The sequence below is a fragment of the Urtica dioica genome, chromosome 4, assembly GCF_054948205.1.
Source record: "Urtica dioica subsp. dioica isolate 48M chromosome 4, U.dioica_male_clone48M_v1_H2, whole genome shotgun sequence".
NCBI lineage: Eukaryota > Viridiplantae > Streptophyta > Magnoliopsida > Rosales > Urticaceae > Urtica > Urtica dioica.
In genome coordinates, this window is record NC_142759.1 from 25,930,047 (window position 1) to 26,002,135 (window position 72,089).

The following is a 72,089-nucleotide window of genomic DNA, read 5'->3' on the forward strand; positions in this document are numbered from 1 at the left end:
GAAACCTCTGAGAACGAGAAAAACTCGTAGAAAGCACTTCAGGCAAGATATTAGATCAAGAGAAGCAAATGAGAGCGAGAATTCGAGCGTATCGATAGGAGCGAAATAGGATGGCTTCCCCCTCAATAAGAGGGGGTATTTATAATGGTTGGAGGGCCTTAGGAGGCTCATTTCCCGTCCATGTGGGACTGGGGGCGCGCGGTGTGCGTGCGGCGCGCAGCCTGCCCCGCGCGGCGTGCGCCTGACGGACTTTTCGTGGGCCTTCGCGGCCTTTGTTTTATTCAGCCCATTGGGTCATCTGAGCTTCGGATATCATGCTTGTCGTGTGAAATATGAAAGTCTCCACTCGTGAAGGGCGACTCAACTCGAGGAGCGAGGCTCGAGTCGAGGAGAATGACTCGACTCGAGGAGCGAGGCTCGCCTCGAGGAGTGAGGCTCGACTCGAGGAGAATGACTCATCTCGAGGAGCGAGGCTTGACTCGAGGAGAATGACTCGTCTCGAAGAGCGAAGCTCAACTCGAGGAGAATGACTCGACTTGAGGAGCGAGGCTCGACTCGAGGAGAATGACTCGTCTCGAGGAGCGAAGCTCGAGTTGAGGAGAACGACTTGACTCGAGGAGCGAAGCTCGACTCGAGGAGAACGACTTGACTCGAGGAGCGAGGCTCGACTCGAGAATGACTCGACTTGAGTAGCGAAGCTCGACTCGAAGAGCTGAAAGTTTCGGCACGAGTACTTGCTAACGACTCGTGACAGAAGGATTGCCACACTTCAGGACCTCCGGCCTGACCATCGGTCCTTTGAGCAGCGCGTCTTCTCGGCGCTCCGGATTTTCTGAAAATGACCGACAACATTATCCCCCAAAGTTCGTCGCTTGGGAAGCTCCTGGCGATGGACGTTAAGTCATTTCAGTTGGGTATTTGAGGAAACTTCATTTCAAAGTCCTCACTGCCGCCCGTCTTTTTTCTTCCTTTTTTTAGGCCGCGCAACGCGTGCCCCGGACGGCACGGCACGCGGTCTATGCAGCGCATTCTGCGCGGCGCGCAAAACGGGTGCACGGGGCACCCCGTGCGCGGGGCTGATGCATTTGCACGGGGGAATCCGACTTTTGGAGGTCTCTTTCTCCTTTTCCCTCCTTGTGGGAGTAGGATTTGGACTCCTACCCCTTAGGGGTCTATAAATAGTGGCATCCCTTCTCCTATTCTCCCACTTTATTTTTTTCTCTCTTTCTCTACATTTTTCATCTCTCTCTACACTTTTGCATTATGGATATTCCCTCCCCCTTCTCAACTGAGGATCCCGAGATTGATTTATCTCTCTTGTTTCAGGACTCTGAGCATGTAGAGGATGACCTCTTCTCAGGATTAGGGGAGGCTCGTTTGCACGTGGGGGAGAATCCAAGTGTGGTGGAGCAGTGGTTTGAAGAAGGCGAGCTGAGTGCGACTGCGCCCGTTCCTCAGCCTCGGGAGGAGTACACACCGGCTGGGCGTAGCGCGGACAGGAGTGCCGGTCAACTTGTGTCCGGGGAAGCTGCACCTTGTTGTCAATGGTGCCCACAAGAAGAGTTGTAGTTTTTTTTTTTGTACATTTGATGTAATAAAGTCTCACGAAGACTCTTGCTTGTAATTGCTTACTCATTAATAAAAAGCTGAAACGTTCATTCATTTTTCCTTGTCTGTTTGAAGCTTTATGATAAAACATTAGTCTTTAGTCCATAAACAAACTTAACAACTTACAAAGAGACAAATGTAGATTTGCATGAACAAACTCTTCGTAGTTTGCTTAAAACGATATATTCGCAATCAAAGGGTCAAAAGACTATTGACCTTAGTACGATTGTTAGGAGAATCTATGATGTCTGCTTATGGGGCATTGAGAGTTGGAGACTCTATAGTTCTTCGAGGTATCTTCTGAAGGTACTGAATTGACCAGTACACTTCTAAAGGCAAAATAAGAACAAACCATTTAACCTCTTATGTCTCGAAGTCACTACATATGAATTGCATCGTGCTTACCTTAATCCTGAAATGAGACACGCCATTTCACAGCTTACGTATTCTCATTTAAGAAAGTCAGAGTTCGGACTCACTATGTGATTCTGAACAGGACCTATTGGTGAAATACTAAGTTGTGAAGATGTCACGAGTAACTTTGTGAAGTTCTCATAGATATGGAATTCATGTATAAGATTGCTGAAATGCAATGTATATCACATCATGCTTTGTTCCTTGGAATGTGAATAAATGAACTGGCCAGTGTCCAAATTGAGTCTTGTCTCTTTTGGATGAAACAATGTGACTTGTTAACTCCTCGTCAATACATTGTTTCTAACTTATTCACAAGCGACAAAGGAGTTGAGGAAATAACAGCTAGAAAGGTAAAATGGTAATTTTGTAAATCCCGACTAGCTGATGATATTCATGAAGGGTAAACATAGATAATATTCAGTGGATCCACTCATTACAATTAGGTTGAATTCTTGAGAGAAAATAAATTCATTTGAACTGAGAGATTTTCAGTGTCAACTCTTTAGTGGAGTCAGTTGACATTAAGCTAAACTTGGAAAAGGTTTGTGAACTTTTGAGTCCAAGTATTTAGCTCAAGCTTTGTTCATTTGGATCCATGAGGTCACTGTCATAAATCATATCGAGTAGGGATAGTTAGATTAGAAGCTAAGTCAAAACAAGAACGAGACAAGTTTTACGAAAATTGTCAAAAGGGTATTTTTGTCTTTTTGGACATAGGATGGAATGAATGTCAATAAATTTTTTGACGTGATCATTTGATGACTCACATCCACTCTGCCAAGTTAATTTATTTGGGCCTTGTGGATTAATTTCACTTCATAAGAGTTTTATTGAAAATTGTTAATGGGCCTTTCTCATGTTGTCATGAACAAATGAAGAAGCTTCTAGAAGCTCCTTCTAGAGAACCTCTTGGCCACCCATCACCCAAAGAAATAGGGAGATTATTTTGTGGATTAATGTATGAAGATACTTGCCAAAAGAAAAAGAGGAAACAAATTTGCATCAAGATGCATAGGAAATTTCGGCCAACAAGAGTCAAGGGAGAAGTGAACAAAAGAGGAAACAAATCCAAGGCCTTCTAGAAGGCATCTTGGCCGTGTGACTCATGGAGGAAAATAGGGAATATTTGCTAATGAATATGTGATATTTTATAGAAGAGGAAACTACCTTGTTGAAGGTAAAACCTCTCATATTAATAGAGCCTTCATTCCTCTCATTTTATTCATCTCACATAAGTTAGAGATTGAGAGCTCCTCTCTAGACCTTGTGGCTGATCCTCTCTCTCTCTCTCTCTATCTCTCTCTCTCTCTCTCTCTCTCTCTCTCTCTCTCTCTCGAGTTATTTTCGGTTTTTGTTTTGGCACCTAGCTCCACATTTGACCTAGTGTTTTAGCTCTTCGACTTTGAGACTTGTTCCCGAGTCGTCGTGTTTAAAAGTGCCCACACACTAATTCCTTTCTTTCTCGAGTGATTATTGTGATAGAAACTTTCGTGGTTGCTCGAGTTGCCGAGGAAAGAAGAGAGGCGTGCTGCGAGGGGAGACGTACGTTGCAACTTTCCAAAAGCTTCTCAACGTTCAAGCTTCTAAAAAGGTTAGTAAATTTATAATGCTGATAATAGTTTTTATTTACGTGTACTTGCTCTTTGTCTAGGTTAGTAAAATCATTTTACTTGTCAAAAGAAAATTTTTAAAATTTCGCCGCTTACCCGAAGCGTTAAACTTTTTCTTAAACCCTAGATCAATTCCAACACACCTCGCCTCGTGATCAACTGGTCGGCGAGGTGGCGCGTGATGTACCCCGGTCTTACGTGCCAAAGTCCGACTTGGACATTCACGGCGCACCGGGAGAAGTTATTAGTGTGGCCACGACGACCCTGCTAGAATCGGTTCTCGACGAGATTGACTGCGTGGATGACTTTGGGCCATGGTCAGCAGATCTCGGAGGTGACTCAAAGACGTGACCGCACTACTACAAATACAGTTTTTCGGTGCGGATGACTTTTGGGTGCGACTTTTCGCACCTAAAAGTCGCACCAAAATTACTTTCGGGTGCGACTTTTCGCACCCAAATGTCACTGAAGTAACCTCAAAATTTCGCTGATTTTTTTTTAATTTGGGTGCGAAAAGTCGCACCCAAAAGCTCATCATACCTTTGGGTGCGACAAAGTCGCACCCAAAAGTCCAAAACATTTCTAAAAATTTAGCGGGATTGATAAAGTCCCAAACATTCCAAAACATTTCAAAACATTTCTAAAAATTTCGCTGATTAGAAGAAGAAGGGAAAGGAAAGAGAAGAAGAGAAAAGAAAAGAAGAAGCGGCCGAGAGAGAGAGAGAGAGAGAGAGAGAGAGAGAGAGAGAGAGAGAGATTGATGGGGAGCGAGAGAGTGAGAGAGGGAGACTGAGAAGGAGAGCGACCGAATGAGAGGACGCGCGTCCGACAGCAGCCATCGAGACCGAGCACCACCTCGCGCGCGCGACCGAGAAGAAGCGAGCGCCGCCGCGAGCACGCCGAGGACGCCGGCCGAGAAGGGATCGTCGAGGAAGGAGGGAGAGAGCGTCGAGGAGACGTGATTTCACAATCAAGGTGAGATAGGATTTCTCCCCCAAATTGGAATTCGATTTCTAGGGTTTAGAATTTGGATTTCCGAATTTGATAGTTCTTGGGTTTGATTTCGATGAGGATATCACTGGTTGCTTGATTTATGCTCGTGTTTGATGAGATTTATGCGCGCTTCGGCTGAGAAGGACGAGGACTGCCATGAGCGTGAAGACACCGGACCGAGGAGGGACGTCGGAAACAGAGGAAAAGGGCACCGGAGAGCAGAGATTTCGCAAAATTTAGCTTAGAAACAATTTTCCCCCAGATTTGATTTTGAAATTAGGCTTTTGATGTTAGTGAAGTGTTTCTGGCTAGTATTGTGCTCGGTTTGTATTGCTTGTGTTCGGATTTGTGAATTTGAGTTGATTTTGAATTGTTTTAAGTTTATGAACTTGTCTGGACAGCCTGATAAAACGGACGTGGTCAGTCCGATCTGTATGAGATCGTTTTTGTTAATATTTTTCCTGGATTGTAGACTGAATGGGCTTTCTAAAACATCCAAGAACACGGAAATCCATTGAGTATTGAATGAGATACGAATTTTTGAAATCAGTGTTTTAAAGCTGGAAAAACTGGAACTCCGAACCTGTGAACTGATTTTGCGAGATGTTTTTGAGATAGTTTTCTCGATCCAAATTTGGCTTATAATATCCCATTAGAAAGGTAAGGAAGTTAGTTTTGTTATGAAACTAGAATCGTTGGATTTCGATTTGTGTGACTGAAGTTATGAGATGTTCTTTAGCAGCTACTCGGATCTGAGATTTCGCAAAATTAAGGTGAGAAACAATTTTCCCCCAGATTTGATTTTGAAATTAGGCTTTTGATGTTAGTGAAGTGTTTCTGGCTAGTATTGTGCTCGGTTTGTATTGCTTGTGTTCGGATTTGTGAATTTGAGTTGATTTTGAATTGTTTTAAGTTTATGAACTTGTCTGGACAGTCTGATAAAACGGACGTGGTCAGTCCGATCTGTATGATATCATTTTTGTTAATATTTTTCCTGGATTGTAGACTGAATGGGCTTTCTAAAACATCCAAGAACACGGAAATCTATTGAGTATTGAATGAGATACGAATTTTTGAAATCAGTGTTTTAGAGCTGGAAAAACTGGAACTCCGAACCTGTGAACTGATTTTGCGAGATGTTTTTGAGATAGTTTTCTCGATCCAAATTTGGCTTATAATATCTCATTAGAAAGGTAAGGAAGTTAGTTTTGTTATGAAACTAGAATCGTTGGATTTCGATTTGTGTGACTGAAGTTATGACATGTTCTTTAGCAGCTACTCGGATCTGAGATTTCGCAAAATTAAGGTGAGAAACAATTTTCCCCCAGATTTGATTTTGAAATTAGGCTTTTGATGTTAGTGAAGTGTTTCTGGCTAGTATTGTGCTCGGTTTGTATTGCTTGTGTTCGGATTTGTGAATTTGAGTTGATTTTGAATTGTTTTAAGTTTATGAACTTGTCTGGACAGCCTGATAAAACGGACGTGGTCAGTCCGATCTGTCTGATATCATTTTTGTTAATATTTTTCCTGGATTGTAGACTGAATGGGCTTTCTAAAACATCCAAGAACACGGAAATCCATTGAGTATTGAATGAGATACGAATTTTTGAAATCAGTGTTTTAAAGCTGGAGAAACTGGAACTCCGAACCTGTGAACTGATTTTGCGAGATGTTTATGAGATAGTTTTCTCGATCCAAATTTGGCTTATAATATCCCATTAGAAAGGTAAGGAAGTTAGTTTTGTTATGAAACTAGAATCGTTGGATTTCGATTTGTGTGACTGAATTTATGACATGTTCTTTAGCAGCTACTCGGATCTGAGATTTCGCAAAATTAAGGTGAGAAACAATTTTCCCCCAGATTTGATTTTGAAATTAGGCTTTTGATGTTAGTGAAGTGTTTCTGGCTAGTATTGTGCTCGGTTTGTATTGCTTGTGTTCGGATTTGTGAATTTGAGTTGATTTTGAATTGTTTTAAGTTTATGAACTTGTCTGGACAGCCTGATAAAACGGACGTGGTCAGTCCGATCTGTCTGATATCATTTTTGTTAATATTTTTCCTGGATTGTAGACTGAATGGGCTTTCTAAAACATCCAAGAACACGGAAATCCATTGAGTATTGAATGAGATACGAATTTTTGAAATCAGTGTTTTAAAGCTGGAAAAACTGGAACTCCGAACCTGTGAACTGATTTTGCGAGATGTTTTTGAGATAGTTTTCTCGATCCAAATTTGGCTTATAATATCCCATTAGAAAGGTAAGGAAGTTAGTTTTGTTATGAAACTAGAATCGTTGGATTTCGATTTGTGTGACTGAAGTTATGACATGTTCTTTAGCAGTTACTCGGATCTGAGATTTCGCAAAATTAAGGTGAGAAACAATTTTCCCCCAGATTTGATTTTGAAATTAGGCTTTTGATGTTAGTGAAGTGTTTCTGGCTAGTATTGTGCTCGGTTTGTATTGCTTGTGTTCGGATTTGTGAATTTGAGTTGATTTTGAATTGTTTTAAGTTTATGAATTTGTCTGGACAGCCTGATAAAACGGACGTGGTCAGTCCGATCTGTCTGAGATCATTTTTGTTAATATTTTTCCTGGATTGTAGACTGAATGGGCTTTCTAAAACATCCAAGAACACGGAAATCCATTGAGTATTGAATGAGATACAAATTTTTGAAATCAGTGTTTTAAAGCTGGAAAAACTGGAACTCCGAACCTGTGAACTGATTTTGCGAGATGTTTTTGAGATAGTTTTCTCGATCCAAATTTGGCTTATAATATCTCATTAGAAAGGTAAGGAAGTTAGTTTTATTATGAAACTAGAATCGTTGGATTTCGATTTGTGTGACTGAAGTTATGACATGTTCTTTAGCAGCTACTCGGATCTGAGATTTTTGAAATTTTGGTCTCGGGTTTGTACTTGTTTGATTCCGGTTTTGATTTGTGAAATGTTGGGTTTATGGCTGAAATTTTGTTGTTTTGTTTGAATGTGTTGGCTTTTGATTTGTTAAGGGAGTCATCTGCCAACTGGAGGAACAGATGTCAAGGTCATACAACTGGGGCAGCGGTGAGATCGGAGAGCGGAGGATTGGGGGTCGGTGCGGGAGGGAATATGACGGCGGTAATAATACTTCAAATTCAATAAAAAAAAATTTGGATAATGATTATCTGACATATTTTTATGAGCTACATATACTTTCAAACAGTTATGAAAAGGATTTGGTGTAGTTTCAATAAAATGTTTTTCGCTAATTAATTGTTATTCCTATGCTGTAAAGCTATGCATGTAAGCTTGCGGTTTGATCTGAAATTCAAACTCTTTTTTTTTCAAAGTTTGAGGCTGAATGTATTTAATTGCTTTTTATTTTTATAAATAAATTAAGAATCGAAGTCACTTTTAAATCAGGTGACAACTAAAGCATTGATAATAATTACATTTTTCCAAAGATTTAAATTCACTTTATAATCAGGTGACGTCTAAAGTACTATTTCTTGTCATGATGGGAAAGTATCGGGTGCGACTTTAAAGTATCGGGTGCGACTTTGTCGCACCCAATGCTCTTTTACCCGCCTTTTCCACGGATTTTGATGACATTTTAGGTGCGACTTTAGGTGCGGAAAGTCGCACCTAAATGTCGCACCCGAAAGTCAAGACTTTTGGGTGCGACTTTTCGCACCCAAGCCTTTTAGGTGCGGACTTTCGGGTGCGGAAATGTCGTACCCAAAGTCGCACCTAAAAGTATCTTTGGGTGCGAAAATTGACTTTTGGGTGCGAAAAAAGTCGCACCCAAATGTCTTTTTTGTACTAGTGTGGGAGCCGAAGGTCCTGCAACGGAGCATCCCGAAGGGTCACCGGTGACTGCCATGGCAGTTTTGGACGATGGAGGCACTCCCTTGGATCCAGGAGGTGCTCGGTCCGAGACCCCTGACGCGGAAACGATGGTGTCAGCGAGGTCTCTCGCTAGGACGGAGTGGTATCCCGAGGAAGGCTTTGCTGCTCCCGAGGGCTTTGATTGTTCGGGGATCAATGCTTCGAGCTCGCTCATCTACCGAACATTCATCCGCCTCAGGGAGGCATACGCCATTCCGACATCCGTGGCGCTTCTCCGTCCCTTTCCAGACGATCGTCCTTTCCATCCACGTTGTGGGTTTGCCGCAGTTTTGGTTGAAAGTCTCTATGCGGGTTGCGGTTGCCGTTTCAGCCCATCATCCAGCAGCTCCTCGCGCGATTGGGGGGTGCATGCTTGCCAGATGAGCCCGGCGTTTTATCGCATGGTGGCAATGTACGACATAGAGTGGCATTGCCAGACTGAGCGGGCGATGACCGTGAGCGATTTTCGCAATCTTGTCGCGGTCATCCCCGTGCCCGGGCAACCCAGTTTCTTCATGGCCCGCGATCGCCGGAACACCAAGCTGATCACGGACTCGGAGAAGCACAACTGGAGAGCGTGGGTGTGGGTCTCAGTCGAGGCCTTTGGAGATGCGTGGGTGTGGGTCTCCCTTGACCGACTTCTTTGCCGACACGGGAGCTGATGATCTCGAGTTTGTGAAGGAGATACAGGGAATGTCGGAGGCTCGAAAAGCTGGGGAGCGATTTCGCTCGCCCGAGCTGATGGCGTCCACTGGGTGGTTCCTGCCTTTCCCTTTCGACCGCGACGACAGTCAGCGGGCGGAGAGTGCTCCTAGCACTGTGTCATCTCCCTTGAGTAGCGGCCTTCCAGGTACTTTTGGTATTTGCTCTTTCTTTGTTTTAGTCTAGAGTTTTGACTTTGTTGTTTTTATAGCTTCCTCGGCTCGGGCGCACCTGGAGAAATCTTCTCGAGACCCGAAGTCGTTGTTGGCAATCTGTTCTCGGATCGCGGCGCGAAACGACCGAGAAAAGTCCGACACTGGTCATTCCACGGAGAGTGGTCCCCGCGCTTCTTTGAACCGACCATCTCCCTCAGCTCTTCCGGACACGTCTTCGGATTCGAAGCGTGCGAACTCGATGATCGAGGTGGAGGCTGTGGAGGTCAGAGGGGAATGTTCCCAGGGGCTTGCACAATCTTCGATGAAGATGTGGAAGGGCATCGTTGCTAGCAGTGATGTGGAGTTCTTCCGTAACGGCGTCTCCGACACACAAGAGTAAGCTCCCTCTGTTTTATCATTTCACTTTGTTTTGCTAGGATCTTGTTTTTTGCTGACTTGTGTTTTTGCCCTCTCAGGTGCTCGAACGTGCGACCCGAGGTGAGAAGATTCTTCACGACCTCATTCGACGCATGGGCCTCGCCCAGGAGGAGCTTGCTCAAGCGAAATCTCAGCTAGCCCGTGCCGAGCGAGGTTCTCACTCAAAGGTAAAGTTTGCGAGTCTCCGCGAACAGCTCCAAGAGGCTCGTGTGGAACTGGGAGTCACCCAAGGCAAGTGTGACCGTGCTCAGTCAGCGATGGCGAAGATGGCCAAGGAGTTAACGGTGGAATGTCAAGCTCTCGAAATGGCGACTCAATCGATGGAAGTTTTCCGAAGCGAGGTGCGGGACCTTCGACGCCAGTCGAAATCGCGTACACAAGAAGTGGGTATTCTTCAATGTCAGCTCTCATCGAGCGAGGCTACTCGTGTCCTGGCAGAGCGCAAGCGCAACTCTTTGGCGGAAGAAGTGGCTCGGGTCACCACGGAGAAGGTTGCGGAGGAACGGCTCGCGTCTGGCCTACAAGACGACTTCGATGTCGGGATCGAGGAGACGTGGCACATGGCGGCGGTGGAGTGTCGAGACGCTACCGCTGCCAAGAATGTTTCTCGAGGGGTCACCTTCCACTTCTTCGACTCTTTGTTCCCACCGCTTGACGGGGTTGAACCCCTTGGTGACGATCTTGCCGAGTGAATTTTTTTTTCTTTTTTCACGTAAGTGTTTAGCGCATCGCTTTCTTTTACGAGTTTCCTTTCAGCACACTTGTTTTAGCACTTGCTTTCTAGGATTTTTGGGGCGGTTGCCCTCTTTTTATGAAACATTACTTTCTTTTATGAACACGTTTGCTCATTTTTACTAGTGGTCTTGGTAGGTCTTTTGTCTTAGCAGGGTTTCGCCTCAGATACACCGGCCGTTTGTATGGTTTGCTTCTGTAGGTGTTTCGACTGCGAATTGGTTGCGCCATGTAGGCGTCTTACGTGCGCCATGTAGGCGTCTTTAGTGCACCATATAGGCGTCTTTGGTGCATCGCAAAGGACGACTTAGTTGCGCCATGTAGGAGCCTTACGTGCGCCATGTAGGCGTCTTAGGTACGCCATGTAGGCGTCTTGGATGCGCCGCGAGGGACGACTTAGTTGTTCCATGTAGGCGTTTTACGTGTGCCATGTATGCGTCTTAAGTGTGCCATGTAGGCGTCTTAGGTGCGTCACGACGGATGACTTAGTTGCGCCATGTTGGCATCTTACGTGCGCCATGTAGGCGTCTTAGGTGCGCCATGTAGGCGTCTTTGGTGCGTCGCGAAGGACGACTTGATTGCACCATGTACGCGTCTTACGTGCGCCATGTAGGCATCTTACGTGCGCCATATAGGCGTCTTAGGTCCGTCACGAGGGACGACTTAGTTGCGCGATGTAGGCGTCTTAGTTGCGCCATGTAGACGTCTCACGTACGCGATGTAGGCGTCTTAGATGCGTCACGAGGGACGACTTAGTTGCGCCATGTAGGCGTCTTAGTTGTGCCATGTAGGCGTCTTACGTGCGCCATGTAGGCATCTTAGATGCGCCGCGAGGGATGACTTAGTTGCGCCATGTAGGCGTCTTACGACCCTTGTTCCCATTTGTGGTGGAGCGTGTTTACTTGAGGATTTCCTTACTCTTGCTAGCCCACCAAGTTTTTGGGTTACAAGTTTTTTTTTATAACCGGAAAACTTTTATAAAGTGGATTTTGAAAGGGAAATCTCGAACTTTATTATGATTGCGAAAATTTTAAAATCCCGAAACATTGGCTCGCAGGCCTTATTGAAAATGGGAAATTAAAGCAATAAAACGGGGGAAATGCTAGCTACTGGTAGTACTGCCTCAAGTGTTCCGCATTCCACGGGTGGCGGATCGGAGTTACGTCCGTGTGTTCGATATAGTAGGTCCCGTCATGAATGACTTGGCGGACTCTGTAAGATCCTTCCTAGTTTGGGCCGAGGACACCGGCGCCTTGCACTTGGGTATTCTGAAACACCCGCCTGAGTACGAGGCTCCCGACGGCAAAGGTTCGCCTTTTGATCTTGGAGTTGTAGTATTTTTTGACCTTGCGCTTCTGTGCGGCGAGGCGGTTGAGCGCTTCTGACCTCTTTTCATCGATTAAGTCTAACTCTAGGTGCATGGCCTCGTCGTTGTTTTCTTCGTTGAATTTCTCAACTCAGAACGTGGGGATCTCGATTTCGACCGGTACCACGGCTTTGATCTCGTATGCGAGGGAGAACGGCGTATCACCGGTGGCATTTTGCGTGGTCGTTCGGTAAGTCCACAGGACGAATGGTAGCTCTTCGGCCCAGGCGCCTTTTTGGTCTTCGAACTTCTTTTTAAGATTGCTCTTAATAGTCTTGTTTACTGCTTCGACCTGGCCGTTGGCCTGCGGATGACCGGCGAGGAGAATGTCTTACTGATCTTTAATTGATCGCAGATATCTCTTACTCGCGCGTTATCGAATTATGTGCCATTGTCGGTCACAATCGATACAGGGATGCCGTGCCTGCATATGATGCTTTTCCAGATGAAGTTCGTCGTATTCGCTTCGGGTTATTCTGGCGAGCGGCTCGGCCTCTACCCACTTGGTGAAGTAGTCTATGGTAATTATGGCGTACTCATATTGTCTTGGCGCTCTAGGGAGTTTGCCAATAATGTCCACACCCCATTTAGCAAAGGGTCACCAATAATGATGCTGCTCAGTGGGGTCGGCGACTGTCTCGGGATTTCGGAGAAGCATTGGCACTTGTCGCAGCGCCTCGCCCACTCACAAGCATCTATTTTCATGGTAGGCCAAAAATAGCCTTGTTTAAGCTCTTTGAGCGCGAGGGAGACTCCAGCGGCGTGGTTCCCACAGATGCCCTCGTGTATTTCGCGGAGGACCTTGGTCGACTCGACGCTATTAAGACATCGGAGCAGCGGTATTGAGTAACCGCGCTTATAGAGTATGTCATCTCGAAGCAAGTACTTGGATGCTAAGACTCTCAATTTATCTACTTCTTTGCGGTCTTTGGGAAGTTTCCTTCTTCGCAGAAACTCGATAATTGGGTCCATCCAGGTAGGCTGAGACATAACCTCTATAGTCCCGACTTCCTCTCGGGAGACGGATGGCCGTTGGAGAAATTCGATGGGTACGGTCCCCAATCCGTCTCCGTCGATACCAATTCGAGGCGAGCAAGTGCGTCAGCGTCTGAATTTTGTTCTCTTGGGATTTGGAGAATCTCGATCCAAGAAAAGGCATCGAGTTTGGAGTTTGTCTTTACCAAGTATGCAATCATATTAGGTTCCTTGGCTGTATAATCTCCTTTAACCTGGTTCACGATCAACTGCGAGTCGCAGTGTATCTGCAGGTTCTTTGAGCCAAGCTTTTGCGCTAGCTCTATCCCTACAATGAGGGCTTCCTACTCAGCCTCAGTATTGGACGCTTGGAAGCCGTAGTGGAGGGCATATCGTAACTTTTTCCCATCGGGGTTAGTCAAAATGATTCTGGAGCCAGCCCCTCGAGCATTAGATGCTCCATCTACGTGTAACTCCTAGATGGGACCCGTTGGGTCAACCTTTCTTTTTCGCGTCGTCGCGCCATCTGTTAACTCTTTTTCCGCTCTTCCCCATCGGGAGTATATGAGAATTCTGCCACAAAATCGGCTATGGGTAGAACTCAATCCCATACTCGCTCAATTCTTGGGAGCAGATCACTGTGAGAGTCGATGTTCCCTTTTGAAGAGCTTTACCGATCGGATGCTCAGTTCGCACCACGATTGGGTGAGCTTAGAAATACGGACGCATCTTTTTGGCTGCCTTCATGAGAGCCAGAGAAAGTTTATCTATCTCGGTGTAGCGTATTTTCGCGTCGAGTAAGGCTTTGCTCACGTAGTAGATTGGCCACTGGACCCTATCTTCTTCGCGGACAAGAACGGCGCTTACGGCTCTTTCAAAGACGGCGAGATATACGTATATCACCTCGCCCTCTTTTGGTTTGGAGAGGAATGGTTGGGACCCGAAGTAAACCTTCACTTCTTGAAAGGCTTTTCGCATTCATCAGTCCACTCAAAGCCGTCCGTCTTCTTCAGAGCTTTGAAGATCGGTTGACACTTGTCGGTGGCTTTCGACACGAAGCGTGTCAGAGCAGCAATTCGACCGGTCAGGCTTTGCACCTCTTTGAATCGTCTTGGAGACTTCATCTCAAGGAGTGTCTTGATCTTTTCGGGATTCGCCTCTATCCCTCGTCGGTTGACGATGTATCCAAGGAATTTCTTGAATTCAACCCCGAACACGCACTTGTTGGGGTTGAGTTCGTGCCTGTTGGTTGAGCGGACCACATACATCAGAATGTATTAGTTCCAGCAACTCAGTGGCTCTTCGACCCTTATCGGAGAAAGGTCGCTTAGTCATTTTTCCTTCTATGCAGGATTCACAAGTAGGTAGTGAACCTATTGCAGAGGCTTGGAGTGGACCATCCCTCACAAGTCTCTTAATCCTATCTAGACTGATATGACCAAGTCTTAAGTGCCAGAGGTATGTTGATTTTGTTAGATCGGAGGATTCAGAAAGTTTGATCCTCTTTGGCTCCCTAATTAGATCGTTATCTATTTCGGTGTCTAAAAGAGAAGGTTTAGTGGGATAGATGTAGAAAAGAGCATTCTTCATACATGCATCAGTGACAAAAGAATTATCAGGAAACGAAATACGAATTCCATTCTTAATGAACTTTAAACAATAATCTTGCTCACGAAGATGAGGAACGGATATTAAGTTCTTCCCAAAGGTAGGAACAAAATAAACATTATTCAAGTTTAAAGTGCGGTCTTCAAAAGACAGCGTCACGGATCCCACAGCCTTTGCGGACACCAGGCTCCCATCACCCAATTTGAAACAGAACTCGCCTTCCTCTAAGCTTTTGGTTTTCTTGAAACCATTCAAGGAACACCAAATATGGTTAGTAGCAGCGGAGTCAAGAATCCACGTTGATACATTATCAGCTACTAATCATGCTTCGGTAACTAGTACAATACTATGTTCCTTTGCTTTGAGATAGGCAGGACAGTTCTTTTTATCGGCTTTGTAAGGTCTGTTCTTAGTTCCAGAGGCGGAGGCTTTTTGCTCAGTAGCATGTGCCTCTCCTTGATTCCTCTTTCTCTTAGTGAGACCTACAGCAGTGTGAAGTCCCTTCATAAGCTTGGTAACAGTGTACTCTAGCTTGTTTATGAAGTAGTTCATCTTGGAGGTATCAAGAGATGCGGGGACAGTTTCTAAGATCATATCTATGATATTCTTCCCATCAATCTCAGATCCTAGGATTTCCATTTTATTCAGAAAACTAATGATCAGTATCATGAAGTTTCCAACAGGAGTCCTAGCCTGCATATGACAGTTCATAAACTGTCGGACTGCTTGTAGCCTTGTTTGACGCCTTTGCCCTCCAAACATCTCAAGAAGATTGTAGAGCATGTCAGCGGCAGTCTCGATGTTACGATGTTGCTCTTTCAGCATATTGTTCATAGATGCCAAGATATAGCACCTCACAATCTCATCGGATCGAAGCTTGGCCGCTAAGGCGTCATTGTCCTCTTGAGTTGAATCATCATTCGTCAGAGGAGGACACGGGGTGGTGAGTACTTTGTGCTTGTTAACGGTAGGTATTATGTCGAGGTTACGTTTCGAATCTACGTAGTTTTCGTTTTCGAGTTTGATCGAGGAAAGAAAGATAGAGAGATGGTTGAGAGACATATTTCCTATATAAGTTGAAACAAGTTTATGATTAGTCTTTGGTTTAGGATTTAAGTTTTATTAAGACTTTTATAAAATCCAAAGGTGTTATAAACCAAGCGATAATTTACTCCCTCAAGAGAATGCCGCAAAAAATCTCCTTTTATAAGTAAATGACACATCATTAATGCTTAGCCAAGATGTCAATACATCAGCTTTGACTAGCCACCTTGTAAATTGGTTTGATCACTCATATCCTTTCGCAGAGCCTCAAGGGAGGATTACTAGGGATTGAGCCTAAGTGTGTAACCAACCACTTAGTCCAAAAGATCAGCTTTGAAAAACAATCCCCCAAGGGGAGGCCTTGTCATCATTGCATCACTCTCGGACGTAGCTCATTGAGCAATGATCGAAGCAATAACGCCTTGGAGTACTCACATTTAAGTGAGGGTCGCAAGAGCGGCTCTTAGTCCCACGTTATTGCATCTTTCATTAGTGTTGGGGATCGTGGGTTACAAACAACGAATATAACCCTCCCACTTAGTTTTTGGAGTTGGTTCATCGACTCTTATAAGTTCGGAAACAGATTTCCTAGTTAGAGAGCGACAGAGCGGACAACTAGAAGAGAATCCTAGATCGACATGTTCAAAGCAGTATTAGTGCATAAAGGCACAAGGTACATACTCGATCTTTTCCTATTTTCTATTTCGGGAAAGTGCGTGAGGGAAGTGTGAACTTCAACTCACTCGAACACTTGAAAGTTTGAGATTACACATCTTTTTATTTTTCGGCTTGTCTACAAGGAGACCTCCCACTCAAATTTTCAAGAGCATATAGATTTTGAACATATGTGATATAGATATAGTTTTGAAAACATTTTGAAAATTTATTTGATTTGGATGACAAAATATTTTTCAAGTTTGAAAGTGAAAACGGTTTTTCAAAATTCAAACTAGTTTTGTAAAAATTCAATTTCAATTAAACTTTCAAAAATCAAAACATTTTAATCTTACACATCATGTTTATAATCATATGAAAAACATTTTTGCTCAAGAAAATTTTCTCATTAGAGTTCTATAACTCATGGTAGTGGGGTTTGAAAATCCGGATTTCTAAAAAACTGGAGTTTCAGACAGCCGTGCACCTCGGAGTAAAATCGCCATATCTGGCGGCTCCGATGTCCTTTTGAGCCAAAACTGGTGGCATTGGACAGAGGACAGACAGAGCTTTAATTTGATTCAAGAACCATTAAATTTCGATTTCTGAGCAGAGAGTTATGCCACTTTTAATGCGGGTTTACTCCAGCTCGAAGAAAAAGAAATAAATTAAAGCTTGGTCCTATTTAGGTGCGAAAAAGAATCAAGTGTAACGGAACGTTTTAAGATGTTGTTTAAAGCTTTTATTTGTGTTTTATTAGCAGGGTAATAACATAGAATAAAAGAAATGACAACAAGCATAAAACGAATACGGTAAATAAAAGAAACTAGAAAGACAAAGTAACTAGTCACAAAATTTACCGAAATTTCTCAAACCTTTAAAACACGTTTTTCAATATAAAAAATTAAAAACTTTTAGAACTGATTCTAATGTGTTTTAAAAACATCCCAAACTCATAGAAAATCAACATGCTTTTTAATTTAAAGACATGAGCAATAAATTAAAAAAAAAATCTAAGATTACAATTCTAACTTTTCACAAAATTAGTAAACTTTCGAAAACGATTTTCAAGCTCATAATTTTAAAAACATGTACATGCATCTCTTTGACCATAGCTCTGATACCATTTGTTGGAATTGATCTAGGGTTTAAGAAAAAGATTAAACGCTTCGGGAAGCGGCGGAATTTTAAAAAATTTCTTTTCAAGTAAAAACAGTTTTTACTAACCTAGACAAAGAAGCAAGTACATGTAATTAAAAACTAATATGAGCTAGAAGTTTACTAACCTTTCTTGAAGCTTGAACTTTGAAGAAGCTTTTGGAAAGTTTGCAACGCTCGTCTCCCCTCGCAGCACGTCTCTCTTTCTTTCCTCGGCACCTCGAGCAACCACGAAAGTTTCTATCACTAAATCACTCGAAAAGAAGGAATCAGTGAGTGGGCACTTTTAAACACTACGACTTAAGAACGAGTCTCGAAGTCGCAGAGCTAAACACTAGGTCAAGTGAGGACCTAGGTGTCAAGACAAGAAAAAATCGAAAATAAACTAGAGAGAGAGAGAGGATTTTCGGCCAAAGTTCTAGAGAGAGAGTCTCTCAAATCTCTTAAACTTGGATGAATGAAATGTGAGGAAATGAGGCTCCTATTTATAGGAGAGGTCTTACCTTCAATAAGGTAGTTTCCTCTTCTATAGAATATCACATATTCATGAGCAATTTCCTATTTTTCCCTTTGAGAAACTCGGCCAACACAAGGCTTCTAGAAGCCTTGATTTGTTTCCTATTTTGTTCAAGGCCTTGCCTTGTCTCTCACTTGGCCGATTCCCACTTTCCTCTTGGAGGAAATTTGTTTCCTCTTTTACTTTTGGCAAGTATCTAAATACATTTATGCACAAAATAAACTCTCTTTCCTTGGGTATTATGGGCGCCTATTCTCATCTAGAAGGAGCTTCTAGAAGCTTCTTCATTTGTTCATGTCAACATGAGAAAAGCCCATTAAGAATTTTCAATAAAATTCTTATGAAATGAAATTAATTCACAAGGCCCAATAATCAAATTATGGCCGAGTGACATTAAGTCATCAAATGAACTTGTCAAAAAATTTATTGACATTCATTTCATCATATGTCTCAAAAGACAAAAATACCCTTTTGACTATTTTCGCTCTTGTTTTGACTTAGCTTCTAGTTTAACTATTCCTATCGATGTGATTCGTGACAGTGACCTCATGGACCCAAATGAACAAAGCTTGAGCTAAACACTTGGACTCAAAAGTTCACAAACCTTTTCCAAGTTTAGCTTAATGCCAACTGACTCCACTAAAGAGCTGACACTGAAAATCTCTCGGTTCAAATGAATTTGTTTTCTACTCAAGAATTCGACCTAATTATGATGAGCGGATCCACTGAATATTATCTATGTTTACCCTTCATGAATGTCATTAGCTAGCCGGGATTTACTAAATTACCATTTTACCCTACTAGCTGTTATTTCCTCAACTCCTTTGTCGCTTGTGAAGAAGTTAGAAACAATGTATTGACGAGGAGCTAACAAGTCACATTGTTTCATCCAAAAGAGTCAGGACTCAATTTGGACACTGGCCAGTTCATTTATTCACACTCCAAGGAACAAAGCATGAGGTGACATACATTGCATTTCAGCAATCTTGTACATGAATTCCATATCTATGAGAACTTCACAAAGTTACTCATGACAGACTCACAACTTAGTACTCCACCAATAGGCCTTGTTCGGAATCACATAGTGAGTCCGAACTTTGACTTTATCAAATGAGAATACTAAGGTGTGAAATGGCATGTCTCATTTCAGGATTAAGGTAAGCATGATGCAATTCATACATAGTGACTTCGAGACATAAGAGGTTAAATGGTTTGTTCTTATATTGTCTCTAGAAGTGCACTGGTCAATTCAGTACCTTCGGAAGATACCTAGAAGAACTATAGAGTCCCCAACTCTCAATGCCTCATAACCAGACATCATAGATTCTTCTAACAATCATACTGAGGTCAATAGTCCTTTGACCCTAAGATTGCGAATATATCGTTTTAAGCAAACTACGAAGAGTTTGTTCATGCAAATCTACATTTGTCTCTTCGTAAGTTGTTAAGTTTGTTTATGGACTAAAAGACTAAGGTTTTATCATAAAGCTTCAAACAAAGAAAGAATGAATGAACGTTTCAACTTTATTAATGAATAGATAGGCAATTACAAGCAAGAGTCTTCATGAGACTTTATTACATCAAATGTACAAAATAAAGACTACAACTCTTCTTGTGGGCACCATTGACAACATCGCGGCAGAGGTCTGGTCAATGGCGGTGGTGGTGGAGATGATAGAGTGAGAGAGAGAGAGAGAGGTTAAGAGATGCGGCGGAGGTCTGGTATTCGATCTACTCTCGTTGCAAACTGGGCAAACGTCAGCTTTCTTGAGATCTTTTCGAAACAAGACACAATAGTTAATGCAAACATCAAGCAGCTCGTACTCTGTGCTGAAGTGCTTCAACCTCGCGTTTGCCTAGCAGTGCTTTTTCGGAATTCAGTTACCGGTTGAATGAGACTTCTTTAGGAGTTGTAAAAGTTCAGTGAAAGAGTTGTTCGTCCAATGGTTCATGACTTTGATGTGCGTCAACGAAATTAAGAATGAAAAAGACGAAAACTCTTTGTATCCAGGGTACAATTCCGCTTCCAACTCTATGAATAGGTCTTCCACTTTCTCTTCAGCACTCAACTCGCTCGGGGTTGGATCCACAAAATCGTAGAAATCTTCGTGATCCATGATATCATGCAGAGCATCGTGCGATCCTCCTACTCCTCATCGCAGTTCCGATGACATATTCTTCTTGGGTAATGATATGAAGCTCGCCGTGATGATATTAGTCGGTGTTGTTCGGGATAAACTCCCCGATCACGAGGTCAACCTTACGACCCCGATATCTTGCCATCTCACATTGTTATAAGACTTGTAAAGACATCTATATTTGCCATCTTCGTTCGGTCATTTGATTGCAATGCGGATAAACTCATTTACGCATGTTTTATATTGCAAGCTCAACCGATCATTCTCGGTAATCCAATCTCTACTTGGATTTGGTATTTCCCTAAACGAGAAGGGAAACAAGAGGGACAAAGAGAGAAAGAGAGGACATTATATTTAGTAAAGCGAGAGAGAAATGAATTATATTTGAAGTCTATTCATGGATATTGAGATCAAAGACTAGAATTGTGTATTACTTGAAAATTAAACTATTGAAAACTAATATTCTAACAAAATTTCGGCAGAGTCTCCACTATAATATTAATAAACCAAAACTTGCAATTTAATACCAAAACATATAAAATCAGCCAATACTATCCTATTACTCAACTAAATCCTAAATCGAGCCTATGTGACTCGGTCACAATAATTAAAATCCATAAAACAAAAAAAATTAATTCATCCTTTTTAATTACAATTTCAATTATATAATCCTTTTTAATCTAAGTATCAATTTAAAACTAATAATTAATTTTAAAACAAATTTCTATTCAAGTTAACTATATCAATTACATTTACAATTATAATTACAAATTAACTAAACAAATTACAATTACAAAGTTATTTATTGATAACAATTACCTATTAATTGAATCAATTACAATTAGAAAGATACTCAACCAAATTCATTACTAACTACACAAACTACTAAAATTTTCATTAACTAATCAACAATACAAATGAAATCACTTTAACATATTTAATACTAACATGTCTAACATATTAACCAATATTACTAATTGAACTAACTAATATCTTACAAATTAAATCATAATAATTATACTAACTAATTTTACTAACTAGTTTACTCATTAAACTAACACATATATAAAAAAAATAAAAAAAACTCACATGTTTTTATTCTCGCAGAAGGGAAGCGAAGACAGAGAGACGAGAGGTGGTCTCAGGGCAGCGACGACGAGAAGAGGAGTTCATGGTGAGGCAACAAAGAGGCTAGGGAGAAAAGACAGCGATCGAGGCAACAACGGCGAGCGAGGCAGCGACGGTCAGCAAAACCTTTGACAGAGCTGCATCATCGGCGTCATGCCAGTGGTTGAAATGTCGGGGCTTAGCGACTTGCAACGGCCCCTGACATTTCAGCGGCCTTGAGAGTGACAGAAGATCGAGAGGTTGTCTGTCTCGGGCTGGTTCTCGAGCAACTTTCACAGCGGTTCACAACGGTAGCTCGGTGGTGTCTCGGCGGAATGGTCAGAGAGTGAGACAGAGAGCGATACATAATGAGTTTGAGAGCGATACAAACAGAGAGAGTTGGCTGACCTGAGAAAGAGAGAGACGCAGTCTCGACGTAGCACGACAGTGGAGGCACGGCGAATCTGGTGGCTTAGGAACTGAGAAAGAGAGAGATAGAGAGAGAGAGCATGCGATAGAGAGATATAGACATAGTGGGAGAGAGAGAGAGAGAGAGAGAGAGAGATTCATTACCACTCGGAGAATGTGGTGGTGCTCACGAGGCAGAGATAGAGCGACATAGGTGGGGACGACATTGGTGGAGTGTGGTGGTCTGAGGGGTCGTCGAGTTATGTGGTGGTTTGAAAGATGTGAACGCGTTGGTATATTCAATATATATAATATAAAATAAAAACTATATGAAATAGCCAAATGACTATCTTTAATTAAAATTATAGTTCAATTATTCAAATATTAAAAAAAAATAGTCCAACTCATGTCAACGTCTCCATATTATGGCGCATGAGTTTGGATTATTATCTTAAGTTTTAGAAACTTCGGCTAGAATTTTAACGTAAATAATTTAAATGAGTTATATGCCTAACTCTCTTTATAATATATATAATAAATTAAAAATTATAAATGGATAGAGCATATGATGATATATACATTAAAAATTACACTCCACTGTCCCCCTTATATATATATTTACATTTTTTGTTAATTTTTATTTACCTTAATATTTAGAAATTAGTTTCACTTAATAATTTTAAGTGAATGCCCTTAATTTAAATTTCTGGCTCGTCCTTAATTATCTACCTATACGGTATAGTATTTATTCCTTAACTTACAGATGTTCGTGTAATATCCTATGTAAAATTGTGCCATACAAATGAGTGTATGCTAAGAATATACGCACCTTTCTCTCTCTACATAACCTTTCTCTCTCAAAAAACCCTAGTTTTTATCTCCGCCGCCCCCCTCGGGATTCGGACGCCGGTCTCTCGACTCCGACCCGGGGGGGAAGGCGAGGTCGCGATTCTTCGCGAGTCTGGTTTCTCCGGTGATGTGCTTCTTCGGATCTGTGCGACTTCCAAGCCGCGCTCTGTTTGCTCTTCTCCTCCGGATCTGTGCGACTTCCAAGCCGAGTCTGGTTTCTCCGCTTCGTCGGCCGGCTGCTCCCGTCTCCATTCCTTGCCCAGGTCCGAGATGACTTGGATCTTGGAAGGGTTCGTGTCCGGCGGGAAGGTAAGCTCTATTTTGCCTTCCGGAGATGCCGTCCTGTCCGGCGCCGGCCTCGTCGTCCCGGTGTTTCAGATCCTTCTCGGCGAGGATGCCTCAGTTGCGGATCTTGAGAGGTGGCCTCGGTGGCTTCGGTGGGTCTGTGGTTCGCAGGTGGCCTCGGTGGCTTCGGTGGGTCTGGTCTCGGATCCTTCGGAGGGTCTGTGGTTCGCAGGTGGCTTCGGTGGCTTCGGTGGGTCAGGTCTCGGTGGCTTCGGTGGGTCAGGTGGCTCCGGTGGGTCTGGTCTCGGATCTGAGAACAGTTTGGCGGCTTCGGTGGCTTCCTATGTTTTTCTCTCCGACGGGAGTAACACAGAAGAGTATGCGGTGCGACTCCGAGCTAAGGTTGGGAGGGTCGTGGCTGATGAGTTTTTCGGGCGCAGAAGTGGTCGGATCTGCCGTTTTGGTTGTGTTGTGGTTTTTGTTTTGTGTTTTTACTTAGTTATGTTTTATGTTTTTATGCTAGTTAGCCCAGGTTGCGCTGTGCTTGACTTGGTTTATCTTGGACACGGATTAGCCGTTGTCCACTATCCCGTTGTGGATTTCCTATTAGGTTTTGTTCTATACAGGTTGAAGATGCATCTTCTTCGTGGTCATCAAACCGAGGTTGAGTGGATCTTTCTATCTACCAATTTTGGTTTTGTTGAAAGAGCCCTATGTGTGCTCAATTAATGTGCTCGTAGCTCTTCCACTTGTCGGAAGCATGCACAAAACGTGCGATTACCGGAACTTAGTGTTAGTTTCACTTCGACTTAGGTTTGAGGTGTTCCATGTACTAAGGTGTTTTTCTCCTGTATTGATGGGTTTTTTACCCAATTTTAATGGAAAATCCGTGACTTTCAAAAAAAAAAAAAAAATGAGTGTATGCTAATTTTATTGATCACTATAAAAGGGTGAATGAAAAGAAAAGCACCCCCCAAAAAAAAAAAATGGAGCTCGGAGTCGCTTTTTGGGGTCTGCTTCTACTTTTAGTTGCAATTGAGCTCCAATCGGTAATTCAAACATAAAGCACACACTCTCTTCTGTTTAACCCAAATTAGTCGTAATTAACTATGAAATCAAGTAATGTTTTAATCATTGCAGATCTCGGTTCATGGAGAATCGGAGTTGATGCCCACTATATTCTACAAGATGGAGAGCTTGAAGGAGGGAACGACAAAGCCCGTTTATCTCCCGAAGAAACCCACTCAAAACTCCCACTTCCTGCCAAGAAACGAAGCCCAATCCCTCCCTCCAATCAAGTCTCGACACCTCAGCGACATCATGAGAACCTTCAAGATCCACCCTCGGTCAGCCATGGCGGCCTCGGTGAAGGGCACGATCATGCTCTGCGATTCGCCGGGGGTGAAGGGAGAGACCAAATTCTGCGCCACGTCGATAGAAGCCATGCTTGACTTCGTTTTCAAGGCTCTCGGAGTCTCTGGCGAGGAAGATGATCGTCCCATTCTTCTTTCCTCGAGATTCGATCAGTCAAATCACGGAGTCATAGACTACCAGAACTACACGATTGTGGCGGCGCCAGTGGAGATTCCGGCGGCGAAAATGGTTGGCTGCCACGTCATGGAGTATCCGCACACCGTGCTGTACTGTCACACTCAGGAAGGAGGGAACAAGGTGTACCGTATCAGAATGCGCGGTGACGAGGACGGAGGCCACGTGGATGCCTATGTGGCGTGCCACCTGGACACCTGGCACTGGGACCAGTCCCACCCAGTCTTCACCGCCCTTGGGACCCGACCCGGCGATCCTGCTTGCCACGTGTTCCCTCCCCACGGAAACCTCCTGTGGATTCCGAACAACGATAAAGCCTCTACTTCTTCTTCAACTTAATAAGGTATATTTTGCAAGCCAAAAAAACAAAAAGCTTTATAAGGTATTTGCTTTTTTTTAAAACATAAAATTAAAGGGTCAAAATTTAGTGATTTCACCACACTAAAATTTTATCCATTATTTATTTTGATAGGATTAGGGTAATTGTTATTTAATTTTATTAAAAAAAATATTTAGACTTGATATCTCATACATTTTGGTTAAATATATACGATAATAAAAAGAATAATAAGGTTATATTACAATATAGCCATATAGTCACTGTAATTGTAAAATAGCCTAATCGTGTTTTATTTTTATTTTTTTAAGGTTTGAATTTTGAATTTGGTGGGGTGTTTGTTGAGAAATTTTCAATTGCATGGCCTATTTTTGTTTCCTTAATTTTTTTTATTAGTTAAATTGTTTTCTAGCTAAGCTAAAGATATTATCGAGTTTTAAGAATTTTGCTAGTTTCTTAATAAATAGCTAACTATTATCAATATTAAACTAGTATTTATACTATATAAATATATTGTATACAAGGCGTAAGGCATCCATATAAATTAAAGTAGGTAAGACATGATTCGATTTTATCTATTTAGTGAAGAATTTGTATATTTAATTTGTTTTCTTTTGATAAAAGGAACATAAAAAATGTTACTAAAAGTACACCATGATTTCGTTTAATACTTGAGAAGTCCATTATATTATACTCTAATGCTATACGAAATACAATGAACGAGCAACATTCTGAAAGGCAATAAAGTTGTGAAGTATTTTGTGTAAAGATGAAAAATTGATAATGTGCGTTTCGGTAAAACAACGAAAATAAATAAATGGGGTATAATAATACTTGAAGATCTGATAGAGTTTAAACTGATCTGATGAAAAATTAATTTTATGTTTACTGTTTATTGTTTATTTCTGTATACAGCTGAAGAAACACTAAACCACGTTATGTATTTTGCGAAGGGATTTATATTCACGGATCAGTGCGCAGTATATACGTGTGCTAAGGTACAATGATATTGTTATAAACAAAAAAATAAAGCAAGGCAATGCAACTTCGATTTCGTGCGTGTTTTTATTATTGTAAGACATATTACAAATGTGTTCGATTAAATAATTTAATAAATTAACGTGGTTGGTATGTTTTTTTCTTCTTTATCTAATGAAGTGGGCCATCGAATGGTCATCAGTTTTCTTTGATAGCATCATCTTACAGTGTTACACTAAAATCTCATAAATAGTGTAGAATTGTTCCAATAATTGTAAGACTGAAACTTTATAGATTGGTTTAGTTTCTACACAATGACATGTTACACTAAATAAAATTAACGTTACACTAAATAAAATTAACTTAACACTATTAATTTAGTATAAACCTTACACTATATCTTTAAGTATTATTATAATATAACCAATTCATATCATAATAGTTAAAGTGTATGTATTTTATATTACATAAATGATAAGATTATATTAAACTACATATTCTTAGATTATTCTTTTTGCTGAAGCAAAATAAAAATTTGGCTATAAATAATTAATCTATACTTCTTTGTTTGGTCCAGAGCAAGGTCTTAAATATATGCGATATCTAGCTATAACTGCTAATCGATATCTTGATTTTTAAAGAGTCTCAGTATCATATTTGTAACATAACTTCTAATTTTAAATATTTTCTAATTTTTATAAAATTCGTGAGTCGAATTGTCAAAAATCTGTAAAAAAAAAAAAAAAAAAAAAAATCGATTTTTATGAATATTGGCACCGTTTGGCACAGCTTTGTTTTTTTTTTTAAAGTGCTTTTAGTTTCTGTTTTTAAAAAAAATTGTTTTTTTTTTAAACTGATAGGTGTTTGGTAAACTGTTTATAAAACAGTTGTTGCTGGTAACGAAAACTGATTTAGCGTTTAGTAAAATAAATATATTATAGTCAAAAGATTAAAATAGACATGGTCTTAAATATTAAATAATAATTTTGCGTTACAAATGTTAAAAATGTTAACCAAAAATAAAGGGATAAAGGATAAATTGCTAGTGACTCGCTCATTACTTCTTCAATACAAATAATTTATTGAATTACATGACCCATTTACATTACATGATTTTATATCTCAAATATGATAAAGTTTATTTTGAAACTACAAATATAAAATTAATATGAGTATATAGATATATGGATAGATATATGGAGAAGTCACTAGAGTCAGACTTTCAACTTTTATTTTTTCAATTTTCGTTTAAAGCAACAAGATTTTGTTGGCAAGTAATAAATGCATTTAAGATGTTTCGATTAAAATAATGCATTAAAGTTCATTCAGTGCACCAAGCCACCAACTAACGTAATGTATAATTAATAAACGCATTTAAGAGTATTTGCACTTGATTTGAACCAACCGGATATACATGCACCGCTTACTTAACTCATTCACTGGTGAGTCTTTAACCAAAGTTAATGTTTTCTCTTTCTCCACATTTCAAAACCTGCGACATTTTTTTAGAGAGCGAGAGACAGAGCGTAGAACACCGGCTAGGAGCTGATTTTTTCTTCAAATCTCTCGAGCTCTATGTTGTTCTTCAAATCGGTGAGCTGATTTTTAATTTGAAGGAGTTTGATTATTAGGTTTTCTGGTTTAGGGGTTTTCTAGGTTTTCTGATTTTAGGGGTTTTGGAGTTTTGTTATTTTCTGGTTTGATTTAAAATCATTCTCCTTCACGTCGTTGAACTCTTCCTCAGTCTCGTTGTCGCTTTCGCCAGCGTCGTCCAAGGCTGGGTCCACGTCGTCCTCGTCGTCGTCCGCCAGGTGGTTCCAGGCCTTAGTCTGGACTTTGGTGTAGTTCTCGGGGTCGTTGCCCTCCTTCCAGTGGACCAGCACCAGAGCTCGGCAACGTGATTTCAAATCTAGGATATAATTTCGGGATAAAATAATGAGGACATTCCAGTAATTTGGTACATGATACTTAATCGCTTTTAGCGAAAGCTAAGAATCGTAGCTTTTGGCAGTTACGTACAAAATGGAAAAGCGATTTTGAAGTTTTTAAAAACCGCAGTTTCACCAAACGCATTTGTTCAATTCTGTTTTTTCAAAAAGCAAAAACAGCCCCTTAAAAATTGAACCAAACGGGACCATTATTTTTTTAAGGGCAATTGGCGGCATAAATACCTCAACTTTACAAGTTTATACACTTTAATACCACACCTTTTTTTCGCGGCTAAAATACCTAACGTTGGTTATTACACTACTACAAATGTTGGATTATACAACCCACTTTCTACAACGCTTATGAAAAGCGTTGTAGAAACTAGTGATTCTACAACGCTTATGACAAGCGTTGTAGAAACATGGTGTTTCTACAACGCCTTTGGATAAGCGTTGTAGAAACTTGGTGTTTCTACAACGCATATGGTTAAGCGTTGTAGAAACTTGTAGATTCTACAACGCATATAGTTAAGCGTTGTAGAAACATGGTGTTTCAGATTTCCCACAACGCTTTAAAAATCCGTTGTAGAATCCACGCCGCGGCGTAATGTGTTTTCTGCCACGGCGAGAACTTACTACAACGCACAGTGAAAGCGTTGTAGAAAAATGTAATCCGCCGCGGCGAAATTCATACCTCGCCGCGGCGGGTGGTTTCTACAACACTAAACAAAAGCGTTGTAGAAACTCGTCGCCGCGGCGGGGTATCTATCTCGCCGCGGCGAATATATCTCGCCGCGGCTAGAAATATTCGCCGCCGCGGCGAGGTGGATACCGTGGCCAAGCAGTTTTTTAAGAAACTGTCTCGCCGCGGCGAGTGAGGAATCTCACCGCGGCGAGATGTTCCTACAACGGTTATAAAATCCGTTGTAGGAACATCTCGCCTCTGCCTCGTCTCCACCTCGCCCAGCCCCACCTCCATATCACCCAGCCCCGGCTCCACCTCGCCCCTGCCCCGCCTCCACCTCCCCTCTCGCTCGCCACGTCCTCGCCTCCACCTCGCCTCTCGCTCGCCCAGCCCCGCCTCCACATCGCCCAGCCCCGCCTCCACCTCGCCCAGCCCCGCCTCCACCTCGCCCAACCCCGCTCCACCTCGCCCCCTGCCCCGCCTCCACCTCGCCCAGCCCCGCTCCACCTCGCCTCTCGCTCGCCACGTCCTCGCCCAGTCCCGCCTCCACATCGCCCAGCCCCCGCCTCCACCTCGCCCAACCCGGCCTCCACCTCGACCAGCCCCGCCTCCACATCGCCCAGCCCAGCCTCCACATCGCCCAGCCCCGGCCTCCACCTCGCCCAGCCCCGCCTCCACCTCGCCCCTGCCCCGCCTCCACCTCACCTCTCGCTCGCCACGTTCTCGCCTCCACCTCACCTCTCGCTCGCCACGTCCTCGCCCAGCCCGGCCTCCACCTCGCCCAGCCCCGCCTCCACCTCGCCCCTGCCCCGCCTCCACCTCGCCCAGCCGGCCTCCACCTCGCCCAGCCCCGCCTCCACCTCGCCCCCTGCCCCGCCTCCACATCGCCCAGCCGGCCTCCACCTCGCCCAGCCCCGCCTCCACCTCGCCCCTGCCCCGCCTCTACCTTGCCACGTCCTCGCCCAGCCCGGCCTCCACCTCGCCCAGCCCCGCCTCCACCTCGCCACGTCCTCGCCCAGCCCCGCCTCCACATCGCCCAGCCCCGCCGTCACCTCGCCCAGCCCGGTCGCCCAACCCGGCCTTCACCTCGCCCAGCCCCGCCTCCACCTCGCCCCCTGCCCCGCCTCCACCTCAACCTTGTCTCGCCACGGCGAGTGAGGAATCACGCCGCGGCGAGACGTTCCTACAACGGTTATAATATCCGTTGTAGGAACACCTCGCCGCGGCGACGACATATTATCGCCGCGGCGAGGGTTTTTAGGTTTTTTAGGTTTTCACTATAAAAGGCCGTTTTCAGTTTTTTTTCTCATTTTTTCCAATACCCACACACGAGACAACCATTTTCGGTCGCATCTCTCCCGTTTTTTTCTTCCAAAATCCCTCGCCACGTCCTCGCCGCCCCAAAATCTCGACGTCGCCTTGTCCTCGCTGCCATTTTCTCTCGCCGAGTCCTCGCCGTGCTTCCTCTCGCGCCTCTCTCTCTCTCTATTGCCGCCTCATTGTAAGGTATGATTTTAAAAGTTTTTTAAGGTAGTTATTGATTTAATTTCGTGTTGTTGATATGGATTTCTTGTTGTTTACCCGAATTGCATATAGTTTGATTTTTTTAATTCACAAATTTAGGGTTTTGTTTGATTTTCTCTTTTTAGAACAAGAAATTAGGGTTTAGGTTAGTGGAATTTGAATGAGTGAATTTAGTGAAATTAGGGTTTTGTTGATATGAATGAATTTGAATGAGAATTTGAGTTAAATTGAAATGTCCGGATTGTGTTTGACATATTGTTACATAGGTTAGTGGTTAAAATGGTTATGTATATTAATGTTGAGATTGAATTGTTTATGAATTTGTGATTGATCGAATTGTTCATGAATTTGTGATTGGTCGAATTGTTTATGAATTATTTGTGATTGTTGGAATTGTTTTAATTTGTCATGTTTAAATATATATTGTTGGAATTGATATATAATTTGTTATATGTTAATTGTAGAATTGTTTATGATTATGTTTTGTAGGAGCTTGAAAATGCGTCGAACTAAAAACACGGCGGGCTCCAAGGCTCCGAGCTCTTCCAGAGGTCAGAGTAAAGGAGACCTCGTCAACAGTCTCCCGAAGAGGAATACAACTCGAGTATCTTTACTAGCAAGGTCGCGGAGGAACGCTACGACAAAATCTTGCCGCGTAACATTATCCATGAGAGAGGATTCAATGTAAGCAATACGTCGGATATAGGAAAGCAAATCCGCAACAGCATAGTTGGTCATGATTGGGGGAGGTACTGTGTTGTACCCGAGTTCGATTCGAACGTCAACTTCGTGTACGAATTCTACGCAAACTTGCCGGACTCCCAAGGTGATGTTGTGACGGTCCGTGGGAAACGGGTCGATATGAGTGTCGAAACTATCAACGATCTTCTTGGGACCCCAGATGTGCCTTTCGAGAACGAGGGCTATCGAGAATGGCTAAGAAGTTGCAGCCATCAGGAGATGTCGCAGGTGTTGTGCATTCCGGGAGAGGATTGGGTCACTGAAAAAGGAAAAAGGGTACTCAAGCGTGACCAACTCACCAGGATCGCTAAAGCGTGGATTTACTTTGTTTGCGCTCGTCTCTATGCGATCAAGCACTTCACCACTCTCGACGAGGATCGTATCCAGGTGTTGTTCTGCATTGTTAAAGGCCTTTCCATTAACGTCGGTCGATTCATCTATACTTGGATGAAGAAACTCGACTATACTAATGAACGACACGGTTTGCCATATATGTCGATCATTACCGGCCTTTGTACAAATGCGGGGGTACCACGCTCGAAAAGGGATACGATCAACAGTCTAATGGGGCCTATTACGGATTCCATTATCGAGCGGTACAAGATTAGGGAGGATCCACAAGCGGAGGAAGCGGAGGAAGCGGAGGAAGAGCGGGAAGAAGGGGAAGCGGAGCCCCTATTGCGCTTACCAGCACCTCCGATAATCGACCCCTATTCCGTCTTTCGATTTATTTCGATCATCAAGAAGTGTACCAATAAGCGATTCGCAAACATTTTTCTCGATGTGCATAACATCCAGACAATGCCGGACGTAGTGTGTCTTCCAATAAGGAAGGTCGTAGAAAATCGATTTCTTCTTCCAAGGATTCTCTTTGAACGATTCTTTAGTACTAGCACTCCGCTTTCTTTTCCCAAGCACTTCATTGACGTTTTTAACAATCTCATAGACATCTTCACCAGACAAAATTCTAGGAGGGGGTCGTTCTTCTGAATTTCCATCAAATGCTTGTTTCAATCTTCTATACGAGTGATCTCTTGGTAAGAATCTTCTATGACCCAGAAAAACAGTTTTCTTACCATGCTTCAAACGGATGGAAGATGTGTCTTTCATGCAAATCGGACAACCAATCGAGCATTTCACAGAGTATCCTGACAAGTTTCCATAGGCCGGAAAATCGTTAATAGTCCACATTAACATTGCCCTTAAGTTGAACGAATCTCCACGGTAAGCGTCTTTAACTTCCATCCATTTCTCCCATAACATCTTCAAATCATCGACCAACGGTGCCAAATAGACATCAATATCATTTCCTGGTTGATTCGGTCCTGAAATCAAAAGCGTTAACATCAAGAACTTTCTCTTCATACATAGCTTTGGAGGGAGATTGTAGTTCACAAGTATAACCGGCCAAACACTGTATTTACTGCTCATCATGCTGAACGGGTTCATTCCATCAGAAGCTAGACCAAGGCGCAAATTTTGAGTATCAACACTGAAATCCTTATACTCTAAATCGAATGATTTCCACTGTGCAGCATCAGCAGGATGTCTCAACATACCATCATCGATACGCTTTTCGGAGTGCCAAACCATGTTCTTCGCGTGTTTGACACTATTAAACATTCGACGAAAGCGCGGCATTGGAGGAATGTACCATAACGACTGAAATATATTTAACGAAAATCAGTAATAAATAATGAATATGAGCTACATGTATTTCCTAATCAAGTGATGAAAATGTACGTACCTTAACTGGAACTCCTTTAACCCCGTTACATGTAATTTTACCCTTCTTCCACCGTGACTCTTTGCACGTCGGACATTCATCTAGATCTTCATACTCGTGTCTATATAAAACACAATCATTTGGGCACGCATGGAATTTCTCGTACTTCATGCCTAATGTACCCAAAGTCTTATTTGCTTCATACATACTTAAAGGTACTTTATTGTCTTTCGGAAATGCTTCTTTCAGTGTTTCCAACAATAGAGTAAAACTAGTGTTTGTCCAACCCCCCGACGCCTTCAAATAAAATAATGTAACTAAAAATGAAAACTTCGAATAGCTTGTACACCATTCATATAATGGTGTCTCCGCATCATTCATCATGGACTCAAACAATTCCGGTCGCTCAACAAAATCGTCCTCCAAATCATTCATCATTCCGCACATATCATCAATATCATCTTCAAGATCATCCTCATTTGTCGTAGAACGAAAAACCTCACCATGGTAGAACCATCTTTGATACGAGGTCATTATTCCATATGCAAACAAATGGGTCCGAACGACATCAATCGAAAAATGTCTATGATTTCCACATTTAATACAAGGACAACGAATAGATTTCACATCTACCATGTTCTCTCTAGCAAAATCACAAAACTCATCTACACCTTTCCGATATATCTCATTCAATCTATTCTCCCACATCCACTTTCTCATCTTCATAGAAAAACCCTAATTATACAAAAAATTGACCATTCTAATTAGTAAACTATCAAGAGAACAACAATTAGAACAAGTTAAAGAAGAACTTACAAGATTTGAATGTGTAGATGAGACTAGTAAACGAGGACGCTCTAGAATGAGTAGGAAAGGTACTGGAAATATTTTTTCGAGTGAGGTTATGAGAGAGTTCAAAGTGAAAAAGACCAGAAATGAGAATTTATATCACCAGTCTCGTGTCACTCGCCGCGGCGACATTTCTACTTCGCCGCGGCGAGACATTCTACAACGCTTCCAAAAGCGTTGTAGAATGTCCTCGCCGCGGCAAAAATATGCATTCGCCGCGGCGACACCATCACGCCGCAGCGAGGTACAAATCTCGCCGCGGCAGGAGTCCTGCGCCGCGGCGGGAACAGGTCGTCGCCGCGGCGAAAATCTTACCGAGAGCACCATGTTCCAGACATATAGTCTCGTCGCGGCATCATACATTTTACGCCGCGGCGAATGTATTCCTCGCCGCGGCTAAAATTCGCTTTCGCCGTGGCGAGGATTCTACAACGCTTGTTTAAGCGTTGTAGAAAGGGGTCGCCGCGGCGACAACTGTATACTGCCGCGGCGAGGACATCTAGGGTTACCTCGCTGCGGCGATGACACATTTTCGCCGCGGCGAGAATTTTCTGGGTAACTCTCGCTGCATCGAGAATTTGGTTTCGCCGCGGCGAGGATCCTACAACGCTTATGTTAAGCGTTGTAGAAGAAGTTCGCCGCGGCGAGAAATATACATCGCCGCGGCGAGCTCCTACAACGCTTAGAAGAAGCGTTGTAGGAGCGTTTTAAAATCTGAAAATTTCAAATTTTTTTAACTACCCGCCCATTTCATATTCTATACTTAGCGCTTTTTTCAATTTTTCCTCATTCTCATTCCTTATTCTACTTCATTTCTTCTCATCTCTCTCTCCACTACTCATCTCTCTCGTCCCTCTCTCTCTCTCCGCCACTCTCTTGCTGCCCCGCCCCTCTCTCGCCACCACTCTCTCTCTCTCGGCCCCTCTCTCTTCTCGCCGTCGCTCTACTCCTCTCTTATTCTTCTTCTCTCTCTTCTCCTCTTTCTCGCCATCGCTCTCTCTCCGCCCCTCTCTCTTCTCGCCGTCGCTCTCTCTCCGGCCACCACCCTCTCTTCTCGCCGCCCCTCTCTCTCCGGCCCTCATACTCTCTTTTCCCCGCCCCTCTCTCTCCGGTCCTCACCCTCACTCATTGCCTCCACCTTGACCCCGCCCAGCCTCCACCTCGCCCCTGCCCCACCTCCACATCGCCCAGCCCGGCCTCCACCTCACCCAGCCCCGCCTCCACCTCGCCCCTGCCCCGCCTCCACCTCGCCCAGCCCCGCCTCCACATCGCCCAGCCCCGCCTCCACCTCGCCCAGCCCGGCCTCCACCTCGCCCAGCCCCGCTCCACCTCGCCCCCTGCCCCGCCTCCACATCGCCCAGCCCAGCCTCCACCTCGCCCAGCCCCGCCTCCACCTCGCCCCTGTCCCGCCTCCACCTCGCCTCTCGCTCGCCACGTCCTCGCCTTCACCAGGTATGTTATTTCCCAACTTGTTTTTAATTTAATTTGATTTATGTTATTATTTAGTTAGAATTTGCTATTTATTTGAAGTTAGGAAGAATTTGTATTGGATTTTAGTATATTGGATTTGAATTCGTTGTATTTGAGTTTGATATTGATTGTATTTAAGTTGGAATCGGATTGGATTTGAGTTAGAAATTGAGATTATGTTTTGAATTTTGTATATTACATTCCATGTCGTCCACTACTACTACTTCTAGCGATAATGGTAAAAGAAAAATTAGAAGACAACTAGCGCTTAACTCCGATGAACAAGGAAAACGAAGAAACACTCTTATGGTTCGGGTTAATAAGGCTAAAACACTTGGTAAAAAAATCCCGGTACAATTTGATGATAAAGGGCAACCAATCGGTAAAGAGGGTGATGAGTTGTCGAGTTACTTTGGCGTGTTAGCAAGAGAACACGTTCCACTTTTGATGCGTGATTGGAGAAGTAAAGACAACGCCCAAATTAAAGAACGGATTTGGAACGAAATGCAAGAAGGATTTACGATTCCTATCGAACAAAAACACGATTGCCTTATGAGAGTCGGAGAAGCGGCAAGGTTATTTCGTCATAAGATATACAACGATCTACTCCGAACGAAGAATACAAAGTACTTGAAACGCGAAGTGTGTTTGGATTGACCTGAAATACACTTCGCGTTTCAAGTACTTTGTTCCTTCAACGCCGAACGAAGAATTAATTAGGATGCGTCGGGAGATGAGCGAGTTGAAATCTTTGGTGATGAAAGCCTTCGGTGGAAATGGTAGCATTAATGTCGGAGATGCTAATATCGAGTCGCCTAGTGTCGAGCGTGTGGAAGAGAATCTCAAGGACAAGGTTGTTGATGATGAAGAGATGGCAAACGTTGAAGAACACGTTAATGACGCGGTCTCTTTAGGTATGTTCATTATTTTTTTTATCTATAAAGCTAAATATTTTGGTATTAAGATATTGATATATATTCGTGATTTTCTTAGAACACGACGATGTTGGCGATCGTCCGAAGATCGATCCAAACATCGTTGATGATTGTCCGAAGATCGATCATGTCGTTGTGGAAAAACCCAATAGTGTTCGTGCTAGTTGCTCTTTGAATCCAACCACGCCGGTGACACCGAGTTCGGATGAAAGCGTCGAGTGTCTTCTTTTCATTGATGATGTTGTGAAAGGAGGCACAATTCATGTTGCAAATGGTCGAGCGTACATGAATGGAGGCGTAGTTCATTTCTCACCTTTGGAGGAAGGAAATTTACGAGTAGCCGTTTTGGGGGTTTTGATTAAAAAAGCAAAATTGCCAATTCCCACCGAAGAAGCTCAAACTATTGAAGATGCTATAGGCGGGTTTGTCTCGTGGCCGAAGAGACTCATAGAAATGGACACGGGAATGGAGAGTCGCGGTCCGGTTGTCAAACAACTCTCAAAGCTCGGTTTTGAGAGTGAAGCTAGCATCGATGATGCTAAGAAGATTTCGTACAAGGTGATTAGTCCCAAGTATCGATTGCTCGCTCAACATGCCAACAAAGTAATGTTACCGGAAGGGGATGTGATTATGGTCAATGTTAGTCCAAGTCTCGCGGCTATCCCGATTCCGGTGTCATTTGAAGACGTTTCCGATTTTTTGCAATACTTGGAAATTGGCGCGGGGAGCATAACGGTTTATATGGAGTAAGAGTTTTCTTTATATGCATTTTTTAATATCAATATTCAATATTTAGTGTTTTGATCAACTAAATATTTGTTTGTCATAGCTATCTACGCTCGAGGCTAGAAAAGGCGAAGAAGACTCGAAATTATTGTTTTATAAATCCGAGCTTAAGTTCGTACATCGAAAATGACGACGAGGAGGCTTATTTGTCAAAACGAGTCAAGGACGTTGGAAACGTGGTACGACATTGCAAATTTGGTGAACTAGTTTTGATGCTGTATAACAAAGGTGCGCATTGGATGCTCGTTGTCCTCGACCTTTGGAGAAATAGCGCTATGTTCTTTGACCCGTTGAGAAATAAAATCCCAATCGATTTAAATCGATTGATAAAAACGTAATATTTTGATTTCTTAAATAATTTTTATTATAAATCTTTCTAGATGTTTTTTCTCTTATAATCTCTGTGTTATATAGGGTTCTTGTTAATTTCAAGCTCGAGCATCAAAACGCCCATAGTAACGGGCAATCAACGTACATCAAGGCTTGGGACGCTCCGAGACAAACAGGAAACACGGAATGCGGGTATTTTGTGATTTCTTATATGCGTGATATAGTCGTAGGAGGTGTAGGAAAATTAGAAAATAAGAAATCCTATACAAAAGAGGATTTAGAGAGAGTTAGGGAAGAATGGGTAAGTTATGTACAAACATTTATTAACTGTGATGATTAGCTAGTTTTTTTATTGAATTATGGATTGGTTGTAGATGTATATATTAGATTTTGAATGTTTTGAAACTGAGGATATTATTTTTGGTATTGAAGATTATTTTCAGGTGCTGGTATACCTTGTAAAAACAGATTTTGGATATAAAAAAAAATACTCTCGCCGCGGCGAACTATACTTCTCGCCGCGGCGAGAAAAGATACCGAGAGCAGGCAAATTAGAAATCTTAGTCTCGCCGCGGCGAGTTTTAAAAAAAAAATTCACCACCTTCCTACAACGCATAATTATCCGTTGTAGAATCATGTCGCCGCGGCTAAGATTTGACGTCGCCGCGGCGACGTGTAATATTCGCCGCGGCGAGTTGATTCTACAACGGATATCATATCCGTTGTATAAAATCTCGCCGCGGCGAAAATTATATGTCGCCGCGGCGGGAAGTTTTTAATTATTTAGAAATTTCACAATGGACTTATACCGTTGTAGGAGGTTCCACAATGCTTAGATATCCGTTGTAGAAAGTTGGATTGTACAACGGATATTTAAGCGTTGTAGAAGCCCCTTGGATTCTACAACGGATATTTAAGCGTTGTAGAAGCTTCTACAATGCAGAATTCTACAACGCTTGACAAGCGTTGTAGAATCATTCCACAACGGATTTTAAGCATTGTAGAATCCTTGTTTTGTAGTAGTGTTAGCACCATCGTTAAGCTGAAAACGTTAACTACCGACGTGGACTCTGAAAAATGAATTAAAGCGTGAACTAAAATGAATTTAAAGTTGAAAATGATGTAAAATAAAAACCTATAAAATAAAACCCATAAAATAAAACTTATTCGAGTACCCCAAATTTGAAAAACCCCCAAAACGTAAAAACCCAAAATGGTTTCTACTTCGTTGTGGTTTGTTCATCCTTGGCGTCTTCTTCACATCGCCCACGATCTGTTTTAATGGCTGAACATCAACAAGGGAATGACGACGATGATTTTGTTGGAATTGATCTAGGGTTTAAGAAAAAGATTAAACGCTTCGGGAAGCGGCGGAATTTTAAAAAATTTCTTTTCAAGTAAAAACAGTTTTTACTAACCTAGACAAAGAAGCAAGTACATGTAATTAAAAACCAATATGAGCTAAGAGTTTACTAACCTTTCTTGAAGCTTGAACTTTGAAGAAGCTTTTGGAAAGTTTGCAACGCTCGTCTCCCCTCGCAGCACGTCTCTCTTTCTTTCCTCGACACCTCGAGCAACCACGAAAGTTTCTATCACTAAATCACTCGAAAAGAAGGAATCAGTGAGTGGGCACTTTTAAACGCTACGACTTAAGAATGAGTCTTGAAGTCGCAGAGCTAAACTCTAGGTCAAATGAGGACCTAGGTGCCAAAACAAAATCGAAAATTAACTAGAGAGAGAGAGAGAGGATTTTCGGCCAAGTTCTAGAGAGAGAGTCTCTCAAATCTCTTAAACTTGGATGAATGAAATGTGACGAATGAGGCTCCTATTTATAGGAGGAGGATTACCTTCAAAAGGTAGTTTCCTCTTTTCCTATTGCCTTGCACGTCCAACATGCCTCATGAAGGCTTAGGATTTGTTTCCTCATTTGATTTCCTCTTAGTTGGCCGAAAATGCACTTTCCTTCTTAAGGAAATTTGTTTCCTCTTTTTCTTTTGGCAAGTATCTTCATACATCAATGCACAAAATAAACTCTCTTTCCCACTATGGCATGAACGAAATTCAGCCTTATTTTCCTTGGGTTGGACGAAATTTGAGCTTCTAGAAGGAGCTTCTAGATGTTTCTTCATTTGTTCATGACAACATAAGAAAAGCTCATTAAGAATTTTCAAGTAAAATTCTATGAAACGAAATTAATCCTCAAGACCCAATAAACTATTAATGGCTGAGTGTTTTAAGTTTCATTTGTCATCAAATGACCTTGTCAAAAAATTTATTGACATTCATTTCATCCTTTGTCTCAAAAGACAAAAATACCCTTTTAACTATTTTCGTTCTTGTTTTGACTTAGCTTCCGGTTTAACTATTCCTATCGATGTGATTCGTGACAGTGACCTCATGGACCCAAATGAACAAAGCTTGAGCTAAACACTTGGACTCAAAAGTTCACAAACCTTTTCCAAGTTTAGCTTAATGCCAACTGACTCCACTAAAGAGCTGACACTGAAAATCTCTCGGTTCAAATGAATTTATTTTCTACTCAAGAATTCGACCTAATTATGATGAGCGGATCCACTGAATATTATCTATGTTTACCCTTCATGAATGTCATCAGCTAGTCGGGATTTACTAAATTACCATTTTACCCTTCTAGCTGTTATTTCCTCAACTCCTTTGTCGCTTGTGAATAAGTTAGAAACAATGTATTGACGAGGAGCTAACAAGTCACATTGTTTCATCCAAAAGAGTCAGGACTCAATTTGGACACTGGCCAGTTCATTTATTCACACTCCAAGGAACAAAGCATGAGGTGACATACATTGCATTTCAGCAATCTTGTACATGAATTCCATATCTATGAGAACTTCACAAAGTTACTCATGACATACTCACAACTTAGTACTTCACCAATAGGCCTTGTTCGGAATCACATAGTGAGTCCGAACTTTGACTTTCTCAAATGAGAATACTAAGGTGTGAAATGGCATGTCTCATTTCAGGATTAAGGTAAGCATGATGCAATTCATACATAGTGACTTCGAGACATAAGAGGTTAAATGGTTTGTTCTTATATTGTCTCTAGAAGTGCACTGGTCAATTCAGTACCTTCGGAAGATACCTAGAAGAACTATAGAGTCCCCAACTCTCAATGCCTCATAACCAGACATCATAGATTCTTCTAACAATCGTACTGAGGTCAATAGTCCTTTGACCCTAAGATTGCGAATATATCGTTTTAAGCAAACTACGAAGAGTTTGTTCATGCAAATCTACATTTGTCTCTTCGTAAGTTGTTTAGTTTGTTTATGGACTAAAAGACTAAGGTTTTATCATAAAGCTTCAAACAAAGAAAGAATGAATGAACGTTTCAACTTTATTAATGAATAAGCAATTACAAGCAAGAGTCTTCGTAAGACTATATGACATCAAATGTACATAAATAGACACTACTACTCTTCTTGTGGGCACCATTGACAACATATTTCGACCTGGAAGAGGAGGAGTATAACGACGAAGGAGAGCATGAAGACGACTTGCAGAACACGAGGACGAATCCTGAACATTGGTGGTCTGTGGTGAATGAGGTTTGCACTGATGTACAGGGAGGCGACGATGAGTCTGATGGAGTTATGTCTGGCAGCGATCTCGTGAGCTTGTGTAGCGACGTGGACGAGCCATCAAACAAGACGTGCTGGAGCGAGTACAACCCTCGGTCAAGCTCGATGAACTTTCAGTTCAAGCTAGGTATGGGTTTTCCTTCTATGGACCATCTGAGGACAGTTTTGATAGAACAATTCATAAAGGGTGATAGAGAGTTTGAGTATGTGTTTAACGACCAAACAAGACTCAGAGCAAAATGTCGAGGGCTGGGCTGTAAGTGGGTGCTTTATGCAAGAGTTCAGAATTCAGACAATAGGACAGTAATGATTAATACTCTTGTGGATAAGCATGATTGTGGTATTGTTTTCGACAACAAACACGTGACAAGTCCATGGCTGTCGAAGCACTTTATAGAGCAGTTCAGACTCAATCCAAGTATGGATTACCAGAGTTTCAGAGAAATGACTTCGTCGACCAAATTCAGCAATGTGTCGAAGAGTACATTCTACAGGGTCAAGAAGAAAGCTAGAGAGCTATTGGAGGGGTCAGTCAAAGATCAATATGCGATCTTGGACGATTATTGCAAGCAATTGACGGCCACAAATCCAGGTACCCCTGCTGTGCTGAAAACTAGATTCATAGGTGGTAAAAGAATTTTTGAGCGAGTGTACATCAGTTTGAAAGCATGTAAAGATGGTTTTAACAAAGGTTGTCGGCCGATACTAGGATTTGATGGGTGTTTTTTGAAAGGTATTCTAAGGGAATGATATTGGCTGCTGTTGGGGTAGATGCAAACAATTATCAATATCCGGTGGCATGGGCAGTGGTTGAGAAAGAAAATACTGCAACTTGGGAGTGGTTTATGAAGTTGTTGTTTGAAGATCTGGAGGTAGAGAATCCTAAGAGGTTTACCCTGATATCCGACAGACAAAAGGGGCTAGAAATTGCAGTAGCAGAAGTGTTCCCCGGTGCCGAAGTTAGATTCTACGTGAGACATCTTCACGCAAACTTCAAGCAACAACACAGTGGTCTTCTTCTCAAACACATGCTTTGGTCTTGTGCGAGAGCGACTACGCCGGCAGAGTTTACACAACGAATGATGGAGCTGAAGAATGAGGATGAGAAAGCATATGATTGGCTTGTTAAGAAAAACCCGAGAGAATGGAGCAAATCACATTTCAGAGTCGATGTCAAATGTGATATGTTGGCCAATAACTTATGTGAAAGCTTCAACTCGGCTATAATGGCTGCCAGAGACAAACCGATAGTGACATTACTTGAGAAGATCCGATTTTGGATGATGTGTCGTTTCACAAACAAGCGGAATGAGGTTGAGAAGTGGTTGCAGCCAGTTGGAAAGAGGATCACAACATTGATTGAGAAGCACAAACGAGTAGCTAGTCGCTGCCAAACTACTCTAGCTAGGAATGCAAAATTCCAGGTATTTTCCTAACTTTGCTTTAATTGATATCCAGTCATTGAAAGCTAGACATGTTTCATAAAATAATTTCTTAAAAATTGTAGGTTATATTTCGTGGAGCAGAGTCATTTGTTGATGACTTAAGGAATAAGTTATGCACTTATAGGGGCTTTGAGCTAAGTGGAATACCTTGTCCATGTCGGGGATGATTCCCCCTTATAACCATATTAATGCGGAAAAGTAATTAATTACGCTAATCATGAGCTAATTAATTCAATGATTATATGACAAGATCTAGATTTACGTTAATCAAAATTATACAAGAGCATATAAGTCAAGCAACCGATATAAGAGTAAACGAGTACTTACATTGATTTTCGGTTCAGCTATAGAATGCTCCTAATCCAATTGCGTACCCCTTGCGTCGTCTTGATGAAGGACTCGAGGATGACACCTTAGTCTTCCGAAACGTAATCTCCGAGACGAATAAGAAAGATGAGTGGGCACAGTCTTTATCTCACTAGATCACGAAACTAGGTGTTTCGAGATCTCTCTCTTATTTTACTAAGAATGGAAACGAATTTCCGAGGGGAGGGAGAGGCAGATGCACGGCCAAGGGAGGCTAGTGATGCACGAAATTTTTCACAAAAAAATTGCTTATTTTTGCCTTCTCATGAACCCCTATTTATAGTAGTAAAATGAGATATTCATGGAATCTTCCAGAATATTTTATTTCCTTTTATTGTGTTAACACTAGTGGATTAAATCTAGGCCATTGGATCTCAACAAGTGAATCCTACTTTTTCTCTCATCCATCAGATCAATATCTATGTGATATTATTCTCTATTTAAATAGAGAATATATTATTTAGTGAGAGAATAAAGGAGAATATATTATTTCCCTTTAAATATATTCTCATATATTCTCCTAAATACTTTCCTTTAAATAAGGAGAAAATATAGGACAATATCTTATATTATTCTCTCTCCTTTATTTAAACAACTAAAGAGAAAATATTGGTAAATACCAATATTGAAAAAATCGGATTTGATGGCACACGGCCAAGGGGATTTGCGCAAATCCTATGCCAAAATTCCCAATTCGATTTTTCCATGTGTGCAAGACCCAATTGCTTAAAACCCAATTAATCATTTATTTACTTGGTCCAACAATAAACAAATAATTAATAATTTTTTATTTACTTGATCAAACAATAAATAAACAATTCTACCATAAATATTTATTTAATTATGCGAATACCCGTTTTCCAGAATTAATGCTGTCAATCACAATTACAGCAAGTGAGATTAATAATGATAAACATTATTATACGAAAGTTCTTATCCGTCTTTATCAGAGCCGAATCGGGGACTATGGACCTAGTAATAGAAGCTTAACAAATCCGATGAAAAAGATGAAATAGTCCTTTCTCTTTTTCCATCGATTCGTTTAATCTTGGTCAAATACTCCACCTTGTAAGCCAAGACTGAACTCTCCTTTATACTAGAATTATATTTACTCATCGTGACGAGTGTCCACTGATATTGTCAGTTCGTGATCAAGATCCTCCAGGTTCAACCCGTATCGAGAGAAGTCAATCTATTCTATTATACTTCCCTTGATACATATCAGCCCTAAGCATTGTTGCTTCCCTAGCGAAAGATTCTTTGGAACGTTACTTACTTCGAAAGTGCGCGCAATCTATCGGTTCAGGAATCAACCCTTAGGTGAGAGAACATTAACCTTCTTTCAGGAAGTCTGGATTCCGTATCTGTAAATCATTTCCCACTCGAATTATGCTCTAAGAAAACTCCCAAGACATAAGCTGTGATTAGCATGAATAGCCTTTTAGCGAATGAGTCAAAGAGCTCAGTAACATAACCCAGTGTCCATGATCACTTCAGGATTTAGATCAAGTCTCACTGTGACCATCATAGTGGCCTCGGTTAGTGTGTCATAACGGTCCTTAAACGACACATCTACACCAAGACCTGTCCAAGTCGTACACTTACCACAAGTGTAGAATGCTCCCACATAGTGATCAGCCTTCACCTATGTGTTCCACATATATGACTTTAGATATAGTTTTCCAGGCGTATATTAGTCATCGACCATGTTTTAGCACACCGCCCGAACTCAGGTGCCCATCACGTGACTCAGTTAGATACGGAGGCTATGGAATAATGAATGTTTAATAAATCTCATTAAATAAGAAATAACGCTTTCAATTCAAATAGATAATAAATGTCAAACTTTATTTTATTAATAATTTCAACGAGAATTTACATAAGTATCTTCTCGTGGGCAAGAATTCCTAACAGTCCACATGCTCTTGCTTATATTTGGGCAAGCAGACTTAATTTCACGGACTACATTGACGATTGGGACAAAAAAGAGGCACAAATTGCTGCTTACAGTGGTATCATAGAGCCGATGACGAGTCCGGACAAGAAGATATGGCAGGTATCTAAGGCCCATTCCTCCCACGTGTTTCATGAACACATGTTCAGATAGTCCCTTTGTCATTGAATCCGCAATGTTGTCCAACGTCGAGATCTTTATGACTGCCACGTCTCCTCTTCGAACTATTTCTCTTATAAGGTGGTATTTTCGCTCTATATGCTTTCCTCTCTTATAGCTGCGAGGTTCCTTCGAGTTTGCGATGGCTCCAGTGTTATCACAGTGGAGTTGCACAGGCTCCTTCATGTTAGGAACTACCTCCAGTTCGGCTAAGAAATTCTTAAGCCAAACAGCCTCTTTGGCTGCCTCGGAAGCTGCAATATATTCAGCTTCCATAGTAGAGTCTGTGATACTAGATTTCTTAATGCTTCTCCAGAAAATCACTCCTCCATTGAGAGTGAACACTGATCCAGACGTTGACTTTAACATGTCACGGTCTGCCTGAAAATCAGAGTCAGTGTATCCTTGTATCACCAAGTCATTACTTGTGTATACAAGCATCATGTCTCTAGTTCTCTTAAGATATTTTAGGATATGCTTAACAGCTACCCAATGTTCTTGACCAGGGTTTGACTGGTATCTACTAACAACTCCCACTGCATAGCATATGTCGGGTCAAGTACACAACATGGCATACATCAGACTCCCAACTGCTGAGGCATATGGAACTCGACTCATATCCTCCACTTCTTGCGGTGTCTTAGGACACTGCTCTTTCGACATGAACTTTCTGAACGAATTGGCAACAACACCCCATGGGCATTTTGCATCGAGAAGCGAGAAAGTACCTTATCTATATAAGTACCTTGAGACAAAGCTAGTAGTTTGTTCTTCCTATCACGAATGATTTGGATTCCTAGAACAAAAGCAGCATTCCCCAAATCCTTCATTTGGAATTGCTTTGCCAGCCACTCCTTTATGTCAGACATTACTATAAAGTCACTTCCTATAAGGAGGATATCGTCTACATAAAGGACTAAGAAAACAACTACTTTCTTCGAGTACTTGTAAACACAAGGCTCTGATAGGTTTTGTTCGAAACCATAGGTCTTGATTACCTCATCAAACCTTTGGTTCCAGGATCTAGACGTTTGCTTGAGTCCATAAATGGACTTCAATAATTTGCAAACCTTGTGCTCTTGACCCTTTTCTATGAATCCATCTGGTTGAGCCATATAGATTTCTTCTTCCAGATAGCCATTCAAGAATGCCGTCTTTACGTCCATTTGCCAAATCTCATAATCATAATGAGCGGCAATGGCCAGAAGAATTCTGATGGATTTAAACATGGCTACAGGAGAGAAGGTTTTGTCGTAGTCGATTCCTTCTCTTTGGGTAAAACCATTAGCCACAAGTCTAGCCTTAAAGGTTTCGACTTGTCCATCAGCTCCTTTCTTCCTCTTATAGATCCACTTGCACCCAATCGGTCTAATTTGTTCGGGTGCATCTACAAGAGTCCAGAATGAGTTCGAGTGCATAGACTCTATCTCTAGATTCATGGCTTCTAGCCATTTTTCCTTGTCCAAGTCGACCATGGCGTCATTAAATGACACGGGGTCGTCGTCGTTCGCATCCAAGGCAATGACGTTTGCTTCAAAACCAAGATAACGGTCGGGCTCTCTAGAGACCCTCCCACTACGACGAGGCAGTATAGCACTTGGACCAACGTTTGTGTTTTCTTCTTCATCTCCCACTCTCACAACAATTGTAGGTGGAGATGGATTCCCTTGGACGTTAGTCTTCGGGGTTGGTCTAACAGTTTCCTCGAGTATAATTTTACTTCGAGGTTTATGACTTTTAACATAATCATCTTCAAGAAAAGTAGCATGAGTTGAAACGAATGTTTTTCTATCAATAGGATCATAAAATATACCTCATTTTGTCCCTTCTGGATAACCAACAAAGAAACAAACGTTTGTTCTTGGTTCCAGCTTGCTCGATTTCTTTTTCAAGACATGAGCGAGACAACCCCAAATACGGAAGTGACGCAATCCTTCAGGTGCTCCATTCCATAGTACTTTGGGTGTTTCGGATACAGATTTTGAAGGAACTTGATTTAAGATATACATGGCAGTCTTTAATGCATAACCCCATAAAGATGTTGAAAGTGAAGAGTAGCTAATCATGGATCTTACCATGTCTAATAAAGTTATATTTCTCCTTTCAGTAACCCCATTTTGTTGAGGGTTACCAGGAGCCGATAATTGCGACTCAATCCCATGCTCAAGCAAGTAATCGGTGAACTCAGTGTCTAAGAACTCGCCTCCCCGATCCGATCGAAAGGTCTTAATAGTCTTACCTAATTGGATTTCAACACAAGCATGAAATTCTTTAAACTTACTAAAAGTTTCAGATTTTCGTTGCATTAGGTAAATGAAACCATATCTAGAATAGTCGTCAGTAAATGTGACGAAGTATTCATAACCGCCTCTCGCAGCTTCACTCACTGGTCCACAGACGTCAGAGTGAACAAGTTGCAGAGGTTTGGTGGCTCTTAATCATTTTCGAGGAAAAGATCGCTTGGTCATTTTTCCTTAAATACAGGATTCACAAACAGGCAGAGTTCCCACTTGAAGGTGTTTCAATGGCCCAAGCCTTGAAAGCCTCTCTAGCCTCTTTATATTTATATGACCAAGTCTTAAGTGCCATAAATAGGTTTGTTCATCACTAGACAGTTTAATTTTCTTATTAGATGTGGGTTTAGCTACTTTAAACATTTCAGCATTAAATGAGCATTTATTTTCAGGAGTTAATACATATAAACCATTATATAATAAGGCATCACATATTATTCTTCCATCTAAAGAAACACACAGAGTTTTCTCATTCACAGATAAAGAAAATTTTTGTTTAAGTAATTCAGAAACTGAAATTAGGTTTCTATAGAACCCAGGAATAAAATAAACTGAATCTAATATCAAATATTTATTTCCAAATCGGAGTCGAACTATTCCTGAAGCTTTAGCTGTGACGGACTCTCCGTTCCCCACTCTAAGCTGTAGTTCGTCTCCTTTCAGTTCCTCCCACGAGTCAAACACCTGTAAGGTTGTACAAACATGATTAGTTGTCCCCGAATCAATTATCCAGGACGAGAGAGAATCTCCAGCATATAATGCTTCTAATACATGTAAGTGAGTGAACGGTACATTACCTTCACACGACTCAGGGCTGATGTCATCATCATCAGGAATCACTATAAGTGATGGCTTTTCCATTACGAGAATATTCTCTAAAGGTAAATCTTCTGGTGAAGGTGGACGAGGCTGTGGTGCCAAACTCGGTTGCACCTGATGGTAAGCATACTTTATCAAACCATCACGCCAAGAAAGAAGTTCGCTTTGAAACTTCGTCATCTTATAATCCGGGCCAAAACCACGAAAGTAAATGACAAAGTCGGCGTATTCCTCGGCGAGTGAATTCAGAATGATTTCAACCCGAGTTGCCTCATCAATTTTTGTGCCCCTAAAGGCGGCTACATTCATCCAATCCGACATGTTTCTCATATAGAGAACTGCGCATTCACCAGACTTCATTTTGTTATCCATAATATACTTTAAGAGATTATAATTCGAAGTCATCCTGAAATTGATAAAATACAAGTACATAAATTACTAATGAAAAGAAAAAACATTCATCATATAAATTTAGGAAATAAAAACATAATGCATAAGCACGGGGAAAAATACTAAAGATTTAAAAGACCCAGTTTTTTATATTCCAAGGTAATTCGACTAATAGTCACAGTCCGTTTCACTCTGGTGACGTAACAGAGTGCACCTAGTGAAAATGAGAACCATCGCAGATTAGTGAACAATCACAGTACATGTACCTTCATAACTATGCTCACTAACTACCATTTTAATAGGAATCGTTGGCCACATGAGCAACCACCGGTTGGTTCATGCATGAGTCAACCCAACATTTCAGTGAAAGAAATCTAGCCCATACGCACTAGCGTAACTAGTACACGCAGAGATCAACCCTCCCACCTATCGTCAGAGACACAACCTTGGTATTGGAATCAGAAAAGCCCTTCCGAATGGAACTGACCACCATGTTTAGAAAACCGCCGGTCACGAGGGGATCTTTCATCCTCACAGTGTTGTGTCAATGTTGGAGGCCCAAGACTCAATATACTTTTAGTATTTTAATTTCCTAGCATTGACTTTAATCTAGGTGATACACTCGTGTTTACTAAATCATATTAAAAGCTCGAGTGATTCTAAGCTACCCTTAAAAACAATAAGTTTCGATATAGCTTAGTCATTAGGAAATTTGTGACATTCTAGTCTTGATTATCCTAATAGTATTCCTTCACGGAAAAGCTCCCAGTAGAGAAAGTGAGACACTAGGTCTTCTTAAGTACCTCTCAGCTTAGCCTCTTATCGGCTTCGTGACAAAGCTCTCCGATCCGTTCAACTCATTCATTAATTAACTATCCTAATCCAATTAGACAATTTTAATGAATGAAAGCCCATGACAACCATAAACATACGATACAAGATCTAAGTTATAGCATACAAGCATGGCAAAGCAATTAAATAAATAAGCATAGCAAGCATGGTTTGATTTGTGTTGATCGTATCCTAATTGACTCTTATAAAGTTAAAACGAGATGAACCCAATCACATTGGTTCCTGGATATTGGTTGAGCACAATCATATGTCTCAATGGAAAAATAAATCATTATCAAATATATTTAATTTTTCATAGTTTTTCGAAAAAAAAATATAATTTATTTGAATCAAGGCCCAATCATATGTCCTTTAGAAAAACAAATCGATATCAAAATCATTTATTTTTCAATGTTTTAAATAATATTTACTTGGGCCCAGCCCATATAAATAATTTAAATAAAACTTCAAAAAAGAAATTTTGGTGGGCCTTAAGGCCCAGCCCATATCATTTATTTTGGTGGGCCTTAAGGTCCACCGGGCATCCGGGCCCAAGCCCGGATTATCCTCGAGCCCACCCACCACGGTGGGACTCGACCCGAGTCATCGGCCCGTGCGCCAGGAGGGCTGCACGGCCGAGTGGTGCAGCACGGAGGCAGGGGCGGTCTTTTGGCCGTCCCTTGCGTTCTTCTTGTCCCGCCTTCACGGCGGGATTTTCCTTCCGTCGTGGTGGTCCTCCGATGGTCCGTCCATCACTCCTCGTTGTGGGTCCATCTCTCGTCGATCGTCGTGATCAAGAACGTCGCTCATCGGATTACAACAATAATAATAATAACAATAGATTTACAAAAAATCCTATACCCTTTGAATTTCGGGTGTACAAAAAATCTAGAAAAGCGAGAATAAAAAATTCTACGATCAACCACAAATCACAATTCACATAATCATATATTGAATTGCATGAACTTCATATCAAAATATAAATTCATTCAAACCATATTAAATTTAATCACATGAACGAATCAATTATATAAGTAAATCGACTAGCTCTGATACCACTTGTCGGGGATGATTCCCCCATATAACAATATTAATGCGGAAAATTAATTAATTACGCTAATCATGAGCTAATTAATTCAATGATTATATGACAAGATCTAGATTTACGTTAATTAAAATTATACGAGAGCATATAAGTCAAACAACCGATATAAGAGTAAACGAGTACTTACATTGATTTTCGGTTCAGCTACAGAACGCTCCTAATTCAATTGCGTACTCCTTGCGTCGTCTTGATGAAGGACTCGAGGATAACACATTAGTCTTCCGAAACGTAATCTCCGAGACGAATAAGAAAGATGAGAGGGCACAGTCTTTATCTCACTAGATCACGAAACTAGGTGTTTCGAGATCTCTCTCTTATTTTTACTAACAATGGAAACGAATTTCCGAGGGGAGGGAGAGGCAGATGCACGGCCAAGGGAGGCTAGTGATGCACGAAATTTTTCACAAAAAAATTGCTTATTTTTGCCTTCTCATGAACCCCTATTTATAGTAGTAAAATGAGATATTCATGGAATCTTCCAGAATATTTTATTTTCTTTTATTGTGTTCACACTAGTGGATTAAATCTAGGCCATTGGATCTCAACAAGTGAATCCTACTTTTTCTCTCATCCATCAGATCAATATCTATGTGATATTATTCTCTATTTAAATAGAGAATATATTATTTAGTGAGAGAATAAAGGAGAATATATTATTTCCTTTTAAATATATTCTCATATATTCTCCTAAATACTTTCCTTTAAATAAGGAGAAAATATAGGGCAATATCTTATATTATTCTCTCTCTTTTATTTAAACAACTAAAGAGAAAATATTGGTAAATACCAATATTGAAAAAATCGGATTTGATGGCACACGGCCAAGGGGATTTGCGCAAATCCTATGCCAAAATTCCCAATTCGATTTTTCCATGTGTGCAAGACCCAATTGCTTAAAACCCAATTAATCATTTATTTACTTGGTCCAACAATAAACAAATAATTAATAATTGTTTATTTACTTGATCAAACAATAAATAAACAATTCTACCATAAATATTTATTTAATTCTGCGAATACCCGTTTTCCAGAATTAATGCTGTCAATCACAATTACAGCAAGTGAGATTAATAATGATAAACATTATTATACGAAAGTTCTTATCCGTCTTTATCAGAGCCGAATCGGGGACTATGGACCTAGTAATAGAAGCTTAACAAATCCGATGAAAAAGACGTAATAGTCATTTCTCTTTTTCCATCGATTCGTTTAATCTTGGTCAAATACTCCACCTTGTAAGCCAAGACTGAACTCTCCTTTATACTAGAATTATATTTACTCATCGTGACGAGTGTCCACTGATATTGTCAGTTCGTGATCAAGATCCTCCAGGTTCAACCCGTATCGAGAGAAGTCAATCTATTCTGTTATACTTCCCTTGATACATATCAGCCCTAAGCATTGTTGCTTCCCTAGCGAAAGATTCTTTGGAACGTTACTTACTTCGAAAGTGCGCGCAATCTATCGGTTCTGGAATCAACCCTTAGGTGAGAGAACATTAACCTTTTTTCAGGAAGGCTGGATTCCGTATCTGTAAATCATTTCCCACTCGAATTATGCTCTGAGAAAACTCCCAAGACATAAGCTGTGATTAGCATGAATAGCCTTTTAGCGAATGAGTCAAAGAGCTCAGTAACATAACCCAGTGTCCATGATCACTTCAGGATTTAGATCAAGTCTCACTGTGACCATCGTAGTGGCCTCGGTTAGTGTGTCGTAACGGTCCTTAAACGACACATCTACACCAAGACCTGTTCAGGTCGTACACTTACCACAAGTGTAGAATGCTCCCACATAGTGATCAGCTTTCACCCATGTGTTCCACATATATGACTTTAGATATAGTTTTCCAGGCGTATATCAGTCATCGACCATGTTTTAGCACACCGCCCGAACTCAGGTGCCCAGCGCGTGACTCAGTTAGATACAGAGGCTATGGAATAATGAATGTTTAATAAATCTCATTAAATAAGAAATAACGCTTTCAATTCAAATAGATAATAAATGTCAAACTTTATTTTATTTATAATTTCAACGAGAATTTACATAAGTATCTTCTCGTGGGCAAGAATTCCTAACAGTCCACATGCTCTTGCTTGTATTTGGGCAAGCAGACTTAATTTCACGGACTACATTGACGATTGGTACAAAAAAGAGGCACAAATTGCTGCTTACAGTGGTATCATAGAGCCGATGACGAGTCCGGACAAGTGGCCTCAGCCTGGCTTGAACCCAATTCAGCCTCCACCTGACATTTCATTACCCGACAGACCTAAGAAAAAAAGAAATCGGAGCAACGATGAACCTCCACCGGGGTTTGGACCAAATCCAGTTCATGGAACAAAAGCCTCAAAGAAAGGTGTTATAATGCATTGCAGCAAATGCAAGCAAGCAGGGCACTCGAAAAACACTTGTCACAATCCAGCTGTTGTCGAGGTACGTGTGTTTGTGTATTAGATTCTAATAATTATTTGTGATTGTGTTTTAGAATGAATTATCTCTGTGTTTGCAGGTTGGACAACCAAAAAAGAAGGGTAGACCGGTGAAGACGAACCCATCTGAAGCTACTACTCAAAGAAAGGAACTAAGAAAGAGACAACAAGCGAGGGAATCTTCTCAGCCAAGTCAAGCATCGGCTCGGCCAAGTCAAACATCTACTCAGCCAAGTTAAGCCTGCATTATTTATGTTTGAATGTTATAGGGCTGTTATTTTGGTAGTGTTATAGGGCTGTTATTTTGGTACTATTTTGCATTGTATTGAATGTTATATGGCTGTTATTTTGGTACTGCTATATGGCTGCTATATGGCTGTTATTTTGGGGGTCTTAGGGTTCGGTTTTATTTTGTGGGTTTTTATTTATTTTACATCATTTTCATTTTTTACTTCATTATTTGTCACGCTTTAATTCATTTTTTAGAGTCCACGTCGGCAGTTCACGCTTTAAACTTAACGATGGTGATAATAACCAACGTCAGGTATTTTAGCCGCGAAAAAAAAAGATGTGGTATTAAAGTGTATAAACTCGTAAAGTTGAGGTATTTATGCCGCCAATTGCCCTTTTTTTAATAAACTTTTAAATTATTGCGAAATCTCTCTATTAATAGAGAGATAGAGACGACATATCTCTTTTTAATTTTTGAATTATTGTTAACATAGAGCATTTATAGATCACATGGCATTATGCCTAATATTTTCCTATCAAGTCTCATCTTCATAAATATATATATATATATATATATATATATATATATATATATAGAAATTGTAGGAACCCAAAATGAACACCATTAATATAATTTGAAGATAAAATAGAATTAGTATATGATAAGTATTTTATTTCAATATATATATATATATATATATATATATATATATATATATTATTTTATAGGATATCCATCGGTATATTCGTAAATTTTTAATCGGTATGTCAGCAACAATATTCAAAATATCTATAAAATCTCTGTCGATATTTCAATCGGTAATAGATATCGCAATAAAATCAGACTACCGGTATTTGATCGGTAACGATATTTGAATCCTTGGTCCAGACACACTACACTTATATGAAGTCTAATATTTATACATTCCGCCGTGAAGTGTAAATCATCATTCAATCATTCAATGAAAATTCAGTTAGAACATATTGTTCAACTGATCTAACAAACTACTCTCTCTCTCTATCTAAACTCTCTTCTTTCTTTTCTTTTTTTTTTTGTATCTATGATGTTTTCCTTATTATTACTAGCTCCAAACTGCCATGTCACTCTGCAAATGCCAACCACGTAATGTTAAAAGAATGTACGCACCACACATATATCAATTAACTAGCAAGATTATACTAGTATTATATGTTGATAAAAAAATGTAATTTTTCCGGAATATTCGGTCCATAATATTGTTGATCTAATATAAGATTTCGGTAAATCCCTTAACTTACCAAACTCAGGATATGCAGGTCCCACTTCAACATCGAGAAGATAGAAGCATCTGGAGAAAGAACGATAAAGAAAATTTTATATTAAAAGAAGAGTACCAAACAGAAGTAATAAAAGAAGAGACAAAAAAATTCTAAAAGTTGACGTCGGCGAGCAAATCACGAAGTGGTTGTCCCTTGCGTAAGTCAGAGACCATTATTGATGATGCTTGCCGACGAATCCAAATCATCTGACTTTTTTGTTTTTGTTTTTTTTTTTAAGTGTCTTTCTAATCAAAACAAACTAATATAATTATTTTAATTAATTTTTAAATAAATATAAATTATTAATGAAATAAAATGATAAAATAATTTATTTTGATTGAAAGACACTAAATGAAAGTTGAAACACCAAACAGAAACAGAGATTTGCCAGAGACCACATTTTTATTTATGAAACGCTCTGAATGTTAAATATGTTGGAATATTATTGAGGAAAATGGATAATATTGAGTATTTATTGTCTATTAAGCTGCTGTTTTTAGGCAAAGTCTTGAGTGGGGTCCACTCAATGGAATTTGATAATTATTTCGTATTATTCTTCCTTGCGGAATGGGGTATAATATCGATTATAATTTTGCCAAAAACGGAGCTAGAATGAATGAGAAATTGATGTGTGAAGTATGCTGTATGTCACATTGAGAAAGTGGGCGAACTGACTAAGTCAGTCCAGCTCGACTGGACGAGGCGAGCTCAATTAGACGAGCTCAACTGGTCCAGCTCGACTGGGCGAGGCGAGCTCAAGTGGGCAAGGCAAGCTCGACTAGACAAGCTCGACTGGACGAGCTCGACTGGACGAGCTTGACTGGACTTAGTGACGAAGTCAGTTCGACTGGACGAGCTGGACAGGGAGAGCTCGACGGGACTAAGTGTCGAAGTCTCTCCAGCTCGACTGGACGAGCTCAGCAGGACGAGCTCGACTGGACTTAGTGACGAAGTCAGTTCGACTGGACGAGCTCGACTAGACGAGCTCGACCAGACGAAGAGACAGAGCGTACGTTTGAGACTTAAAGCCAACAGTTTGGATTCTTCGATCCAATGGTTCTTTGAGCATTAAGTACTCTTTATGGCTGTGTAACAATGCCATTAAGGCTGAAAACGTTTGACTGTTCACTTGGCCGTGAGTTCAAGACCGTGTATTAAATGGTTGCAATAACCTGCATTTGATTGTCTTTAAGGCTGGACAGTTTTGGAACTTCAAACTGTTGGAATTGATCTAGGGTTTAAGAAAAAGATTAAACGCTTCGGGAAGCGGCGGAATTTTAAAAAATTTCTTTTCAAGTAAAAACAGTTTTTACTAACCTAGACAAAGAGCAAGTACATGTAATTAAAACCTATTATGAGTATAGAAGTTTACTAACCTTTCTTGAAGCTTGAACTTTGTAGAAGCTTTTGGAAAGTTTGCAACGCTCGTCTCCTCGCAGCACGTCTCTCTTTCTTTCCTCGGCACCTCGAGCAACCACGATAGTTTCTATCACTAAATCACTCGAAATAAAAGGAATCAGTGAGTGGGCACTTTTAAACACTACGACTTAAGAACGAGTCTTGAAGTCGCAGAGCTAAACTCTAGGTCAAATGAGGACCTAGGTGCCAAAACAAAATCGAAAATAAACTAGAGAGAGAGAGAGGAGTTCGGCCAAAGTTCTAGAGAGAGAGTCTCTCAAATCTCTTAAACTTGGATGAATGAAATGTGAGGAATGAGGCTCCTATTTATAGGAGGAGGATTACCTTCAAAAGGTAGTTTCCTCTTTTCCTATTGCCTTGCACGTCCAACATGCCTCATGAAGGCTTAGGATTTGTTTCCTCATTTGATTTCCTCTTAGTTGGCCGAAAATGCACTTTCATTCTTAAGGAAATTTGTTTCCCCTTTTTCTTTTGGCAAGTATCTTCATACATCAATGCACAAAATAAACTCTCTTTCCCACTATGGCATGAACGAAATTCAGCCTTATTTTCCTTGGGTTGGACGAAATTTGAGCTTCTAGAAGGAGCTTCTAGATGTTTCTTCATTTGTTCATGACAACATAAGAAAAGCCCATTAAGAATTTTCAAGTAAAATTCTATGAAATGAATTAATCCTCAAGGCCCAATTACACTAATATGGCTGAGTAATATTTATTTCATTTGTCATCATATGACAATGTCAAAAAAATTTATTGACATTTTTTCGTCCTATGTCCAAAAAGACAAAAATACCCTTTTGACAATTTTCGTAAAACTGTCTCGTTCTTGTTTTGACTTAGCTGTCAGTTTAACTATTCCTACTCGATGTGATTCGTGACAGTGACCTCATGGACCCAAATGAACAAAGCTTGAGCTAAACACTTGGACTCAAAAGTTCACAAACCTTTTCCAAGTTTAGCTTAATGCCAACTGACTCCACTAAAGAGTTGACACTGAAAATCTCTCGGTTCAAATGAATTTATATTCTACTCAAGAATTCACCTAATTATAATGAGCGGATCCACTGAATATTATCTATGTTTACCCTTCATGAATGTCATCAACTAGTCGGGATTTACTAAATTACCATTTTACCCTTCTAGCTGTTATTTCCTCAACTCCTTTGTCGCTTGTGAATAAGTTAGAAACAATGTATTGACGAGGAGCTAACAAGTCACATTGTTTCATCCAAAAGAGTCAGGACACAATTTGGACACTGGCCAGTTCATTTATTCACACTCCAAGGAACAAAGCATGAGGTGACATACATTGCATTTCAGCAATCTTGTACATGAATTCCATATCTATGAGAACTTCACAAAGTTACTCATGACAGACTCACAACTTAGTACTTCACCAATAGGCCTTGTTCGGAATCACATAGTGAGTCCGAACTTTGACTTTCTCAAATGAGAATACTAAGGTGTGAAATGGCATGTCTCATTTCAGGATTAAGGTAAGCATGATGCAATTCATACATAGTGACTTCGAGACATAAGAGGTTAAATGGTTTGTTCTTATATTGTCTCTAGAAGTGCACTGGTCAATTCAGTACCTTCGGAAGATACCTAGAAGAACTATAGAGTCCCCAACTCTCAATGCCTCATAACCAGACATCATAGATTCTTCTAACAATCATACTGAGGTCAATAGTCCTTTGACCCTAAGATTGCGAATATATCGTTTTAAGCAAACTACGAAGAGTTTGTTCATGCAAATATACATTTGTCTCTTCGTAAGTTGTTAAGTTTGTTTATGGACTAAAAGACTAAGGTTTTATCATAAAGCTTCAAACAAAGAAAGAATGAATGAACGTTTCAACTTTATTAATGAATAGATAGGCAATTACAAGCAAGAGTCTTCATGAGACTTTATTACATCAAATGTACAAAATAAAGACTACAACTCTTCTTGTGGGCACCATTGACAACACGAACAACTCAGCCTTGGCCTTTATATATAGAGGCTTGCTCTTCTCATTAGGGGATACACGAACACACACAAAAACACACAGTTTCCTCTGCTTCTCTCAGCTCATTCTCTCTCCCAGAAATCGTTTTTCCTTTTTGTAGTCGGTGATCAGTTCTGTTACAGGTTTAGTTCGCCGGAGAAGTCAGTTTGGTGCAACCTCTTCTCATTCCGCCGTTGTATCCTGAGAGGTAAATTGCTCGTCGTTTCCGGCACCCACGGGGAGGGCAATATTACTTTAAGGAGACCGTCGAACGGTGCACGGCGTGGCTTCCTTTTTGTTTATATTCTTTGTTCATAATAGTGTTGTGGTGTATTTCTTATTTCATTTCCTCAAGCTGTCAGTTTTATTTTCCAGAAAAATAAATATTTTTCTAGTAATATATGTAACAATCTTAAAGTAATACCTGCTCTGAGACAGCTTGCTCGTGGAAGGATTTTTCGTATTTATTTTTATTTGTGTTGATTGTTTTAACAATTTGATTTGGGTGTTTTCTTTTGTAGTAATGGAAAACAACAACAACAACACCTTTGTGAACAAAGTGGATGCGTCGGGGAATCTGATATCCCGCTGCCTTCCAACGTGGAGGTATTGACGACAAACGCCTCAAACCCGAGCATCGTCGTGCAAAACTTGGCGGAGGCTTCGGCCGGGAACGGACCCGAGGGTCTTGTTCAATCGATGGCGGCTATGGCCGTGAACGGACCCGCGGGTCATGTTCAAAATGCGGGCGCGGTCCGAGGGCCTCCCGTGATGATGCCGGCCGAGAAACCGGGGAAGTTCGATGGCTTGAACTTCAAAAGATGGCAACAAAAGATGCTCTTCTATTTGACCACCATTGGTCTTGTACGGTTTTTGACCGACGATCCTCCGACTCTCCAAGAGGACGAGACCGATCCGAAAGTGAGAATGGCGTTTCTCGCTTGGAAGGATTCCGACTATTTGTGTCGGAATTATGTGATGAATTGTCTAGCAGACTCCCTATACAACGTGTATAGTTCCAAGGCGTCTTCGAAAGAGCTTTGGGAATCACTCGATCGGAAATACAAGACCGAGGACGCGGGCTCAAAGAAGTACATCGTGGGCCGCTTCCTCGAGTTCAAAATGGTGGACAATAAGACGGTCGTGAGTCAAGTGCAAGATTTACAACTTATCTTTCACGAGATTCAAGCCGAGGGAATGACCATTAGCGAGTCTTTCCAAGTTGCCTCCGTCATCGAGAAGCTACCTTCGGGTTGGAAGGAATTCAAGAACTACCTTAAGCACAAGCGAAAGGAAATGAGTCTTGAAGATTTGGTGGTTCGCCTTCGCATAGAGGAAGACAACCGTGGCTCTGACAAGAGGTTCAAAACCCGTCCGAGAGAGCCAACATCGTCGAGCATGGTGAAGGCTCGAGAGGCAAGAAGCCCGCCAACAAGCTTGGGGCTAAAGGGGCTGCCTTCAAGAAGAAGAACCAACAAAAGTTTGTTGGAAAGTGCTTCAACTGCGACAAAGAAGGTCACCGCGCCGCGGATTGCCGAAAGCCGCAAAAGAAGAAGAAGAGTGAGGCCAATGCCGTCGAGACCGAGAAAGATGACCAATTTCTCGTCGCCGTGGTCTCCGAAGTAAACTTGGTCGATTCAAACCCCAAGGAGTGGTGGTTAGACACTGGAGCTACCCGCCATGTTTGCTCCGACAAAACCGCGTTTTGCTCACTCGACATGCGCCCGACTGCGGAGAAGCTGTTCATGGGAAATTTGGCCACCTCCGACGTCATGGGGATTGGCCACGTCATCCTCAAAATGACCTCTGGGAAGGAAATGAAGCTTACCAACGTTCTCTACGTACCCGACATTAGGAAGAATCTTATTTCTGGAACTCTCCTTTGTAACCATGGGTTTAAGATGGTTTTTGAGTCTCAAAGGATTGTTCTTAATAAAAATGGGATGTATGTGGGTAAAGGCTATATTAAAGATAATATGTGGAAGATTAATGTAATCGCCATTACTGGCAAGAATGATAATGAGAATGCTTCCTCTTCTGCGTATATGCTTGAGTCATCTAATTTGTGGCATGGTAGACTTGGTCATGTGAATTATGATACTTTGCGCAAATTAATTAATTTGGATTGTATACCAAAATTTAATATTGACTCTAAACACAAATGTGAGATATGTGTTGAAGTCAAATTAACGAGAACATCCTTTCATAGTGTTGAAAGGAAAAGTGAGTCACTTGAATTAATCCATACCGATTTATGCGATTTGAAATTCATGCCTACGATAGGTGGTAACAAATACTTTGTGACTTTTATTGACGATAGTACGAAGTATTGTTATGTGTATTTGCTCAAAAGCAAAGATGAGGCAATTGAGAAATTTACCATATACAAATTGGAAGTTGAGAATCAACTTGGTAAAAAGATTAAAACGGTGCGTAGTGATCGTGGAGGTGAATATGTGGAACCATTTGGTACATTTTGTGCTCAACATGGAATTATTCATGAAGTCACTCCACCATATTCTCCTCAATCGAATGGCGTTGCCGAACGAAAGAACCGGACTCTTAAAGAGATGATGAATGCAATGTTGCTAAGCTCGGGGTTACCACAAGAAATGTGGGGGGAAGCCATTTTGGCTGCAAATTATCTTTTGAATAAGATACCTCGAAAGAAAGAGGATAAATCCCCGTCTGAATTATTTAGAGGAACAAAGCCTTCCTATAAATACTTGCGAATGTGGGGGTGCTTGGCCAAGGTTTTGGCTCCCGCACCTAAAAGGATGAGGATCGGTCCGAAGACCGTAGATTGTGTATTCATTGGCTATGCACATCATAGCAATGCTTATCGCTTCATTGTACACGAATCTAAGAATCCTGATATAAACAAAGGTTCTATTATTGAGTCTAAAAATGCATCGTTTTTTGAACATGTATTTCCGTATAAGACTAAGGAAGATGAGCCGAGTTCGTCAAATCAACAATTTGAGAATATAGAAGATATATCTCAAGATTTTGATGAGGAATCCGAGGATGAGATAGAATCTGAACAACCTCGAAGAGGTAAGCGAGCTAGGGTGGAGAAGTCATTTGGATCTGATTTCCTTACCTATATGTTAGAGGCCGAACCTCTAAGTTATAAAGAGGCTGTAAATTCAGTCGAGGGTCACTTATGGAAGGACGCCATAAGAAGTGAAATTGACTCGATAATGCATAACCACACGTGGGAACTAGTTGACCTTCCTCCTGGAAGTAAAACTCTTGGTTCTAAGTGGATCTTCACAAGGAAGATGAAAGTGGATGGCTCAATTGATAAATACAAGGCGAGACTTGTAATTAAGGGTTATAGTCAAAAAGAAGGTCTTGACTATTTTGATACTTATTCTCCCGTGACGAGAATAACATCTATAAGATTGATTATAGCCATTGCCACTTTGCGCAACCTTGAAATCCATCAAATGGATGTCAAAACTGCTTTCCTAAATGGTGATCTCGAAGAAGAGATCTACATGGACCAACCCGAGGGGTGTGTAGCACATGGGCAAGAGAGGAAAGTATGTAAATTGATTAAGTCATTGTATGGACTCAAACAAGCCCCAAAACAATGGCATGAAAAATTTGACAATGTAATGATGTCAAATGGCTTCAAGATCAACGAGTGTGACAAGTGTGTCTACATTAAAACGACCGAACGCGGTTATGTAATTTTGTGTCTATATGTAGATGATATGCTTATTGTTGGGGGAAATGAAAGCATGTTTAAATCCACAAAAGATATATTGAATTCGAGATTTGATATGAAAGATTTGGGATTAGCCGATATTATCTTGGGGATCAAGATTAAAAGAACATCAAATGGACTTGTTTTGAGTCAATCACACTATGTTGATAAAATTCTAGACAAATTTGCAAAGGATGATAGTGGAGTCTCTAGAACTCCTATCGACGCTAGTCACCATTTGTCTAAGAATAAAGGAGATAGCGAGTCTCAAAACAAGTATGCTAGAATAATAGGAAGTCTAATGTACTTGATGAATTGTACTAGGCTTGACTTAGCTTACTCTGTAAGTAGACTTGCGAGATACACGAGTAATCCAAGCTCTGAGCACTGGAAAGCAATCGTGAAAGTACTGAGGTATTTACGATTTACTCGTGATTATGGTCTACACTATACTAGACATCCCGAAGTCATTGAAGGTTTCACTGACGCGAGTTGGATATCTGATATACAAGACTCTAAAGCCACAAGTGGATATGTATTCACTTTAGGTGGTGCAGCTGTGTCTTGGAAATCCTCAAAACAAACCGTGATAACTAGATCCACGATGGAATCTGAGTTTGTTGCTTTGGATAAGTGTGGTGAAGAAGCTGAGTGGCTAAGAAACTTCGTAGAGGATATTCCAAATTGGATAACACCTGTGCCTGCAATATGTATATATTGTGATAACCAATCTGCTATTGGTAGAGCACAAAGTGTTATGTATAATGGTAAGTCTAGACATATCCGTCGACGACATAACACCATTAGACAACTTCTCTCGTCTGGAGTCATAAGTGTTGACTATGTAAGGTCCAAAGATAATATTGCGGATCCGCTAACCAATGGGTTAAATAGGGACCAAGTAGAGAAGATGTCAATAGGAATGGGACTAAAGCCCATGAAATAAAAGTTTTAGCAAAGGAAACCCAACCATGATGACTGGAGATCCCAAGAACTTGGTTCAAAGGGATAACCTAACTGCTAGAATGAAGTGAGGTCACTGTGGGGGAAAACCCCGGTCCTATTCCTATGATAAAACCAGTGACACCCGTACGAGGCTAAGCATTGTGTTTTTAATGATTCTTTGAAATCGGATCTTTGAGATTCCGAACGAGAAATGCGGGATTACTCTTTGTCGTAAGGATCACCTATGTGAGAGAGAAGTGAGGCCGCTTCGAAAGAGAATTAAAGGGGCGTAATTCTTTAGAAACTCTTACAAAACCAGGCGCATGTTCAGGGCCGAAATGAACATAACCATGAGAACTAAAACCTGTGGCAGGAAAATATCAGCGAGATATATGCTCATCGTTTATATACAAACGACTAACAGTTCAAGGACATCGTGTCTACTGAGTAGTCCGTAAACATGACATACTTCTACGAGGGAAGGTTCAAGGACTTTGTCTACCTATCCTGTACTGGTATTGACCGTAGAACTGATCGCCATATTGAGTCGTGTCGAGTCTTTTTGTTGTCGTCATGCAATTTCATTCATGTGGGGGATTGTTGGAATATTAGAGAGGAAAATGGACAATATTGAGTATTTATTGTCTATTAAGCTGCTGTTTTTATGCAAAGTCTTGAGTGGGGTCCACTCAATGGAATTTGATAATTATTTCGTATTATTCTTCCTTGCGGAATGGGGTATAATATCGATTATAATTTTGCCAAAAACGGAGCTAGAATGAATGAGAAATTGATGTGTGAAGTATGCTGTATGTCACATTGAGAAAGTGGGCGAACTGACTAAGTCAGTCCAGCTCGACTGGACGAGGCGAGCTCAATTAGACGAGCTCGACTGGTCCAGCTCGACTGGGCGAGGCGAGCTCAAGTGGGCGAGGCAAGCTCGACTAGACAAGCTCGACTGGACGAGCTCGACTGGACGAGCTTGACTGGACTTAGTGACGACGTCAGTTCGACTGGACGAGCTGGACAGGGAGAGCTCGACGGGACTAAGTGTCGAAGTCTCTCCAGCTCGACTGGACGAGCTCAACAGGACGAGCTCGACTGGACTTAGTGACGAAGTCAGTTCGACTGGACGAGCTCGACTAGACGAGCTCGACCAGACGAAGAGACAGAGCGTACGTTTGAGACTTAAAGCCAACAGTTTGGATTCTTCGATCCAATGGTTCTTTGAGCATTAAGTACTCTTTATGGCTGTGTAACAATGCAATTAAGGTTGAAAACGTTTGACTGTTGACTTGGCCGTGAGTTCAAGACCGTGTATTAAATGGTTGCAATAACCTGCATTTGATTGTGTTTAAGGCTGGACAGTTTTTGAACTTCAAACAACTCAGCATTGGCCTTTATATATAGAGGCTTGCTCTTCTCATTAGGGGGATACACGAACACACACAGAAACACACAGTTTCCTCTGCTTCTCTCAGCTCCTTCTCTCTCCCAGAAATTGTTTTTCCTTTTTGTAGTCGGTGATCAGTTCTGTTACAGGTTTAGTTCACCGGAGAAGTCAGTTTGGTGCAACCTCTTCTCATTCCGCCGTTGTATCCTGGGAGGTAAATTGCTCGTCGTTTCCGGCACCCACGGGGAGGGCAATATTACTTTAAGGAGACCGTCGAACGGTCCTCGGCGTGGCTTCCTTTTTGTTTATATTCTTTGTTCATAATAGTGTTGTGGTGTATTTCTTATTTTCTTTCCTCAAGCTGTCAGTTTTATTTTCCAGAAAAATAAATATTTTTCTAGTAATATATGTAACAAAATATATATGAATATGATACATCTGTTCACGTGAACCTATCATGGATAAAAAAAAAAAAAAAAAATCGTGGATCTGGGACACAAACACACACGTCCACCATTTGAAAATATTGAGAACTAGCGATTTCTTCGGTTTCTTCATAGAGATACGCATATTACGGTTGAATTTTAGGATTACGGTTAGTTGTATGATATTTTTGTATAGCCATAATGAGACAATAATTTAGATATGCAAAATAAAGTGGGGTTGGACTCTTTGATTGTGGCAGGTATGATATACAGTTTAATTTAAATAATATGAATGATTGCCTAGATAATTTGAACTATAGTTTCAATTAATTAGTTTTTAATGAAAGTAATGATGTATATATACAAGTTATAAACAACTTATTTAATTCGAGTATGACTATTTGAATATATATATATATATATATATATATTTTTTTTTTTAATATTCTTAACTTGGGAAATGCTGCATACTCGTCGGTAAGGCTAACTCAAGATTTATTTATTTATCAAGATACAGTAGATACTTGTCACTCATAAGCTGAGTTAAATTTTATTTAAAGGCTCACGTGATTATATTAATATCTCAAGCTGCGTAAGAAATTTTCTCTATAAATTAGTGAAGTTTATTATAAATGGTTTTATTTTAATTTTCTTTAGCTTTTGGAAAATTATAAATATGAAGACAGGGACTGTAAATATGCGACAATTCCAGATAAATTTATTGTCGAATTTTTCTCTGACTCTTTAGTATGTTCCGTGAGCTTTTTATCTTAAAAGATAAACATTTTTTTTTTATTAAATAAATGATTCTATACACCCCACATAGGTGTTTTTTAATAAATGAGTACGACCACCCATAACTAAAATAATTAATACATAAACTATTACGAGGGGAGATAATCATCTCCAATCGGTATTACTTTGTATTAAATAAGATTAGTCAAATTACGCACGGTGTAGATAGTTGGGCGGCACAAAAAAATCGTAAAAACCGTAAATCGGACTGGACCGGTTATTTTTAGATCGTCGGTCCGGTTTAAAACGGTTTTTTTTTTCCCGGTCCGGTCCGGTCCGGTTTACTCAATGCAAACGGTTCGGTCCGGTTTTTTTTTTTAAACCGTTAAACCGGACCGGACCGGACCGATTTATTTATAAAAAAAAATAAAAAATAAATAAATTACTGTCCAATTAGCCAAATTAGACATTTGTGCATGTATTTAACTCCCATATATGATTATATGTTGGTGTTTTGGTGGAAAATTAATGGTTTTTAATTTTTTTTATTATGTAAAACGGTTCAAAACGGTCCGGTCCGGTCCGGTCTAAACGATTCAAAACGGTCCAAACGGTTCAAAACGGTCCGATCCGGTCTAGATGATTTAAAACGGTCCGGTCCGGTCCGATTTTTACAGTTTTTTTATCCGATCCGATTTGAATTTTTTTGAACTGTTTTGAACGGTCCGATCCGGTTTTTTGGCCGGTTTTGGACCGTACCGGACCGTGCACTGGCCTAGTAGATAGTTACAGAATAATCGCTACAGACATCAACATCAACGTCAACAGTAAAAAAAAACACATCAATATGCGATTATTAGTTTGCTAGCATTGCCCATGGATGCATCATGCATGACGCGAGTTACTGTAATTGTGATCCGAACCATTAAATATTGGGATATGTTTGTCCATAGATCTTATCGTGTAAATCTTGCCTATATAATTAATGCTTTTTTTCAGACTTCTCCCCATTATTTGTTTGCTGTCATGGGTTTTCATCATGAGGTTGCAATAAATGTAAATCTGTTTTCTTATCTGTAATTATTTAACGAGGTTAAGATTGTTGTTCAACTAACGGGTTGAATAATTTGTTGAACACTTGATTGTTTATTGTAGATTAATTAAGATGATAAACAACCAAATAATAAAACAGAAAACAATAAATAACACAAGACACTTGATAAATCTGTTCGATATACACAACTTACCTATGAAGATTAATACGTCCGGGTGAAAACAATCCACTATAATCTATTAGTCAAAAGCATAGGAATATTAAGTTTGATGATTCTCTCACAAACACCTTCGTTTTTTACTATCTTCAATGGATGTGAATCTGAGCTCCCCTCAGATCTAGAGACTCTCTCTCTCTCTATGTCTCACTCAATCTTCTCCCGAAGATTATCAAGCACTTAATGCAAACACACAAACACTCACAAACTCTGATCAAATAAAGCAACAGCAGTTGCAAGCACCAATAACCAGTTGTCGATGAAGATCTCCAGAATAGAAAGACTAGCTCAAGATATAAGGCAGCGTGAATTTTCCTAACAGAAGTTAATAACCTAATCTAACCCACAAGGAGCTTTATTAGGTTATCACAAAATCTTTCGCGGATATGTTATCTCGGAAACCAAATATCCGAAAATATCTCTCTTTAAAGATGAGAATAGGAAACATGATATTCCTATTTTTGTTCGCGTAGGAGGACATGTAGAACAAGTAACCCGGGTCTTGAACATCTTCTTGCAGCTTCACTTGAACAACCTTAATACAATTGTTTTGCCAAAGTAAACCATTCTACAGAGGATCCAACAACATGTTTGGGGCACGGATTGAAATCTTGCACGAGATGGAGTTGTTGTCGGTCGTTTTCGAAAAATCGCAGATAATAAATTTGTCGCAACTTGCGACGAATGCAGCATATAAAAGCTCAATGGGCCGAGTTACAAAAAGCCCAAAGAGACCCACGAAGGTAAAATGCCCAAAATAAACAGGCACACACGAGCCAGCGCATGCGCGCGCAGCGGCACATAGACCACGACAGCATGTGTCGTGCTGTTTTCTCTGCGCATTGCACGTTCCATCTTGAAGGGCCCGCGCGCTTGTATTTTTACGCGCTCGCAAGGCCTTTCGCGTGCACCTTGCCTCCGCCAAATTCTACTTTTAATGCTTTTTTCAGTCATCCATTCACTATAAGTACCCCTGTCCTCAGAGGGAAAAGGTACACAATTCTCTCCCAACACAATCACTCGATTAAAGACTCGTAAAACGCTGCTGATGACCATCCACACCGGCTTACACTCTGATCGAGCTTGGTTTTCTTAAATATTCTCAAAGAATATCGGCATCTCCACCTCACTCATAGCAATCAGTGTAGCAGCTATATTTACATTCATACTATTTTTCCAAGGGTTTCATAATTGGACATTAAATCCCTTTCATATGATGGGAGTTGCAGGAGTGTCACCGTATCCCCTAGGGCATAGTGATACTCATTGATGTTGAGTGTCGGAGAGTGCGCCAAAGGCACCGCCTCTCCGCCTCTCTAGCTTATGTTCTTCTTCTTCTTCTAAGGTATTCGCAACGAGCGAAGAACGTTCTTGAGCTAGAAGAGAAAACTCGTGACTTTTAAGTTTCTACAAACTCGGCTCAGGTGCGATCACTTGGTCCGGTCTTGAATCGACCCGTCCGAAGTCTTCAACGTTGTTCAAATTTCAGCGACAACAAGACTGTCTCACGCGGGAGTAGCTCGTGATATGAGTTAAATATCGCAAGCTCTTGTGCCATATCTCGCAACTTGCAGTTTACCCGCACGCAGTGACGGATCTCGCAACTTGCAGAAGCATCTGGCGAAAGAACGATAAAGAAAATATTATAATTAAAGAAGAGTGTGACATATACTGAACCACATTTATTGCGTTAATTAGAGACCATTATTGATGCGTGCCAACTACATTCATTTATGAAATGCTCTGAATTTTGATTATATATAATAATATATAATATATATATATATATATATATATATATATATATATATATATATAGGGTGAATTAGCCTACTAACCCAATCAACCCATCTTTATTAAGGGAATAACTCAAGTTTGAATTAATTAAGAGAATAGTCCAAATGAAATTTCATTCCAAAATTACCCTCATAACCCAAAACACTCACAGGATCAGGAACGTCACGACGGTGACGAGGCGGTGACGAGGACGACGAACACGGCGGAGTTGACGAACACGGTGTAGGAGGGGTTCTCGGAGTAGACGAGGTTCGCGGCGGTGTGGATCGGGGTCTCCGACGATGGATTGGCGGCGGAGTAGACGAAGACGACGGTGTTGTGGAATAAGCGTGCGTTCGAGGGATTTGTGGTGTTGGACACATTCGCGTTCTTCTTCTCGCTCTTTGAAGTTTCGATCAACTTATACATACATCTGCTCGTTCATATTTTTTATTCGTTCTACAATTTCTTTTTGTTTGTTGATTCGGTGCATTTTTCATTTGTTTGTTGATTCAGTGCTAATTCGCGAATCAATTAATTTATTAATTGACTGAATTGAGTTATGTTAATTAATTAACCCATTGGTTGAATTAAGAATTAGCTTATGTTCGGATTTTTTTGTGAGTAAAGTTAATTTACTAACTGACTGAATTAGGAATTAGGTTATTAATTGAATGCTTTGAATAAGAATTGACTTAAGTTCTGATTTTTGTAAATTTTTTGTGAATTTCCAATCCAAACATTCAGTTAATTAATTAACTTAACTCAATTCAATCTGATAAGTAATTAACTGATTCGCGAGGGTATAATTGTCTGCTAAAGAAAATGAGCTATTTATTTAACTAAATGAAACTTGGACTATTCCCATAAAATAAAAGCGTAAAATGAGCTAGTGCCAATAAATTTTATATATATATATATATATATATATATATATATATATATATATATATATATCCCACATTCTTGTTCACGTGTATCTATCATGGATCTTGGACGAACACGTCTGCGTCTACCATTTGAAAATTTTCAGAACCATGATTAACTAAAAAAACAATGTATGTGATGTGAGAGAGACACGTAGGATTTAACTTGAAGATTACAGTAGGTTATGTGATCTTTTAGATATGCAAAATAAAGTGGGGTTTGACTCTTTGATTGTAGTTGGTATGATATGTAGTTTAAATTAAATAATATGAATGATTGCCTAAATAATGAACCTATATCGTTTACATTAAATTAGTTTTTAATGAAACTCTCGTCACGTAAACATACAAGTTATAAACAACTTATTAATTTAAGTAAGAGAACTATTTGATAATTTTTTTTTTTAAACTTGGGAAATGCTGCATACTCGTCTGAAAGGCAAGACCGAAGAAAGATAGATATCAATACGAGTACGACGACCCATAACACATCAATATTTATTTTTTATTATTAGTTTACTAGCATGGGGGCATCGTGCATGACTTTGCTGTAAATTGTGACATGAACCATTAAATATTGGGATATGCTATTGGGATTTGTTCGCCCGTAATCTCTTCTTATTGTGTAAATCGTGCTCATATATTGAAAAAGAAGTCAAGTAAACTGAAACAAAAAACAAACGTATGTTTTTTTCGTTGGATATCCAAAAGGGACAAGAGGGGGTATATTTTATGATCTTATTGATAGAAAAAATTTCGCTTATACTCATGTTATTTTTCATTATGTTAAAGCTGTTAAACCTCGTAGTAAAATTATACTTGAGGAAACGATAAGATCTACCCTGACGATTAACATCGAAAGGGAATCGTCTCCACCTACAATAGCTGTGAGAGTGGGAGATGAAGAAGAAAACTCAAACACTCGTCCACGTGATTCACAGCTAGCCACTGCAGCGAGCCACCGAGGACACCGGACCAAAGGAAATTGTCGGGAAAACGAAGACAGAGCACCGGAAACAAATAATTTCACGGAATTAAAGTGAAGAATCTGTTACCCGATTTGATTTTGAAATTTAGGGTTCGAAATTGAAAAATTGGGGGTTTTCGATTTCAATGAGGATTTTCGTGAAATGATTTGCTTTGGATGTTTATTGAGCACGATTGATGATGATTATCACTTGAATTTGTCAATTTAATGTCGTTCTTAGGAAATTACTTTTATTTTGGCCGAAAATTGAAAAAAATTAGGATTTATGGATTTGAATTTGGGCTTTTTGGATTATGAGATTTGCTGATGATTTTGGAATGTTCTTGGAGTAATTTTGTGCTTAGTTATGTTGAGATTTTGAGAGATTTCGGAATTGTGATGAAGTTGGTTTGAAATTTCTTGTTTGGCCATGTGTTTTGTTTGGGCTGTGTGTGTTGTTGTGGTGGTATGAAATTGTTGTTGTTGAGTTTAAAGTTATGCTTCGGTTGATATTTAGTGATGATTCGGAAGTCTTGTGGTGTGTTAGCTCGTTGATGGTTTGGGCGAGGTTGTTTTTGACATGTTGGTTTGGTTTTTTTTTTTACATGTTGGCTTGGGTTTTTGACATATTGGCCGGCTGATTTTCTCATTTGTTTTAAGCTTGAAAATCTGGCCAGATATGTTGGATTTGAAACTTGATGTGCTTGGTCATTTTGGAACTCGACCGAGTCATACTGAAAAATTCAAAACGAATTGAAGAATGTCGTTATATTCCGTGTTTGCTTTATTTGATTTGAGAATCGGCTTGAATTTAGTTAATGTGATTTGAGGATTATGTCTCATTTTCGGTTAGTTCGATTTTAGATTTGATTGGTTGAGTGGGTTGTTTCGTTTTCGGTATTGATTTGAGAATCGATGTTCGATGTTGGTTTAGTTTGGTTTGGATTTGGAAATTTTCAGTTGTTTGAGATTGGTTCATCCTCTAGGTCGGAAATTTGTCAATGGTGCCCACAAGAAGAGTAGTAGTGTCTATTTATGTACATTTGATGTAATATCGTCTCACGAAGACTCTTGCTTGTAACAGTTGAATAATTAATAAAAGTTGAAACGTTCATTCATTCTTCCTTATCCATTTGAAGCTTTATGATAATCTATGGTCTTTAGTCCATAAACAAACCTAACAACATATGAAGAGACAAATATAGATTTGCATAAACAAACTCTTCATGGTTTGCTTAAAATAAAATATTCGCAATCTAAGGATCAAATGACTATTGACCTCAGTACGCTTATTAGGAGAATCTATGATGTCTGGTTAAGGGACATTGAGAGTTGGAGACTCTATAGTTCTTATAGGTATTTTCTGAAGGTACTGAATTGACCAGTGCACTTCTAGAGATAGAATAAGAACAAACCATTTAACTTCTTATGTCTCGAAGTCACTACGTATGAATTGCATCATGCTTACCTCAATCCTGAAATGAGACATGTCATTTCATAGCTTAAGTATTCTCATATGAGAAAGTCAGAGTTCGAGTTCACTATGTGATTCTGAACATAACCTATTGGTGAAGTACTAAGTTATGAAGATGTCATGAATAACTTTGTGAAGATCTCATAGATATGGAATTCATGTACAAGATTGCTGAATTGCAATGTATATCATATCATGCTTTGTTCCTTGGAATGTGAATAAATGAACTGGCCAGTGTCCAAATTGAATCATGACTCTTTTGGAAGAATCAATGTGACTTGTTAGCTCATCGTCAATACATTGTTTCTAACTTATTCACAAGCGACCAAGGAGTTGAGGAAATAACAGCTAGAAGGGTAAAATGATAATTTTGTAAATTTCGTCTAGCTGATGATATTCATGAAGGGTAAACATAGATAATATTCAGTGGATCCACTCACACAATTAAGTTGAATTCTTGAGTAGAAAATAAATTCATTTGAACCGAGAGATTCTGAGTGTCAACTCTTTAGTGGAGTCAGTTGACATTAAGCTAAACTTGGAAAAAGTTTGTGAACTTTTGAGTCCAAGTATGTTAGCTCAAGCTTTGTTCATTTGAATCCATTAGGTCACTGTCACAAGTCATATCGAGTAGGATTAGTTAAACTAGAAGCTAAGTCAAAACAAGAAGACAAGTTTTACGAGAATTGTCTAAAGGGCACTTTGTCTTTTTGGACATAGGACGAAATGAATGTCAATAAATTTTTTGACATTGTCATATGATGACAAATGAAATGTATCACTCAGCCATGATGAGATTTTTGGGCATTGAGTTTTAATTTCATTTGGAATTTTACTTGAAAATTCTAAATGAGTTTTTCTTATGTTGTCATGAACAAATGAAGAAACATCTAGAAAGTCCTTCTAGAAGCCCTTGGCCGTCCAACATAGCAAGAAAAAGAGAGATTATTTTGTGCATTGATGTGTGAAGATACTTTCCAGAAGAAATAAGAGGAAACAAATTTCCTATATGGGGAATCAATATGGGCGGCCAACTATAGGCAAAGGAGAAGCAAAACAAAAGAGGAAACAAATCCAAGGTGTCATGAAGACTCCTTGGCCGTGTGACTTACGAGAATAAAGGGAAATATTTGCTCATGAATATGTGATATTATATAGAAGAGGAAACTACCTTGTTGAAGGTAATCCCTCTTCTATAAATAGGGTCCTCATTCTCATTGTTTTATCATCCCAAAGTTTTAGAGATTGACAGATTCTCTCTCTAGACTTGGCCGCCCATCTCCCTCTCTCTCTAGTTCCTTTCGTTATTGTTTTGGCACTTAGGTCCACATTTGACCTAGCGTTTGTTTTAGTTGTTCGACTATAAGACTTGTTCTTGAGTCGTCGTGTTTAAAAGTGCACACACACTTATTTCTTCTTACATCGAGCGATTTATGTGATAGAAACTTTCGTGGTTACTCGAGTTCCAAAAGAAATAAGAAAGACGAGCTGCGTGGGGAGACGAGCGATTCAACCTCCACAATCTTCTCAACGATCAAGATTCATAAAGGTTAGTAAATGTGTAATCACTTTTAGATAGTTTTAATAATAACATGTGTTGTCGCACGAAAATGAACAACTATTTAAAACCTCGGGCGGTT

The 72,089-nt window shown here is 40.4% G+C and overlaps 3 protein-coding genes and 1 pseudogene across 3 annotated transcripts; 3 read left to right on the forward strand and 1 right to left on the reverse strand.

Moving 5' to 3' along the window:
* Positions 1–23,548: 23,548 nt before the first annotated feature.
* On the forward strand, positions 23,549–25,650 carry LOC149401391 (protein RAFTIN 1B-like). The gene is made up of 3 exons (XM_089613190.1): positions 23,549–23,683; positions 23,775–24,525; positions 25,435–25,650. The coding sequence occupies exons 1-2, from the start codon at positions 23,621–23,623 to the stop codon at positions 24,519–24,521; spliced, it is 810 nt and encodes a 269-aa protein (XP_089469316.1). The 5' UTR covers positions 23,549–23,620; the 3' UTR covers positions 24,522–24,525; positions 25,435–25,650.
* A 14,450-nt stretch (positions 25,651–40,100) lies between these two features.
* LOC149401392 (uncharacterized) lies at positions 40,101–40,838 on the forward strand. The gene has a single exon (XM_089610696.1). It carries the CDS (start codon positions 40,101–40,103, stop codon positions 40,836–40,838), a length of 738 nt encoding a protein of 245 aa, XP_089466822.1.
* Positions 40,835–41,524, forward strand: LOC149401393 (uncharacterized). The gene has a single exon (XM_089610697.1). It carries the CDS (start codon positions 40,835–40,837, stop codon positions 41,522–41,524), a length of 690 nt encoding a protein of 229 aa, XP_089466823.1.
* Positions 41,525–43,828: 2,304 nt separating this feature from the next.
* LOC149401394 (secreted RxLR effector protein 161 pseudogene) lies at positions 43,829–44,630 on the reverse strand (annotated as a pseudogene).
* Between the last annotated feature and the right edge of the window lie 27,459 nt (positions 44,631–72,089).

What these genes read in the sequence shown, in the direction of transcription:
- LOC149401391 (XM_089613190.1), top strand. Translation starts at nt 23,621, where the DNA reads ATGGAGCTCGGAGTCGCTTTTTGGGGTCTGCTTCTACTTTTAGTTGCA. An exon ending in TTGCAATTGAGCTCCAATCG is followed by an intron (nt 23,684 to 23,774) that starts GTAATTCAAACA and finishes TAATCATTGCAG; the next exon opens with ATCTCGGTTCATGGAGAATC.
- LOC149401392 (XM_089610696.1), top strand. Translation starts at nt 40,101, where the DNA reads ATGTCTGGCAGCGATCTCGTGAGCTTGTGTAGCGACGTGGACGAGCCA.
- LOC149401393 (XM_089610697.1), top strand. Translation starts at nt 40,835, where the DNA reads ATGATATTGGCTGCTGTTGGGGTAGATGCAAACAATTATCAATATCCG.